Raw genomic sequence first — 72089 nt, forward strand, 5'->3', positions numbered from 1 at the left:
AAAACAGAAATATTTCAAGGCTGGGAGTCTTTTGGAGGCAAAGCTAGGTTCGGGTCCCTCTTTTGCTTGGAGAAGCATATTAGCTGGTATGCACACCCTCAAGTCAGGACTTATGTAGAGAGTTGGAGATGGATGGAACATTAATATATGGGTTGATAAATGGATCCCCTCCCTCCCCCATTTCCAAGTGGCAACCCCCCGAGAAGCTGATTGTTGGTGTGAAAAGGTGGGAGATTTAATTGACTCAGATCAGAAAGTTTGGAGAACGGACCTCCTAAGGGAGATGTTTTCTGAAAGAGAAGTGAGGGCTATATCTTCTATTCCTATCAGCTGTGGAAGTAGGAAAGATAAATTAACCTGGCAGCTAACTCCTAATGGTCAATATTCAGTAAAAAGTGGATACCACCACCAGAAACAGATGCAAACATAAGAGAAAGGGGAGAGTTCGAATAGACAAGTGGAAGCTAGCATGTGGAAGAGTCTTTGGAAGATGGAGGTGATCCCTACAGTCAAACACTTTATTTGGAGAGCATGCAAAGAAGCCCTTCCTACCCTTGCAAATCTGAAATGAGGAAAATAGTAGAGAAGAGTGTGTGCCCCATCTGTAACCTTGAACCCGAAACTTCTGGCCATGTTCTTTGGGGCTGTCCAGCAGCTAAGGATGTATGGAGCCATGGTTGTGTTAAAATCCAAAAAATGTCATACCATGATGACCTCTTCTCAAAAATCTGGTCTAGGCTGATTCATAAACTTGATAAAACTGAGCTTGAGGAATGTGCAGTTGTGATGAGGGGGTTGTGGACCAGGAGGAATGAACTAGTACATGGCAAAGGACTTAAGCATCCAGGAGAGCTTTTGCAGGGAGCTAAATCAGAAGCCATCGCTTACAAAGAAGCCAAGGTGTCCCAACAAGGCTGTCAACGGAATGCTAACCAAACTACACAGACCTGGCAACACCCAGCTCAAGGAGTATACAAAGTCAACTGGGATGCAGCATTGAACAAAGAAACATGGCACGTGGGATTGGGAGTTCTTGTCCGAGACTACCAAGGCAGAGTAGTTGGAGCACAACGAGCGAGAAGATCTAGTGCAGGAAGTCCTTTTGATGCAGAAGCACTTGGTCTAGTAATTGCAACCAATTTTTGCAGGGATTTGGGGCTGAACTAGATTGTTCTGGAAGGTGACTCCATGAAAGTCATCAATCTACTTCTCGGGAAGGAGAAGAATTGGAGCCTAGGCGGTCTACAGGTGGAAGATGCAAGGGATGTGTTGGCAAGCATTGGAAGTTGGCAGGCAAATCACACTTACCGTGGTGCAAACAAAGCTGCCTATGAGCTAGCAAAGTCTGCTCTATTTTTAGTCAGTGATGTATACAATGTTAAAGAATGTCCAGTATGCATTCGTTCGATTGTAATCTCTGAGCTATTATCAACATGATTAATGAAAGTACCGATTTCATTTTAAAAAAAAAAAAAAAGATCCGCTCTTTCCAAAAGCAAGCTTTAATACACTAGTCTATAGTACGGTACTGACAACATTTCCCGAGAAGCTCATCCTTTTCTGTAACATGCAGTGTGATGGTGATTACGTATTGGCATGGATCTCACAGGCGAGCAGTAATTTCTACTTGGGAATTAAACATGCTTTTTTCAGATTCTCTACCAGACATAACTATCGATCGTTTTGATTGACATCCAAGACAGATCAGTATTTATTGCACTCAACCGCATTCCACCAAAACATAGTAATTAACCCCACCTACCAAGACTGAAACGCATTACACCTGGACAAAACACCACCCCCTGCATCTGCATTATTATAAACACCAACCTAGGCGAGCTTCTTACACTCAGAGCCGGTAGCCAACATCCATCTTAAAGCTAGCTTGGGATTGTAATTCTTTGCTGCGCGCATTAATCAATATTTTTCATGATGGCTAGCTATGTTAATATCTTTAAGTTGGTTTGCTTCGTGGCTGTAGCGTGCATGGTGGTAGGTGCACCAAAGGGCTCAGAAGCTGCTATATCATGTGGGCAGGTGGTGAGGTACCTGACCCCATGCGTTTCTTATGTAGCAAATGGTGGGAGTGTGCCGGCTACGTGCTGCAGTGGGATCAAGACCCTCTACAGCCTGGCTCGCACCACAGCTGACCGTCAGGGCGTTTGCAGTTGTATAAAGCAAGCTGTCAGCGGAGTTCCATACACTCCTTACAACCTTAATCTCGCAGCTGGGCTTCCCAAGAAATGTGGAGTCAATATTCCTTACAAGATCAGCCCCTCTACAGATTGCAAAAGGTGCGACTCGATCTCTCCCCTCTCTAGATCTCAAATTCATCATGTTCATATGCCTAATACTACTACTGTATTACTCTGAGATATATCTTATTTCATGGAATGTTGCTAACGTTCTCTCTGTTGCCCTTGCTTTGTTATAACCTCGATGCAGCGTTAAGTGATCTGCAGATAGATAGAGGCATCGTAGAAATCAAGTTGGGTTAGCGTGAGATTAAATATCGGTGCCTTTGTTCACCGGGGGATTTACAAGACTTGCTTGATTTTCATCTTTCTCTGTACTCGTAATTTCATCGACTAGAAATGGGTCTTGTTTATATATATATATATATAGCCTGTTCATATATTTCTCTGTTATATATGGGTCTTGTTTATATATTTCTCTGTTAAATATATATATATATATATATATGCGCTAAGTCGTCGGTCTTCTTGAGTTAAGCTGCTACCATGTACGCACTTTGCTTACGTAGGATATATTATTCATGGCAAAGGCCAGAGCATGTTTCTGATCCAACCTGATGTCTGCAAGCAAACAACCAACAAATTACAGGGATCTTACATTTCAAGCTGCTTACTGCATGGGACGAACACACGACGAGTGTGTTAATATGTGGAAAACAGTATATATAGATCTTGCGATATCGCTCCGATCATATTACCGTATGATATTATGCATCGACTAGATATTGAGTTTGTCATTTTAAATTAAAATGAGTTGATTTATGGTTGACGAGCAGCACCACATCAACACATGAGTAGAATGATGAAGATAGAGTGAGAAGGTGAACATAGCATAATTGGGGATTGAAAGATGGATTGACTTCAAATTGTGATTACATTAATTGTGCTCTAAAAAACAACACCTTCTAGGTCTACTATTCACATTAAGCTGGGATTGACAAATGGAACGACATCACCAAAGACATGTGAACGTACATCGTGAATTCATTATATTAAAATATTAAAATATTATATTTTAATATTATTATTGTTTTAGGATTTGAAAAAGTTAAGAAAAATTAAATTATTTATTATATTTTGTATGAGAATTTGAGAAAATTATAATGATGAGATGAGAATTTTGAGTTTAAGATAAAAATTTTTATTTACCAAAAAGAATCTTAGTATCTAAGAGAAAAGAATATAAACAAGTCACCATACATACCTGGTTCTCAAAATTTATGGAAGATCAAATCGTACTTGCATATATAGTACTCAGCATGTATGATCTTCTAGATCTCAGCACAATAACGAAATCTATAAATTTCTCTTTCAGCCTGTAAGAAATAGGTCAGAAAGAGGGAGGAAGAAAAGGTATTCCATTAAGCTGTACGTTATTTCAAACCACTACCCATGACGTACGAGACAAATTAAGTACAAATATTACTCTCTAGACCTTGGTCCATGCATGGTCTCTGAAGTGACGACTATATATGGAAGTATCCCATGTCCTCCGGCCATAACAAAGATCTTATGGGCCCAAAATAAGAGATATTGGAGACTGGGAGTGAAAGATATTCAATATATACCAACTAATTCAAGCAGAAAATGTACTACAGTGAATCAAAGAATTGGGAGAAGGGAAAACCAACTTGCATGGGGGATTTCTCTGAAAGGCGCGCAACAAGTGTGAATATAGCAAATGAATCGCATGGTTGTTGGAGTGGCTAGTCTGCAGCACACTTGTCCGGGTCAATTCTGTGAAGAAAACATATCTTCTTGACAGAATTGACCCGAACCAGAGATCGATACCAGATAGTATGTTGGCCACATCATTAAAGAGCATGGTCACTAGTATCCTAGCTAGTGAGATCACATAAAGTTTAACTTTGATGTAGTAGGTCGGGAGGATTTTCAGGTATTAGCTACGGAACCAACGATTTCTTTTATGGTGCCAAAAGAAATTATTACGTTAGGCTTTTGGTTTCTCTAGAAAACAATTTGTCTTTTCTAAGGTAGTTCACTTCATCTTATGATGATTCACCTTATCTATCAAATATAGGTAATTACCTTTAAATAAATAAAGTGGTTAACCATTACTATCTTTTTATGGATTGAATAAGAGGATAGCCTAAAGTTTGTAGGAGTAGTAATTAAAGGTCTTTAGTCTTGCCTATATAAAGGGATTTTTATTTTCTATTAGACTCACCCATAAAGTACAAAGGAAAAGACTAGAAGTTCATTCTCTACAAAAAATCTCTACTCTCTTTTATAGACTTTTCAGTTCTCAAACTCAAATGGCTGGAGGTAAAAGATTCTATAGATTTCTTTACTCTTCAAGATGTTTTCATATAATTGGTATCAGAACTTAAACTTTCAGCTTTGTGTTTGAATTATTAGCATTTCAATTTTGTTCAAATAATGAGTCTTTAATGATTTCGGAGATATGCTATACTTTCAGCTTTTAAGTTTTTGTATTTAAATTCATATCATGATGGTTATATGCTTATAACTATAGTAATAAATTTCAAAGGGATGTTTTACTTTGGGCTTAGCTTCAAGCTTTATACATATTGATTGGACTTTGGGCTAATTTACAGTTAATAGGTTTTTTTTACCTATTTTAGTAGATGTCCAATTTTATTTCTTTTTAATAATAAAAGTAATGCTACATCATCCTTATTATTTAAAAGAATACATAAATTTAGAATCTCATTGTAATTAAATCATAAGTAAGGATTTATCCCTACAGGAAAATCTTTAATTTTTTTTGTAATTTAATTAGTATAAGAAAATGATTTTTGGTATTACGGTAAAATTTGTCTTCTACCTACAACTGTGGACAGTTTCATTTGTTAATATTTGGAATAATTTATCTTACAAATAAAGATAAGTAAATTTATGATGTTATACAACTTTTTCTCACATGAAGATCAAAATTTACTTGAATTCATAACATTAAAATTTTTCTTGTTTTGGCACTGTTGTTCCACAATCCTTAGTTGATGGTATTTATTTTATTCCAATGTTTGATGGCACTAATTATTCTAATTGGAAAGATTCGGCTCATTTTACCTAAGGGTATATGGACCTTGACTATGCATTTCATGTGAAACAACTACCTGCTGCCACAAATACGGATAAACAAGATGTCATAAAAAATCGCCATGGTGGGAGCAATCTAATCACCTAAGTCTAATGCTCATAAAGTCTTATATGTGTAAGAGCATTAGAAATTCTATTGGTGACTACACTAAAATTAAAGAATTAATGCAGGCAATTGAGGAATAGTTTGTTTGCTTTGACAATACTAACACTCTTATCAGACAATTCACTACTAAAACTTTTGACAGTTCTAAGGGTATGCGTGCATACATTACAAAAATGAGAAATATTGTTTCTCAACTTAAGGGATTAAAGATAGAGATATCTGAGCTGTTCTTGGTCCATTTCATCCTTGACTTATTGTCGTATGAGTATAGGTCTTTTAAGATCTCTTATAACACATAAGGAAAACTAGTCAGTTGCAAATCTTATGACCATGTGTGTACATGAAAAGGAAATGATGAAGCATAATTGATCTGAAAATCCAAATATGGTAAAGATAAAAGATCCTAAGACAAAAGACTATAAGTTCATTCTCTACATAAAATCTCTACTCTCTTTTGTAGGTTTTACAGTTCTCAAATCCAAATAACTAGCGATAAAAGATCCTATAGATTTATTTATTCTTTCAAGATGTTTTCTTACAGTATTAGCATGACTATATATAAAATTAAATATCGATAATTTGTTACATACATAGAAATAATATTACAAAAACACAACTTAATATTTGTTTAAGATTTTTAATGATAATATTTCATGGAATAATATTCATCAATTATTATTTTGTAATGAAATATTTAGAAATTGTTTTCTCCAGAAAAATTATCAAGTGATCTTTTAGAATGTCATGTTTTATTCTAATAGTTAAGTTCGTTTATCAAGTTTCATATAAAATCTAAATATTTGTGTCATATTAAGCATAGAATGTTACAATTGAGACCTTAAATAAATTTTTTCTTACTCAATGAAGTCTAGATGATAAAATCTCTTAACTATTTTTCATATAGATCATCAATTTGAAATTATTTTTTTTGTATTTTCACTTTGGATTCCATATTCATTCCATATTAAGAAATCTAAACTTAGTTTGGGATCCATGTTAATATATAGTTTATTATTCCTCCTAAACTTAGTTTTAGTTTAAGTTTTGTGGGGCCACTTCTTTGAAATTAGATAATATATAAAAATTATACAAAATTCAGGAGCTATAGGAAAAAAAATTAGAGGGTCTATGTATGTTGAAATTTTAAAAGATTTTGGAAAGTATATAGAAATTATATATATATATATATATATATATATATATTTTGTGGGGTGTGGGGTGTCGGGGGGCCAATTTCTATATGCATAGGATGTATATAGAAATTTAAAAAACACAACTTAATATTTGTTTAAGATTTTTAATGATAATATTTTATGGAATAATAGTCATCCATTATTATTTTGCAATTAAATATTTAGAAATTTTTTTCTTCAGAAAAATTATCAAGTGATCTTTTTTAATGTCATCTTTTATTCTAATATTTAAGTTCGTTTATCAAGTTTCATATAAAATTTAAATATTCATGTCATATTAAGCATAGAATGTTACAATTAAGACCTTAAATAAATTGTTTCTTGCTCAATGAAGTATAGATGATAAAATCTCTTAACTATTTTTTATATGGATCATCAATTTGAAATTATTTTTTTTGTATTTTCACTTTGGATTCCATATTCATTCCATATTAAGAAATCTAAACTTAGTTCACTACAAAGAAAAAGCCTTGTTCTAGCTCTTGAATTCTTCGGAATTCACCCCATAAAACGTAGCATCTGGCCTGTACCAAGAATTCTGGGTTCGTCGCACAATGGACGCCTTAGTTTCGTTGCAACTGCTGGATTTCAGCAAATGTCGTGAATCGTTGGGAAAACAGATATAAAACCATCGTTTTATACTGATGGAAAAAACAGAGGAAGTCGTTGCAACTGCCGTGGAGGAGTACCATTTGTAATCGCTGCAGCAAATTTCTTGGGTCGATTAGTAACATCGCAATACCGAAAGGAAGCCGCTGCAATATATCAGATTTCTCAACGACTGACAAATTTATTTCGCTGTAAGTTCTACTGCACATCGGCAGCCCATCAACCACAAGTTATATTTCGTTCACCAAACTCTGTCCTTTCTCAACGACTAAGAATAAATGGGTTTCTGGGTTTGTGGGCGGCATTGAAGGGGAGGCGGTCGAGCTACGCCGTGGAGGAAGGCAACTGCGTGGCTTGTACACACGACTTGAGCGAGATCCGTGTGGGGGAGAGTAGATTGACGAGGAGAGAGACGGAGAGCTTGGATTGGGGCTCTGGACCTTTCGTAGCTGGAGGTGGAGCATGGGGGTGGCGGTGGAGCTGCGCCGTGGAGGAAGGCAGTGATTTGTGGGTTTGTGGGTGAAGAGAGAGGGAGATTACCTGGGATAGAGAGACGTCGCGTGAGAGGGGCCAGCGACTGAGGAGGTGGACAGTGACGGTGGGTCGACGGCGGCGTTCAGTGGAGAGGAGATTGAGCGAGATCGAGACGCAGAAGATGAGGGGATCAAGAAGCCGCGTGAAGAAATTTCTACAGATCGACGAACCAGAAAGTCACGGACTCATTGGGGGGGGGGAAGAGAAATGGGAGAGAAAAAAGTGGGAAAAAGTGAGTATAAGAAAACGTACTTTTTACTTTGAAATTTACATAGCTGCAAAAGGATTTCTTTTTATTGCAGTGATTGTTTTGTTGCAACAAGTAAAAAATGAGCCGAAAAAAATATTTTGAATATTGCAGCAAACTGTAACTGTAACAGCCCGCTAGAAATTCAATTGTGAAATTTCTATTAACTTTAGGAACCTCGTGAAAACCCCATAAGTTTTCACGAATCCATTAATCATATAGGTTTTTGTCTAACTACATAGTTAGTGTTATTATTTACTATGGTATCAGAAGTGTGTTTTTGATTATTGGAGATAGTTAGAAGTGTCAAAATGTATTATGGTTTGTGCCATTAGACTCGGAGGGTTATTTAAAGTCTTATGGCGCAATAACATTTTTTCATATTTTCGGTCAAAACGTCTGTTTAAAACTGTAGATATTATTGGATAAAAAGAAATATCTTGAGGTAATTTTCATGAATATTATTGGTTAAAAATATTTTGAGTTGATTTTTATAGATATTATTAGATAAAAATATCTTAAGTTGATTTTTTGTAGATACTATTGGATAGAATATTATGAGATAATCTTTTATAGATATTTTGGGTAGGAGAAAACTACACTCAACTCTCAACTCCAGCTTCATCTCTTCCATATCTTATCCATAATTATCTCCAGCCACCTCTCCCCACGAAATTATCTTCAATTATACCTTCCAATAAAGGATTATCAAACACTCTCTCTCGGACAGCTTTTAGGAGATCTTTTGCATGCCCATTTCAAAGCTGTTGTAAGTGTTTTATCATAAAGTCTCCTTCATATAAGTTGTTCCTTTTTTAGTCTAGTTTACATGGATATCTTATTTGCCCCATTTGAATATCATTTGGTCAGTCAAATATTGTGTAAACTATAGAAAGGTCATTCTAGGAGATAAACTGGAGAATATGTTATAGTTTGGAGTTTTTGACCAAGCTAATGGATAGATATTGATCCGAAATTTTTATGGAGTATTGTTAACATGTATATATGACTATTGGTTGAGGAGTTTTGCATGATTAAAGGTTTTGATGAAAGATTTTCTTAGATTTAGAAACTTAGAAACTGGAAGAGGAAAAACAGTTTCTGTTTTGAGAAAGTTTAACTCTTTGGTGGTCTAAACCTATTCTAATGACTTTAATAATTTTATTGGAGGATCCTAAGTATCTTATATACATGTTATATTATTATTTTGAAGATATTTGATGTTAGTTTCAAAGATATGAAATTTTATGCAAAGAGATATTCAAATAAGCCAAAGTGTGGATATTCTTGGCTAAATTTATATTTTGGTTAATTTCTAACCATGTGATCTTGAATTAGAAACTTATATATGTTTTAGGACATCTTTTTAAACCATGTGATGGTTTGGTTTGAAGATCGTATATTTATAAGTCATAGATCAAGAGATTTATCAAAACTAGTTGAGGAAAAAGTTTCTGTTTTTGGACTAAGTGTAAAACCAAAAACTCCAAATGTTATTTTGTGATTTTGGTGACTTTAGTTTGATGATTTAAATCATGGTTGATGTTAGGATGATATTATGAATATGTTAGAAGTAAGATTTGATTTTTGAAATTCTTGGAGATGTTTTGATTTAAGGTCAAAACTTGTGATTCAAGTACTTGGATCTTTTTACAAAAAAAAGTTTGGTGTTGATTATTAGCTTTTTCTAAATGGATGTTTTAAGTATGGTTTTGAACTTAAGATTGGAAGATGTTTGTTGCAAAATTTTGGTTTAAGCATGAGTTTTGAAGTTGGAAGGAATTGCAACAAAAATCAAGGGAAATGGCCTATGGATGTTTCGGCCATAATGTGTTCTTCATAGTTGTGTTTTGTTTTAAATTTTTCTGAGTTGATATTTAAGTTTAGGACAAAATTTACATGAGAAATGTAAATTTTGGAAACTTTTGGAGTTAGTATGCAAAATCCTTAAGTTATGGGTAAAACAGTTATTTTCCCACATGTAGAGAGTAAAATGAAAATTTTACTCTCTAAGTTAGTATTTTTCATATTTTAAATTATTAGTGATTTAGTTCTAACTTTTAAAATCACTAATTACAGTTCCTCGTGATCGCACTTGAAGTTTTATAAGAAACGCGGAGATCGAGGTAAGTTAGCTTTTAACTTACTAGCAGTCTACTGTGTATGTGTGCTAAGTAAAGGAACTACAGTGTATGTATGTATGTTATCATATATGTCATGCCATGCCAAGTTATCACGTAATTATCTATTATACAGAATTTATTCTGTCATCAATTTTTATCTGTTACATAATATATTCTGTCATGTATTACTGTACATTACAAGTATGTCATGTTAAATATGTTGTCTATTATATGTTATGCCATGTTACGAAATGTTTCTATCTCAAGTTGGTCATGTATTTCAAGTTATGTTCAAATCACGTTATGTTACGTCAGGGCTCCAGTCCTTTCGTTTTCCAGTCACATTTCATCTTGAGTACATTCAGTATGTGTAGAATACATGGGGCCACAACAACTGTGGAGTATGTATTTTTCATGTTAAGTTAAGTTTGTGTAGAATACATATGGGGCCACAACAACTGTGGAGTATGTATTTACATGTAGAATACATGGGGCCACAACAACTGTGGAGTATGTATTTACACGTAGAATACATGGGGCCACAACAACTGTGGAGTATGTATTTTTCATGTTAAGTCAAGTTTGTGTAGAATACATGGGGCCACAACAACTGTGGAGTATGTATTTACACGTAGAATACATGGGGCCACAACAACTGTGGAGTATGTATTTTTCATGTTAAGTCAAGTTTCAGATTAAGTTCATGTCAAGTCAAGTTCAGTTCATGTTTCAATTTAAGTTATGTCAATTATGCTATGTTGTACGCCAAGTTATGCTTTAATTACTTATGAATTTGATTATGCATTTATGCTTTTACTGTCATGCATGCATCATTAGCTTGTGTGGAAGTTTTTTTTGTTAACTTATTGAGATTTGTAATCAAATCTCACTTTGGTAGTCCCAACTACCATTCCCCCCGAATGGTAGATCTTGTTACAGGACCTGAAGGAGAATCAGGAGCTGATCAACTAGACACAGTTGACTAAGCGATGGTGCGACGTCAATGTTAATATAGTAGTTAACGTAAATTACTACTTGTACAATGGAGTTGCATCTTTAGTATTTTTTGGATTATAACCATTTTGGACTAGTGTTGTGATCTACTCAATGGGTCTTTATGTATGAAGTATGTTTTAAGTATTTGGGATATTTTCAATTTGGTGCATAGTATTGCTAAAGAAAAAAAATTATCCGCTGCGAATATTGCATAATGTTAGATGCATGTTAGGAACATTGCATCTTATATGTCATGAACGGGGGCAGGTAACCTTGTGTTGCATGTCTCGACGCTTCAAATGTCCGTCCGATCCCAAACGGAATTTGGGGGTGTCACAGTAACTGTCGTAAAAAGTGGAAAATTGCTGCAAAAGACTAATTTCGAATTTTGATGTAAAAAACTTTGCATCAATATATAAATTGCTGCAAATAAAGGTTTTTTGCAGCAATTTTATTTCCATCAAACGTTAAATTGCTAGAAAAAGGCTTTATTCTTGTAGTGGTTTGGGATCCAAGTTAATATATAGTTTATTATTTCTCCTAAACTTGGTTTTAGTTTAAGTTTTGTGGGGTCACTTCTTTGAAATTAGATCCTATATAAAAATTATACAAAATTCAGGAGCTATAGGAAAAAAAATTAGAGGGTCTATGTATGTTGAAATTTTAAAAGACTTTAGAAAGTATATAGAAATTATATATATATATATATATATATTCTTTTTTTTTTTTGGGTTGGGGGGGGGGGGGGGGGGGAGGGGGGAGGTGGGGTGTCAGGGGGCCAATTTCTATATACATGGGGTGTATAAAATTTAGGGGCTTTTTTTAATTCAGAGCTGCTTAGGAGTAGTCGTGCTGACAAAAGGAGGAAAGTAGCCTCCATTCACAGCACGCCACATCAGAAATTTCACAATAAAAGAAATAGACTCCACCACACTAGAACATTTCTAAGGAAAGCAGCTCACTTTTCGCCCAAAGCAGTTCGTCGCTTCGCTCTTCCTCTTCTTCACTGCAAAATCTTCAACTACCACCATCTCAGTCCGACGCCCAAGAGCCATAGAACAATCAGTCGCACGGGAAAAAAAAAAAACATGAAACCAGCATAAGGGTGTGATCTACAGATTTGTAAACCTGTAAATCTTCAGATTTGTAAGCAATTACTGGTTTCTGTAAATCTGTAAATGAGATATGTAAATCTCTTCCTCTTCCTTCAATAATAGTTTATTTATTGGTTTCTCTCGCTCCTCTCAAAATCAGGTTCTAAGTAGCCACTATAAATATACAGATTAACATATCTAGATAAGAGAAATAGATATCAAGATTCCTAACGGTTTGACAAAAGTCTGAGTTTAAAATGCTCTTAAAATCATATAACTTAACCCGTGTTTGTACTCATATGAACACCAAATCCCACGTATGAAAAATGATCAACAGAAAAAGAGAGAAGCTAGTTGAGTTGAGCTATAGAGGTGGCAGCGACGGATGAAATTTCTCAGAGTGCAGTAGTTCATGGAGGGGCAATCTGGGGAAGGGGTTTCGCACAGGCAGCTTACGAGTGAAAGGATTCTTCATTTTAGATGGGTTTATAGAAACTTAATCTCAGTCCCAATTTTTGTTTCCTTTTCACGCTTTGTTGCTCTGCACTTTGGGTTAAGAATTTGCAATATGACGAAAGGGCGAGAGGGGGGTGCCTTGTGAGAGCCTCTGTGTGACGAGAGGAGACGAAGCCGATAGGTGGGTGCCGTGCGAGATCCTCTATGTCACAGGAGGAGATGAAGACGAACGGGCAGAGAAGGGGTTACGAGATCCAGCCGGGGGGGGGGGGGGGGGGGGGGGGAGGGGTGCGAGAGGTGGGGGGGGTGCGAAGGTGCTTGCCTGATTCTAATCAGATGTAGTGCAACTATACGATAGGTGTAGTGGAATGCCTAGGTGTCAATTAGTTAGTGGTGGGCTACTCTTGGGCTGAAAACAGCCAGACCGTTTCTAAGGTTTACTCTTTTTAATTTTCAAAAAACTTTGGCTATGTAGATCTGCCATTGTTGCCACCTACATTATTACGATTTGATATTTAAATTTTTTGGTCTTTCTTCTTGTATATTGTAGGCAGCTGTATAGAATTATTGCTAAAGATATTTTTCATGTTAACCCATGATTTATGTGATCCACATGTTGGCACCATTGTACATAAATCTTGTACGCATTCTGCAGAAATAACAAAGCATTATACTCATAACTTTGTCCCATGTTTTTTACTTTTGACATGGTATTAGAGAGCAACACAGATCTTATAATTGTTTTCCTTTCCATCATGTACATCTACCATCAACTTTGCTTCAGGACAATCCAATCCCACAAACGATGTTTCCTCTCCATATTTCTTGCACTCAACAAATCATCCTGGTGCGGTCTTTGTCTCTACTTCTCTCAATGAAGAAAACTATCCTATATGGAAAATAGCCATGAAGACGGCACTAAATGCATAAAAAATAAAATTTTCTTTGTTGACGGAAGCCTTAGCAAACCTTCTACGGCAGAAGAAATCAAATGGTGGAAACGTTGGAATGACATGATTCTCTCTTGGCTTCTAAACTCCATTGACAACTCTATTTTTAATAATATCATCTACTGTAATGATCCTTAAGAGGTATGGCTTGGCTTTGAAGCTTGGTTTTCTCAAAGCAAAAATTCTCGTATTTTTAAATTGAAGGGTAATATCTACACCTTAGATCAAGACACTTTGTCATTTTGCTATCTATTATAATACCAATAAAATCATATTGGGATGAACTAAATGCTTTGGCCAAACTTTCTATTTGTTCTTGTGGTGCGCGTTGAAGGAACTCCAACATCTTTGAGACATAAAATAACTTTTTCAATTCTTAATGGGTCGAAATGATTCTTATGCATCTATACGGAGCCATATTCTTTCTATGGACCCTCTTCCCATGTTGCCAAGATTTATTCCATCATTCATTAAAAAGAAAATCAACGGATGTTGCATATTCCATCAGCCACTACTGAAAAATATTGTTATGATAGTAAATCAGTCTAACTCCAACTCTCGCTCATCTGAGTCCAACGGACATTGTCGTGGATGACCAAAGTGTGATCATTGCGGAGCACTTGGCCATTGGAAAGAGACTTGTTACAAACTGGTTGGATGTCCACCCAACTAGGATCACTGTTGCAGCAATCATCATGGTAATAGCAAACCCACTCAATCCACTACTCACGATGCAACTAGAAGCTCAACTAGTTCCTCAAACAACACATTTTCTACTACTAATAGGAGTTTTGGATAATTAATTGAGATAAAATGAGTTGAAATGATAATTAAAAGTTGAATAAAATATTATTAGAATATTAATTTTTAATATTATTATTATTTTGAAATTTGAAAAAATTGAATTATTTATTATATTTTATGTGGAGATTTGAGAAAGTTATAATAATTAGATGAGATGAGTTAAGATGAATTGGGAGGACTTTTGTATCCAAACTGGGCCTAAGAGTTCTATCCCTAGCCTCTCGGCTTAGCAGTATCACCAATTGATGGAACGTATTTCTCCCACGACGTTACCATTACCCAATTTTTTCAATAATATTTCTTGTACCTGTATTCATTCTTCCACACCAATTGAATGGGTCATTGACAACGATGCATCTAACCATATGTCTTCTCATTCTTCTACAATTGTTGAATCCCAACCTGTGACTCAAGCATATTGTATCAAACTCCCTACAGGTGAAGTTGTTCTCATCACTCATATTGGTACTGTCTGTTTATCCCACAGACTAACACTAGATGATGTCCTTTATGGTCCTAATTTTCAATTTAATCTCCTCTCCATTAGTAAACTAACTCATGCTAATTTGATCTGTGTCGCTCTCTTTTTCTCTTCTTTTTGTGTTTTATTAGAACTTGTCCATGAGGAGGCTGACTAGAATGGGTGAGATTCGTGATAGCCTTTTCTACTGCAAACCCTTTCGTCACTACCTACACACAACTCTTCCTTCCCATTGTGCATGTGATCCTTTCTTATGGCATCACCTTTTAGGTCATCCGTCGACATCTTGTTTAAACAATATCATCAATATCTCTAGTTCCAATTTTTACTATAATGTATGTGTTCAAGCAAAACAACCTCGACTACCTTTTCAAATCAATTCCAATTAAATCTGTACTACTTTTAATAGAACTTATTGTGACATTTGGGGTGGATATCCAACTCCATCTACCTCTGGTGCCCATTATTTTATAACCGTTGTTGATAATTATTCTCATAACAATTGGGTATTTCTCATGCACTTGAAATCTGAAACTTTCACATGTCTTCAACATTTTTTGCTTTTAGTTTGAAATCAATTTTAATGTTCTATTAATCATATCCATACAGACAATGGTCAAGAATTTATATCCCACCAATTGTGGAATGAAAACATCACCATCTTTTTAATCTTGCTCAATGTTTACGTTTCCAAACCCACCTCCTTGTATCTTTTTTAGGGAGAATGTGTTTTCACTACCACATATCTTATCAATCGGATTCCCATAACAAGCTTGACAAAAAATACCCATGAGCTCATTTTCAACTCACTACCCACTTACGACCACTTTCATGTGTTTGGTTGTCTTTGCTATGCCTAAATCTTACATTCCCGTCTTGACAAATTTTCTCCTCGTGCACTCAAATGCATTTTTTTTTGGGTATCTTCATGGTTACAAAGCCTACAAAGTCTATGATCTCGCTACCAAAAAAATCTTTGTTTCTTGTGATGTTACATTTGTTGAAACAGAATTTTCCTTCCAACATCTTACATCCCCTTTTGACTCCTCCTTGGTAGGTACAACTCATTCTCTCGCTAATTTTCTTTCTTCAAATCATTTTCTTCCAAACATATGGCTTTCCTCTTTGCTTTATCTCAACACCATGATCCCACAACTTATTCTCAAACTGTATGTCGCTCTCATTGGCGTGAAGCCATGGCCTCTGAACTTCTAGTCCTAGAATCTAATAATACTTGAACTCTTCAATCCCTTCCACTAGGCAAAAAACTTGTTGGTTACAAATGGATCTTCAAATGCAAGCTTAAGGCTGATGGTTCCATCAAAAAGCATAAGGCTCACTTGGTTGCTATGGGATATACTCAAATTGAAGGGCTTGACTATCATGATACTTTTGGCCCTACTTGTTATTGTACATTGTCACCTTGTTATTATAGCTGCTTGCGATTGATCATTACATCAACTTGTTGTTTACAATCCTTTTCTCCATGAGGATCTTGATGGTATGGTATGCAACTTCATCTTGGGTATCCTGAACAGTGGGAGACGTGTTTGTCGATTGAATAAATCTTTTTATGGACTCAAACAGGCTTCATGGAATTGGTTTTGCAAATTTTCTTCAATTATTCTCTAAGATGGATCTCGCCAATCTCAGACTGATCACTCTTTAGTTACACTTTCCATTGGTTTCTCATTACATGTAATTCTTGTTTGTTGATGACATTCTCCTTGCAGGTAATGATGCCACATCCATCTGCAAGCTCAAAGATTATCTTGCTCACCATTCCCATGTCAAATTAGCTAAGGAAAATGTGGCATCAGTTATCCTGACAGCCAGTTAATTAACAGAAACTTGAGATTGAGATTGAGAAAAGATGCAACACATAGAGAAAATTCTGAAAAATATTAACTAACAATAAAATTCAGAATTATATAATGAACCTTGTAAGTCGTGCTTAAATAGCTTCAAAATTTAAAAATATGACATTTTTTCCAGAAATGAAAAATCTAAATTATTGCCTAAAAATTAAATAAGAAATTAAAAAATAATCTTACTAAAAATTTGGCCAAAATTGAAATCAAAATCAGTTCCAAAACTTGAAATGAAATCTTTCTTAAGATGACAAAAAGGAACGTAAATAGATAATTTGTAGGAAAAACATCAAATATTTTCCCAATCCAAAGAAGATTTAGTGTTTCTTGCCATATTTGTGCAAATCTACTTTCTTAAAAGTAGTTCAAAGCTATCAACGTAGAATCTAGATGCAGATACCCTATCCTATTTTAGCTTGGGTTTGCATCATCATTGTTAACATTATGTTTCACACGCCTTTGGCCGGGACTCTCAGCAACTCAGGTCTTCAGTTTGGGGCTAGTGAACACAAAGAAAACACCTCAAGACCTGGGCCGTGGTGTCGTCTCGAGAGTCTCTGATGCCAAAGTCAATATTTTCTTAGTATTTCGTGTAAGTGAATAAAGAATTTCGAGAGCCTTCTTCATACCTGGGGATTGTCTTATATAACCGGTTCTTGGGGGTCGACTGCCCATACCTTGTGTCAGGAGTACATATCACCTTAAGTGTCTCCTTAGTCAGGTATCATAAATGTGGCGTGTCTTCTTGTCCCCTCTACCTAGTTGCAAGCGCTCACCGTTAGTTTCCTCCCTACTTTTTGCCAAGAGATCAAGAGGTCCTCGTGTTTACTGTATAACTACTTGCCTACACAAACTCTTTGAGGCTAGGCGACGTAGGGGAAGGCCAGGATGACTTATCCCCTACTTTCCCATCTTTAGAGACTTTCAATGCGATCGTGGCCAAGGGCCCTTAATGGGCCAATGGGTTGTCTGGCTACTTGGGTTCTGTGTATCTGGGCTAGTACTCTAGACCTAAGGCCGAGAAAAATCCCATTACAATCATCCTACTGATAACTCGAATTTATTGCTCAATGGTAGCATCAATGGTGAACCCACGTTATACATGGCCCCCCCAAAAATTTTTAAAAACATAACATACCCCCAAGATTTTATACATAATTATATAAATATAGAAAATGACCTACCAAAAATACTTATAATCTCTATATACTCTCTAAAATTTCAATATAACTAGAAATGCCTCTCTCCAATTTTTTTCTTATAGTTCCAAAATTTTGTTTAATTTCTATGTATTATTTATTTTCAAAGATGTGACATCTTCAAAATTAAAATTAAAACTAAGTTTCAGAGAAATAATAAGATTATTATATGGATCCCACTGTTTTTTGATATACAATATTAGACTTCTTAATATGGAATCTAAAGTAAAAATATAAGAAAAATTATTTAAGATCGATGATCTATATGAAAAATAGTTGAGAAATTTTATTCTCAAGACTTCATTAAACAAGAAAAGAATTTATTTAAACACTCAATTATAACATTATATGTTTAATGTGATACAGAAATATCTAGATTTTGCATGAATTCTAATAAAGTAGTTTGCATACTAGAACAAAAGATAACATTCTAAAAGATCTCTTGATAGTTTATATGAATAAAATAAATTTTAAATATTTTATTACAAAAATAATAATAGATGAATATTATTCAAACATTATCGTTAGAATCTAAAACATATATTAAATTGTGTTTAGAATTTTATTCTAAGTGTATTTAGCAAATTACGGAGATATAATTTTATATATAATTATGTTTTTATGAATTTTCAATCACTTTTTAATTTAAATAAGAAAAATGATGTTAGCAGTTTTAGGATGTGCAAGTCTCGTTTGCTTTCATTGAAAAAAGTCGGTAAATCTAAGTCTCATATAAAAAAATTATTTTTTAATAGTAAACCCAACTTGGTTTTCAAATGGAGTACATAGAATTTGCACACCCTACGATTGTATCCAGTATTACTCTTTAGATAAATGTATCGCACAGTAAAAAAGTTGGCCCCCTCTCAACACAATTGCTGATTCCGCCACGGCGTGTCTTCATGTCCCCTCTACTCAGTTGCAGGTGCTCTCCGTCAATTTCTTCTTTGCTTGTTGTCAAGAGATCAAGAGCTTCCCGTATTTACTACATGTCTGCACAGGCTCTCTGAGACTTGGCCATGTAGAGAAAGGTCGGGGTGGCGTGTTCCTTGCTTTTCCATTTAGGGACTTCCAATGCAATCGTAGCTGGGGGCCCTTAATGGGCCGATGGGTCATTTGACACACTTAATTGGACTCCATATATCTGGGCTTGCACTCTGAGCTTTATAAGGTCCAAGGGGAAAATCTCCTTACAATCATCCTACTGACAACTTGAATTTATTTCTCAATGGTAGCATGAGTATGAATCCAATAGACGAAGAAGAAGAAGAAGAAATGAGAGAGAATAAATAGAAAGATAGATAGAGCACAACGTATTTTCATTTGACCCCTTTGTTGTTCAGTTTTAACTACAATGAAGATATTTTTAGAAGAAGATCAGATCAAAGAATAAAGGAAATCACAGATGCTGATACATGAACCTATTTCTATGTTTTACGAGTCATTCAAATGAATCAGTTAACAATATTAAGTTATGCGATATGATCATGGCCAGTAACAGTACACGAACCTGTTTCAATATTGTTTTACAAGAAAAAAATCAATGCGTAATATTGAGAAACTACATGAATCAAAGTATTACTCTCCGGTCACCAATGAAGACAAGGTAGTGGTGCAATGGTGACATAAATTTAGATAAAGGTAAATTGTTGGCCAACAACCTTGCATGTGAGCTAGATGGTGAAATGTGTACAACAAGCACTTCTTCTATTCGACAAGTACAACAACCAATAAACATAATTAAAGTTCATCTCGGATCTCTAATATTCCACGCACTACAACAAAATTGCCCTTTTTCCACGAGTTCTTTTTCCACTATATAAGCTTATGGAAAATACTTCCTATTGTTACAAATCTTGTTCATGGGAAAAAAAATATTTTCTTCTGTCACCACTTCACATTCCACGATTTTAAAATCGTGGGTAAAATCACCTTTTGCGGCTAAGCAATGGCGCCACAAATAAGCAAGAAATTTTTTGCACGGAAATACGTTTAACGATGCGATTTTGTCAATAAAATTGACTCTTTGCGGCGAGTTTGTATCGCCGCAAATGAGTTTGCAATATTAAGCCAGGATTTACTAACTTTTGCGGTGATTTGCTGTCGCAGCAAATAAATATTCCACACAATGACTTATTTTTAATCTCCACCCTTAGATTAGAATAACAATGGACATAGGATCAAATAAAACCCTAATTTCCCCTTTTACTTCTCCTCTCTCTTCCCCCCTCCCCCCGGCGACGCAGCCTTCCCCTTATTTCCTCTCTTCTGTCTTCTCCGCCCCCCTACCCACGGCCTTACCCTTATTTTCTCTGTTCTTTCTCTCCCCCACCCCCCAACACGCCACCTCAGGCCCTCACCCAGTCACTCTGTTCTCTCTCCCTCCCTACGAGTCTCAATCTCACCCTGCGACAGTCCCCTCTATCTCACCCTAGCGGCTTGACCCAGTTCCCTTGACCCTAATCTAGTCCCCCCGACTCTCGTCTCTCTCTCGCCGAGTCGCCACACGACCTCACGCTGACCCAGTAACCACCCTCACAGGCCGCGATCAACACGGTAAGCCTCTCTCTCTCTCTCTTCTCCCTTCGTCTTATCTCTTTGTTTAAAATGTGAATCTGTGTAATTTTGCGATGATATCTTGTATAAAATTTGTTTGATTTTGTGATGATATGGTTGTGTAAAATCTGTGTAATGTTGTGATGATATGATTGTGTAAAATCTGTGTAATATTGTGATGATATGGTTGTGTAAAATCTGTGTAATGTTGTGATGATATGATTGTATAAAATTTGTGTAATATTGTGATGATATAGTTGTGTAAAATCTGTGTAATTTTGTGTTGATGAGTTTGTGTAAACTCTGTGTAATTTTGTGATGATGAGTTTGTATAAAATATGTGTAATTAAAATAGGATGGATGTTGCAAACTTGCAGTTGATGAGTTTGAGTTAATATTGGGGTTCTATTTGGTGGTTCGACATTTAATTAGCTTGAAGTACGATGAGATATTTTGAAGCCCATGAGCTACTTTCTGATTGATTTGGAATTTGCGTCAGTTTTATGTCAATCCCTTTTAGTGATAAGGCATTTACTTAAGTTCATCAAGCTCCATTAAATTATAACAAATTAATTTTGATTCTCCTCCTCCATTACGACTTTGATCATACAAATTGGTTGCCCTGTTTTAGATTGTTTAAATTGGTTAAATCTTAAAAGAAAAGAAATTAAGGGCTTTTTTTATTTTTTATTTTTATTGAAGTTAATAGCATGGTTCTTGGAACTATTTGATTCTTTTTTGGAGGAAGTAACTTTTTTTTCCCTGCATTTTTCGATAGTGTCGTGTATGTTTTGATGGCAATGAAGAATCACACAATCAATGTCCAGATGAACTGGCTTTTCTTGCACAGGGCTGAGAGAAAATCTTTAGTTTGTGTTACTGATAATTATACCTATCGGCTTCATAACTTAGATGTTCATTTTATGTTATTCAGGATGCAGTAGAGCAGTGTAATTCTTTCTTTTCGTATTTTGTTTCTTTTCTTTTTTGACAATTACACAATTGCCCTGCCATGTCATCTTTCGGTGCACAATGGGTCCGCAACACTGCCTGTATTTAGAAGAACTGTATTTATAAAGTAAGTTAGCATGTGCAATAAATGTGAGGCTTAAATATTAGTCATCGGTGGGACGTTTTCATTACAGCCAAACATTTTGTTCATTCTAGCATCATGTGTTTTGGGCAGATTTAATATGGGAATCTTTATTATTAAATGAATTGTGTGTGTGTCCTAGTACTATACAAACTGGTCAAACCTACAAGATTAATGTATGAATTTTGTTTTTCCATATATATGTGAATGAAGAGGCTATGTGGTTTCAAACTTTGAGGAGATGAATTGGACCTTGTCTCAACATGCTGGATTTCTTCAAAATTGTGTCTAGTGCTGTATCTTTGTATACAAGTAGTTACTGGTAAAATATGTTGTAGAGAATTGCAGTATATATTTCATAACATATATTATGAAAAATACATGAGTATGCATGTAACATTCCCTATTGTACTTCCCATTTCTATCATGATGTATTTCCTTGTATATGGTTGACTTGGAACATATTGGAATGAAGTTAAAGAGTTGAAAATTTCATAGTAATTAATGGTCCATTATGTTATATGGATTTTGTTATATGTATGATTTGCATTATTTGAAATTATTTATAAAATCTCAATGGGATGTTCATTGGTGGATGGAGAAAAAATGAGATGCCTCAAATAGTGATGGTATTAATTCGTGGGGAAATATGTATTGTTCAAAGCCTTTATGTGAGGACAGTTTTTGTGAGAAACATCTTTTACCCACGAGATGGACTTATGGAAATATAAGTTGCTGGAAATTTCCACCAACGATCTTCATGGAAATTTTAGCACCCACAAATCGATTTCATGGCAAATAGTATTAAATCCTACAAGTGTGCACAAAGATGTAAGATTATTTGCCATGAGTACCAAATGTTTGCCCTCGAAAGTTCTTGTAGTAAAAGCTTACTTTTACTCACAAGTTTAAATTGTCGTGGGGAAAAAAACTTATCCCACCAATTTTATTCCATGAACGTTCCACGACACGAGTTCGTGGGAACAAAATATTTCTCATGGATACCATACATTTAGCCACCATAATCCTTTTTGGGTAAAATCCTTATTTCTTGTAGTGGTGGCATGTTCTTCTAAGAAGGGACCACAATAAACTGCACACGAGATTGTTATTGGTCTATCATTTGAAACTGAAGGCGTACCTTTAATAGATGAACATGCAAAAATATCGGCAAGAATCTATAGGGAATCCTGCGGTTTTATGTAAGGAGAAATCCGGTAGAGGCTTTGAGCGTATATAGCATTCTGCAAGCAATTTCTACTGGGAATCAGAAACACCGTTCGTGACAGAAAACTTACCTCCAAATTACATTGATATGTAAAGGAATCGGCAGAAGTCTTTCTCAGAAGGATGTGTTCAGTTTTTGTTGAGATTTGAAAGATAAAGATGTAACAGTTCAGTGAATTAGTTTGTCTTAGATCTTATAAAAAAAAGGGGGTCGGAGCACCTAATCAAGCACAGCGGTTTAGAGACTTGCTTGTCAAGTGTCGAGATGAGTTTCTTTGTTTTGTCTGAGACAGGAAAAGAAAGAAGAAAATGATCTTTACACGTCTCGATTTTTATTGGGGCACGAAATCCAATTAGATGGCCCTCTGTTACTGACATAAACTGATTGTTACTAGCTAAATAACTTGTCCCACGGGCATAACTACACCCATGATCAGCTAGCGTACATGTCCCCTATTGTCACGGAGTGACTAAAACCAGATTCCCTCTTAGGTCTTCTAATAAAGTCTAAAGATAATTTTCTAGTGCTTAATTGACGTTGTGATATGATATTTTGGAATAATATTTTGTTTACAAGTCACGGAGTCTTATCTTTTGTTATTTTCTTTGAAATCATACCTATAATCTTTACAATTCACTGTAGCCCTCAAGATAAGTTTATTGCTTTAATAATCTTAACCTTAACACACACTTATGTAGACATCAATAAACTCATCGTATCGACCCTCCACTAATGTAATGGATTGGTAAGAAAAGGCTGTTTCCTTATTTGAATCCAACTAAGGGGGTCTTTGGGTCATTCAAGTGGCCTTTATAGAATGATCACCTACAGAAATTTCTGATAATATTAATATCTTACTTTGAGGGTAACCAGCTAAGGGGAAAAGGTTAGGGAGATATTTTGTGGGCGATTGCGATAGTAATCTCTCTTTTTCTTAACTACGACATATATCTGTCTAATCTGATATCAAAACTAAATTAATTATTATGGCCAAATCAGATAAAAGCAGCAAAACTTCCACTATGCTGCAATCTGAATCTGGCACATGTCAAGGAACCATATCGTTTTGGCATTGGTCTAAAGTTTAAACCTTGCAGATGAATTCGGTACTAAATATTAGCTTAAATAAAATTAAATAAAAGTTACTTTTTTTTTTTTTTTTTAATCTTGAAACTAATAGGTAGGCAAAGCTACTCCAACAATATCTTACTTTCTTTGTTTTGTATCTTTTAGCTTTTCCTATGCATCCAGTAGTGTATCTCCTGTCCCCTCCCCCTTGACCCACTTCAAAGGCTAGAAGCAATTGGTGTATAAATTAGTCTTCCAGTCGCATCCTCCGCCACAAAGGGCGAAAACCCTCCAAATGCGTGGATAACTATCAGAAGAAAGGATTCTGAACGATTTGGGTCGCCGGCAGCGATGAATTATATATGTAGCGAAAGTAAGGTTCAGGTAAGATGGAAAGTAATTATTATTCCACTCTCAATCATCTTTTGCAATATCTAGATTACACAGGACCAGTTCTGATTAAGAAGCTGGAATAATTGTGCAGTGAAACGGTCCCAAATTCGGATAACAGTCATCCACACAGACAAGTTAACCGAGTCTTTTGCCTTATCCTAGAGAGAAAGGAGATGCCTCTTCTATGTCCCTTTCTAGCTGGAATCTTGACAACATTACTGTAACCCGGAAAGAACCACCACCCTTTTTCTGTTCTAGCCAAAAAAGAAATTCGTATGTGTACGCAAGAAAAGAAAAATAGAACCGCCTTGCTTGCCTTTCTTTTAGACTTTTACCCTTCGTGAACCCTTCTGCAAGACCCTTCAAAAAAAAAAAAGTCTTAAAAAAATCCAATCTTTTTCTTTTTTTCTGCAATAGCGGATATGCATAGCCGCCTGGTCGAGACAGAGCTGAGTTTGCCACCGGAAAATGGGAACAAGACGCGTGACTCGTACATCAGCGAGACCAACTTTGACACCAATATGGTCATCATATTGGCAGCCTTGTTATGCGCACTGATATGCGCGCTTGGGCTGAACTCAATCGTGCGCTGCGCCTTGCGCTGCAGTCGAAGGTTTGCGTTGGAGACCCCGGAACAAACGGCTGCACGCCTAGCTGCCACGGGCCTCAAGAAGCGCGATTTGCGTCAAATTCCGGTGGCGATTTATGGGTCCGGTGTGAATATCAAGGCCACGGAGTGCGCAATCTGCCTCGGGGAATTCGAGGACGGTGAGAACGTTCGGGTGCTGCCAAAATGCAATCACGGGTTTCATGTGAGCTGCATAGACACGTGGCTTTTGTCGCATTCATCGTGCCCAAATTGTCGGCATTCACTTTGGGAGCACCCAACAACAGGTTCAGGTACAAATCCACAAGTTTCACTGGCAGAGCCATCAGGAAATGGGGCCGGCCGGCGAGATAGCGTTGTCATAGTGGTTAACGAGGCAAGTTAGGTGTGTATTAATGGTGGCAATCATGTCGAAATTGTGTGACACCATGGGGCATGCTGATGAAGTCTTTTTAGGTGGAGATATTGCAAATGCTATGAGGTTCTTCTTTTGGATTATTTTGTAGTTATTTCACCGACTTTTTTGAGGTATCCAGAAGTAGTACTAGTAGTAGTAGCGTAGTATCAGCAGCAGCATTTTGAGTTATGGAAATTTGAATCATGTTTTGGATGTGAAAGTGCCCATTTTGGCATTTTGTATTATAATTGAGTGGTGAATTAGACTAGTTTTTGGTGAAAATCAGACTCCAACCCTCCTCCTCCAGAAGTAGTAAAAGTTTTCTTCCCTGAAACAAAATCTTTAACCAACCCTCCACCTCCAGTGGGTCTGAAAATGCACGGTAACCGAAAGTGGTGTCTGTAGTGGATCATAAAGGGGTCGATGTGGGTGGGGCTTTTTTTGATGCTCAGCACGGTTGAAGAGAGAGTGGACGTAATTACGCTACTGTTTGTAGCTAGCTGCAGATTCTTCTTGTGTGCGATTTTTTCTTTTCTTTTTTAATTTAAGTTAAGCGTCTTCCAAAATAATCTTAGTTCATTCGGATGACTGCCTTTGCATTCAACTTCTTCAAGGGATGAGAATGTTTGAGCATATAATATAATGGCTTTTTCATTCCAGAAGAATATAAAAAGGAAGAATCTGCAAGGGTAATTGTATAATAATATGGGCATCAATATAATGAGATTAATTAAAAAATAAATTTTATTAAAAATAATGATAATTTAAATTTTTAATATAAAAAAATTAATATTAATATGTAAATTAAGACGTGATTTTATTTATAAATAATAAAATTCATATAAAAAATAAGGAAGGTTGGACCACATACCCACCATTAGGGGTGAGTTCGGTCCGGTCCGGTCCGGTCCGGGGAGGTTTTGTGGACCGGACCGGACCTATTCGGTCCAGGGTTTTCCAACCCTGGACCGGACCGAACTCCATCAGGACCGGTCCGGTCCGGTCCTATTCGGTCCGGTCGGTCCATTCGGTCCAAGGTTTTTTTTTTTTTTTTATTTTTTTTTTTTTATTTTTTTTTTTTTTTTATCTAATGACATTTTTTTTAATATTTATGTAATTATATTGTAATATATTTAATATATATACATATAGTATTATATATATATTAGTAATATGCTAATACTATTAGTCTATTAGTAATAATACTATAACTAATAAATATATGTAATAATAACTATACTATAACTAATAACTATATGTAATAATAGTAATAGTGATAACTATATATTTATATAATATGCTAATATTTAATGACATTTTTTTTAATATTTATGTAATTATATTGTAATATATTTAATATATACATATAGTATACTATTATATATATTAGTAATATGCTAATACTATTATATAAATAATATATATAAATAATATTTTTTTTTTTTTTTATTCGGTCCGGTCCGGTCCGGTCCGGGGTGAAAAACTCCCGGACCGGGACCGGACCGAATCTTTTCGGTCCCTTAAAAATGGGACCGGACCGGACCGGACCCAATTCGGTCCGGTCCGGTCCGGTCCAAATAGTGCCGGTCCGGTCGGTTTTGCCGGTCCGGACCGGCCGATGCTCACCCCTACCCACCATCCATCTCGTCATTCCAGATCTTTAATCAACTGGAGGGATTGCTATGAATTTAGCTAACAACTTGGTAACTTATGGGAGACTAAAAAGAGTCATTTTCTGCGCCACTTGCACTAGCATTGATATTGGCTACCAACCTTCCAAATTCACTAAAATAATTATGAATCGCCGAATGCATCTTTCTTTAAGATTTTAAGATGATAAAAAATAATAATTACACTAAACAGTACTATTAAACAATAATATGTAAAAATATTTCTTTTCAAGATAGTTATTAACGTAGTATTTTATATATCTTTGGATTGGTTCTAACAATTCGGATTTTCGTTCTTTTACTTGTATATTTAAATAAAATACAAAGAGTTGGGAGCTTTGGTGTAGACGAAGTCTCCAATGTTTAAGTTAGTACTCCTTAGTAATTTGTCCTACTGTGGAGAGGAATCAGAGAAGTTTTTCGTACCTGGGGATCTGCTCTATACTTGGTTTCTAGAGGGGGACTGCCCATACCTTGCAACAGTAAGTATATATCTACTTAACTGTTCACTTATTTATAATCCTTTAATGTGGTGTGGAGTCCTGGGATCGACATCATTAATGCGGTATGCCTTCCTGACCTATTTATCCCTCGAGTGCATGTCGTCAAATCTCTCTATGCTTACTATCAGGAGATCAAGGGGTCTCTATATTTTCCACACACCTGTGCGTGCAGGTTCTCAGGAGTCAGGTGCTAGGTGTTGTAGGGGAGTATTGAGGCGACGAGCCCCTTCCATTTTTGCCCTTGGGTTTCCCGTGTGAATATGATCATGGGTCAGCCTTAAACTTTTGGGTCAAGTGTTCTTAGCATGCCGAGGAATTGTCCAACTAGGTTAGACTTTCTTTATATGGGCTTGCCTTTTGAGCTTTTAATTGGAGGGGGGATTCCCTTACAATAGTAATTATATTAAACTAAAACATGTTAATATAGATGTATCAAGAATTAACAAATAATTGAAAAATAAGTGGTTTAAATCTCAAATACACCAAGAGGGGGATCAATAGAAGTTTTCTAAATTTACATAACTATTTACAATCAATCAATCAATCGATCAAATCACAGTAAATAATAGCACGCCGATTTTGATAACTAAGTGAAAACTCATTTGAAAAACATTTTCAAAAACTAAAACCACTCTAGATTTAAGTCACCACCTAAAATCTATTACAGAAATTAAATTTGTTTCAACCAATTTAGAAACACTTATAAGACCCTTGAACTAACTAAATCTAACTTGTAACACCATGAGTATCTCACTTGATTCCTGCACCCTGACAGCTCCGAAACACTAGCCTTTCTACAGCTTCACCACGAGCTCCAACTCAAGCCTTGCACTCAGGCAACTTCAAAAGTCCTTTCGGCCAACGAACACGTCCACACCAATGACCTCAACAATACTCAAACATGAGCACAATATGATGGAAGTTTGTTTATAAACAGAGAATTAATCTTCAGTGGGCCATCAATCTCCCTATGATTTTCTTTAAAAAATATAGTTAATATAGCATCTCAGTCTTCTCTCCACGATCTAGAAGTCGTGTATATTATTCTATATATACTTAAAGCTTGAGTAGACCACTTAGAGAGTCCAGAAAGACTTCAAGTCCAGCTGTATTGACCCCTTAAACGTTGGAATTTGGATATTATTGTGAAATATGAGTTTGTAGATAATTGGATTAGCTTTCCCACGCCACCAAGATCCCTCATTCGGATCAGGGGATCAAAGCTTATGACCGATTTATTTGGAATAGGTTGATCTAATCAGATCTTGTGAATTTGCAAATATTTGACACTTTTTGTACCAATCGCAACGTATTTACAACCCAATTGGAAGTAAGTTTTGTCATAAGAACATTCCAAAATTTTATTTTTACACTAACAAGGTCCCATATGGCAATTCTGTGATAAAACTTCTAACTAATACAGATAACTTAGTTTAATCCTAACAAACCCCCAAAATAGGACTAAACAAGTTCTATGTATAGAAATGCCAAAGTGCCATCAAGAAACTTTAACATGTTGTTATGAAATCATCAACAAACACATCAACGTATGGAGAACAAACAGATTATATGAGGAAAACAAAGATAAGAACAGAATATCACCAACTATTTTACTCCTATAGTTATCATCCAACTCCCCTTAGTACAGCTCCCCATAATTAAAGTACTACTCTATTCTCCCATTTTTGTCGCAAAATGACAAATGATAATGATATATCATAATATACACTGAGATGGGAGCATCAACTGCTCCAGTGAAGTGACACAAAAATTCAAGTACAATGTCAAAATGCCTTAAATCACTAATGCATGAGAAAACATGAAATTAGAAGAAAATTTAAACAAACATATACATGATTTTCATCAACAAATTTAATAAAATTAATTTAATCACACTAAGAAACATGCAATATATGCAAAATGGCATCATCTCTCAATAAACCACACAAGTAATACTTTACGATATAAAATGTAACCAGTGTTTTGTGTCTAAGTGTAACCCAACTCAATTGAGAAGCTTATAAATATAATAGCATGAGTGGGGTCGGGCTGTAACATGAAACTATCAGTATAAAAGAACAGTTTCTAAGCACAGAAGGTCAAGCCTAATGATAACAGGACCTGGGAATTTATGTTTTTACCCCACTTTCAATGAGCTCTTCTTTTTTTATTGCACTTTTCTTGTTGCTCATATATATATATATATATATATATATTTTTTCACTTTTGAGCTTTGGCTTTTTCATACATAAGTGCTATAATTTACACTTTTTATTTGGGAGAAGTGCTATATAGTATTTTGTATTGAGCACTTTTTATTTAAGCACAAATGGGTATAAAGTAATAAAAGTCATCTAGCTCATGGTCAGTTCTATCAACAAGTTATGCTTCCCTACACCTTTTATTGCCTCCCCAAAATCTCACATAAGTGATAAAGCGTCAATCATAAGTGCAAAAAACAAATTACATGCAATAAATATATCATATAAAAATTTGAAATATTTAAAACGTGATACCCTTTTCATATATAATGTACATGCAGTGAGTATATCAAAATTAATTCCACTAAGAAAATTGATCTCATTCATGAACAATAAAAATATATTTGGCATTTTTCATTCTTTTTCATTTTTCATAGAAAGACAATTGAAAGAAATTATGAATCAAAAAAAAAAACCAAAATATGAAATGCAAACACAAAACAAGAAAAAATGCAAAACAAACTAAAAACTACAACACATGCACTAGGATATATGATCAAGCATTAAGAGTAATCCTAGACATATGTTGCCTCCTTAATTCATACCAGGTAAGATCATTACCACTTCCCCTCAACGGGTGAATGGTGTCAACCTTTGGAATCCAAATTCTCTCGAGTTTAGGTGCACACTTAATTTTGAGTTCTAAAACTAAGTTTTTATAAATTGTGCAATCCATTAAACAAAATACTCGTATTCTTGATTAGCCCCAACAATTCATTCCTTGAAAATAATTTGTTTTTCATGTCATTTGCCCGCGGGGATTCAACCTGAAAGAATTAGGCCGGATATAGCCAATCTTGTCACAATGATGGCAAGTAGCTAGGTACAAACATTTGAGAAGGTTGTATCTTGGAAGGAGATGCTACCTTGTTCTCATAAACAATAACCTTCTTGCCCTTATCAATTGAAGGTGTACTAACCATCACCTTCTTTTTAAAACATGTCTTTACATTTGAAGAATAAGGTACAGAATAACAACCGTTCACAAAACCAAGGCCAGATTTATTATCATGAGCATGCTTTTGGTTTTCAAACATTTATCAAGTTCACCACTGAAGAATTTATTCAAATATTTTTTAGAATCATGCAGTACATGCATTTTCAAGTAATTAATTCTCTTCAAATAACATGGCCGGCATTCTCAGATTTCAATGTAGCAATCAAAGCATGTGAATCAGACAACTCGACAACTCAACAACCAATGAATTGTTTTCATATTCAATATTATAAAGTACAAAAATTTCAGATTTCAAATTATCACAAAGGGTAAATGAGTGATCCAATTTAGCACGCAAGCTTTCTTTCTCATTTTCACCTAACTTTAGCTTCTTAACATTTGCTTTATTGATTTTTTTTTTTTCATTTTCAAGTACTCCTTCTAAAAGCTCTTCATATATTGCTTGTGGGTCATTTTCATACTCATATTCATTCCCAGAGACAACCTCATGTTCATACATATTCTCACTACCATAATTGTTGCCAGTTGCCTCCGATAGAGTAAGCAAAAGCCATGAAATTGACATTTTTATTAGAAGAAGAGTTCTCAAATTATTCAATTTAACTCAGACTAGCTCATTGTCACTCAATGAAGTAGCTATTGCTTTTCCTTCAGCTTTCTTGTAATTAGGACACTCAATGTGAATATGTCCAAAGCCATAGCATTCACGACATGATTGTATACTCGATGGAAGCTTATCCTTGGATATTCTTGTTTCTCTCTTAGAACTCTCTCTCTTCTAGTTGAACTAGGACTTCCCCTGACATTCTCATTCATTTCATGGTTCTTACCCTTTATAGACGTACGAAGACAGTTTCTAGAAATCTTGTCTAATTGTTTTGAGGGCTATAGACTTATTTTTTATTGGTTGGGGCAATGTGTATTCATAGGTTTGAATAGAGCCTACCAACTCTTCAGTCCTTGTGACCTTGGATCTATACCTTTCTAGTAAAGGTCTAATGACTTTTCTAACTATCCTATTTTCAGGAATCTTTTCACCAAGATTAAAATTTAAATTTACTATATGATTGAGTCTAGTTTAAAAATCATCAAAATTCTTATCCTCTAGCATTTTTATTTCCTCGAACCTAGTGGTCAACATCTGAAGTTTAGAAGTTTTTACTAATCTAGTTCCTTCATGAGTGGCTTCTAATATGCCCCATGCATCTAATTTGGCAATTTCACACATCGATATTCTCTTAAATTCTTTAGAAAAAATAAAGGCTCAGATCCCAAATATGTCCCAAATATATTTACATGGGATAAATAGGTGTTTTCTAAATTTACTAGACTGTTTAATTTACAATAAATCAATCAAATCACACTAAATAAACACATATCAATTTTGATAATGAAGTGGAAACTCATTTGAAGAATATCTTCAAAATCTAAAAGCACTCCGAGTGTAAGTCACTACCTAAAACCTACTATAGAAATTAAGTTCGTTATAACCAATTTAGACATAGTTACAAAACCCTTGAAATAACTAAATCTGGCTTGTAACATCATGAGTATCCCACTCAGTCTCTGCACAATGGTAGCTCGGGACCACCAACCTTTCTATAGTTTCACAACGAGCACCAACTTTATCTTTGCACCCAGGCATCTTTGGAAGTCCTTCCGGTCAATGAACACATCCACACCAATTAACTCAACAGTACTCGAACATAAGCACAATATGATAGAGGCCTTTTATCAAGAGAGAATTAATCTTCCATGCACAACGAGTCTCCTTAGGGTTTTCTCTCAAGAATCCAATGATATAGTATCTTTAGCCTCTCTCGAGGACCTAGGAATCATGCATATTATTCTATATATACTTAGGGTTTAAGTAGATCACTTAGAGAATCCAAACCCTAATGAAAAAGTGAATCTCAAAATTTTTGCTCAATCAAATTGGGAAAGAAGTGTTGAATGAACTTTCTATTAAGCTGTTTTGACCCCATAAATTAACATTAAAATTTAAAGACCCTTGTAAACATGAATTTGTAGATAATTGAGTTATCTTTCCAATGCCACTAAAGTCACCTTAAGCCAATAAGGGGATCAAAAGTTATGAACAATTTACTTGGGATAGGTCGATCTCATCTGGTCACGTGAATTTGCAATTTTTGTTTTAATACCTAGATTCTACCGAACATATAATTTACAACTCTAATTGGAAGTAAGTTTGGTCATAAATATGTGAAAACATATTATTTTTACACTTACAATAAACCAAAAATGATTCTAAAAAGTCAATCTCATGTTTCTTGGTATGGAGAGAAGAATGTGTCATCATTCAGATGATTTTTGATGCAATCCAATATTGTTGGATGGCAATGAGGTGCGCTCCATAAGATCTTGGTTGAGGCACTTATTGTAGAATAGTAGATCATTATTTTTTAGAAAAGAACATGAAACGGCTAAAGAGAAGACACAGAAGACAACAAAGCTAAAAAAAAAAAAAACTCGGCAATGCTTGGGGTGCATGTGTACCGATAATAACGGATGTTCCACACGAGCTAGCTATAATCAAATTGATAGTCTATCTAGAATGGGTGGTGGTATTGGTGGAGTAGTAGGGTGACAATAGATCATAGTCTCCTAGAGGGGCGTGTGAGTGGGAATAACGGAGGCTATGAAGGATGCAGGGTGGAGAAAATGGAGGAGCTTGAGAGTAAGGTAGAGGCCAGTAGGGAAATAATCATGATAATGAAGGAAAAGGAAAAGGATCATGAGGAAGAAATCTTCATAAGATCATGATAATGAGGTGCGCTCCATAAGATCTTGGTTGAGGCACTTATTGTAGAATAGTAGATCATTATTTTTTAGAAAAGAACATGAAACGGCTAAAGAGAAGACACAGAAGACAACAAAGCTAAAAAAAAAAAACTCGGCAATGCTTGGGGCGCATGTGTACCGATAATAACGGATGTTCCACACGAGCTAGCTATAATCAAATTGATAGTCTATCTAGAATGGGTGGTGGTATTGGTGTAGTAGGGTGACAATAGATCATAGTCTCCTAGAGGGGCGTGTGAGTGGGAATAACGGAGGCTATGAAGGATGCAGGGTGGAGAAAATGGAGGAGCTTGAGAGTAAGGTAGAGGCCAGTAGGGAAATAATCATGATAATGAAGGAAAAGGAAAAGGATCATGAGGAAGAAATCTTCAAGATTGGTTGAGGGAGATTCGATCATTTGTTCTCTTAGTGAGAAACTAAAATGTTGCCAATTGATTCAAATGATCTTGGAGATAAAAGAAAGATAACCAAACATTGCAAAAAGGCAATATTTCAACCCAAATTTTAAGTATCAAGCAAACGAAAAGGTTTATAAATTTGGTTCTTTATATAGTTTCTTGTCGTGAGCGCAACTTTGCCCATGCTCATGTAAGAGGAAAGTAAAAAGTTTTATTTAAATAATATGATTTTGGCCGATAAAATATAAGCTAGTGAGCTTCGTTGTTCAAAACATAATGTGTTTTTCATTAATGACCAACAAAAGCAAGAGTTTCGGGCCTTCCGTACATTGAAGATGATGACAACATTCGAATAACAACTTGTCCAAATTCTATATTGAGAGTGAAAGAGAGATTTGTTTGGTCACACTGTTTAGATGAAATAAAATATTTTAAATAATAATATAATTTTTAATTTAAGACGAGATTAAATGGTTTATAAAAATATGTGTTTGGAGAGCGAGGTGAGATGATATAATTTTAACTTTTTGAGACTTTGATAAAGTAATAAATTCTGCCAATTATTGAAAAGTATTTTTAATTATTGAGTAAAAAATATTATGAATATACTAAAAATAAGTAATATCTATTATTAATTTATAAACTCAAATATTTTGACTTTCCCAAAATATGTTTTTATATTATTATATTATGACATATTTCTTGTACTATATTTTATAAATTTTGAAATATATTTTTCTAATTATATATTAAAATAAAATAAAAAATTCTAATAGATAATTATATATATTAAAAATATGATAGTTAGCATTATCGTAATGTTACTGTGGCTTTAGTTGAAAAATCAGAAATGAGATAAGATTTTGTTTCTAACCGTTTGGATAAGCAGATGAAAGATGAAGTACAACTCAAATGAAATAGTTTGGACATCCAAACCGAGCCTCTTTAGCAAAAACACGAGATGACCACTAATATATTTGGTTAACATTTGACATGTCCTGTCCACCTCGAGCTCATTGTTCCAAAATTCACAAAAGATAAAAGGACTAAGCTCCCACAACTTCGCAGAGAAGATAAGCCAGTCCAAAGGCTGATGTTACTTACCACTCCAACTCCAAAGGTTAATGTTAGAAACAATAATCAGCCTCAGGTAAAGAGGTCCGATAGAATCATGGGATCATCATCACACCGACCCCCACCCTCTCCTCTCACATAAACACCATTAATAAACTGTGTGAAAAGCGTATGTGTGTGACCATATCGTTTTGACATCTTTGCGAAGTAAAAAACAGATAATGGGCCAATTGCAGTTGGGTTTGCATTTATATCTCACCAATATTTAGCCGAAAACCTTAGCCTGGCCCGAAACCCAGATAGTAATTGTTTCGGCTCTGTCCATTTTAATTTTTAATTCTTATGAACGCATTCATAATTTATATGTCATGTCAACTCAATAAAATAATATATTTTTTAATAAAAAATAAAAAGATTAAAAACTTAAATATATGAGTGGCAGTGGCACTCTTCACCCATCTTTGCTCTTTGCACTTTTGGAATCCAACGTCTCCTATCTTTGGTCTTCGCACCAATAGTATTACTTACCCATCTTGAATAGTCTTTCGTGCTTTTGACTCAAAATGCAAGCAGAAAAGCAGCAGCAGCAGCGGCCATGGAAATTCTCCATTCATGCAAAGGCCAAGAAGTTCCGTTTCAAACTCAAAGCAACAAGCATCTTACCCACTTGGGAGCTCCATCAGTGCTCCATTGTTTTGAAGCTCGGGAAATACCTCCTCAGATTGAACTCCGAATACGGAACCCCAATTACTCCCAAGAAACAGCAACCCAAATCCCTTAAATCCAAATTCCGCAGACTTCTCCAGAAAGTTAGCTTTCGAAGGTCCAAGAACCGAGCCATTGGGTTCAAGCAAACGTCAGATCTCTCACACCCAAAAGCAAACACTACGAAATGGTTTGCTTATAAGGTACCGAAAAGTGAAAAGAAGCATTTTGTTGTTGATTTGTAAAATTTTCTGCATCTTGGAATTCTATTATAAGTTTTTTTAACTTTTTGTTAATATTTGTAGGAACTAATCTTTATGGGTCATTTGGTCGTTGGGATTCTTGCATTTATATATCAATACCCAGATCGGAAGGGAGTTATCATTCCTTGTTGTGTTATCTGGCTATACTTTGCTTTATGGTTCAAGAATTACATGACAGGAAGAATCATCAGGAAGTTCTTAGTCATTGTAGTGTCTGCAACAGCGGTTTGCTCATTAGTATTTGAGTTGGACAATTATTTGAGATATGATTATATTCAGATGGCGTGGAACCATGTTGTTTCCTCCAGCTTGCCCGGTGAATTTCCTCGTCTTTTTCAGACATCCTAAAGGAATAATCACAGGGGTAAGAACATAAATTATCATTTTTTTTTCAGGTATGTCGCAAGCTTTTTATCTGTTTTGATGGGGCTGAGTAATAAACGAAGCCGAATATATGATCATGTGAGACAACATTCTAAAACTTCTTTGCGGCTTCTTATTCGATCTTATCGGTTTGTTCAAACTGTAATTTTCATTATGGGATCTTTTGTTTTGCTTATAGAAATTTGACAAAAATGTTATGACTCTTTCATGGCATTTTACCGTTCTAATTGTTCCAAGAGCTCTTTCTAGCAAAAGGATAGAAAATTTTATGGAAAATTCTGTACACAATTATCTTATTTTCATATTTTTATTATCTCATTATATAAAAACGTAATATATTTATTTATTATTAAATAATTTTTTATTATTTAATAATAATAAATATATCATATTTTATATAATTAAATAAAAATAAAATGATAATATAACATATAAAATTACTCTTTTTATATTAAAAATAAAAATCCATTAAATAACTTAATGGGTTGGCCATGTTTAAAATAATATGGGTTTTGAAGCCCATACATTGATATGGGCCTCGTGATCGGGCTAAACAGTATAATTTGAAGATTGAGATTGGGGCGGACGGTTGGTGGTGAGGATGGAGAGTTTCCTTACACGCGTACAAGGCGCGTGAAAGTCCAAATACTAGTACAGCTAACTAAAGATGACGAAAAAGAAAATGTTGTCGTCAGTGGGTCCCAGAAGTGCTTGAAGATGGCCGTCGATCTGTCAGCCACGCGCGAATCTGACGGGGCAGGTTGAGAGTCAAAACCATGTCTTGATAGGTCTCTTTGACCGTAGCGGGAAACTTGATTTGCTATGATGTGGCATTGATTTAATAATATTTATTAAAATAAAAAAGTTTGCAAAGTTTGACTGGAGAGGAAGGAAGGGAAGGCTGTCACTTCAATCAAGGCGCTCTTTGTTGAAACTCGAGGTGTCCCTTTTAATTTACCATTTTGTCCATTCTTCTCTCTCTTTCTTCTTTATTACTCATTTACTCATTCTCCAAATTATCCCCTTCCTGTCTTCCACTCTCAAATTAGGATGAAAAAAAATAAGATAAGATATTTTAAATAATAGTAAATATTTGGAATTGAGTTAAAATAAAATAAAATAAATATAAAAAAAAAAAGATAAATTTAAATAATGAGATGAGATAAAAAAAATTTTAATTTTTAAAATTTTAAAAAAATTATAGGTTCTACTATTTTATGAATAACTAAATTGTATACCGTCTACATCAGTTTTGCACTATTTACATACTATTTATATCAGTTTTTACTAATTATTATTATTTATTTAAGTGGATGTTTTTAAATTTTAGAAATAAAATTTGGTATGTTTAGATAAGAAAAATTATTGTACAGTATAGATGAAATGAGTTATATCAGGTAATCAAACTGGGTCAATCTCTCTTTAAAAAATAGTAATATTGTATATAATTGTAAAATACATAAGTATCATGTAGTTACTTAGAAAAAGAACAAAATTAAAAAATTAAAATTTTCATATGAATTTTATATTTATTATTTATTTCAAAATAATTAAATAGTGCATACATATTCACTACTGTTACTATTATTTTTCTTAAAAAAAAATATACTATAGGTTTATTTTATTTTATTTTATTTCCTTTTCGTGAGCTTCATTACTTGCATTTTAATTGATTAGTTGCTTGTTGACGTCATTGATTATATTCTATTTGCATTTGAATTTTCAGGGTATATTCACGAACTAATTTTTTGGGGTTTTATTTTTCAAGTTTTAAACTAATATTTAGGACACAATTTTAGAAAAATCTATTTAAGTATACTATGCATCGAATTTTCAAGTGATCTCTATCACTATTTTTTTTTGGTCAGTAAATTGAATGAAATTTCTAATGTTACTTGCATGTCACGTTAAGAAGAATCACAAGAGAATGAGTTCATTATAATTAGAAAAAAATTAAAAATTAAGGAAAATAACAATTAAAAATAAAATAATAAAAAAAATCTGGATATAAGCGATTCTGCATATTAATACACGCATCTATTCAATGTGATTAGTCAAAAAGTTAAAATATAATGAAAATAATATCAATTTAAATTTTAAATATGAAGGCAACAATATTAATACGTAGATCGTTATGCGAATTCGTTTATACATAGCAAAACTCATAATAAGCACATATTATTAAAAGTAAAATTAAAAAAACAATTCAACTAAACCTTATAAAATATGTTTAAAATTAAAAAAAAAAAAACAAAACAAAAAACCTTTAACAACTTAATTTTTTTTTTTTTTAAAAAAAAGAGCCACCTAAAAAAATCTAAAATCAAATTGTTCAAAGGCCATAACACTTATATCTTAACATTCAAACATGATCAAGTCATACATCCATTTAGGTTCCGTTTGGATTGAAAGGTGATCTCAATTCATTTTATCTCATCTCATCTCATAATTATAATTTTTTCAAATTTTCTTATAAAATAGAAAAATATAATAAACAATTCAAATGTTTTCAAATTCTAAAATAATAATAATATTAAAAAAATAATAATTTATTTAATTTTTAATTTTTATATCAACTGATCTCATCTTAACTTTTTATTCAAACGGCACATTAATTTTTTCTCCGAAAGATAATGATGTTTATGGAAAAGTCTAATACAAAATGTGTTCAAATTATATATGAACAGATATTGCTTTAAAAATTAAAAAATAAAAAATAAAAAATAAAAGATAAAAGGAAAAGTTCAATCTTTTATTGTTGACCGAAATTATTAAGGAAAAGTGGTCAAAAGTCAGAGATGCACTGTTAGAAAATCCAGCTTGTACTTTGTGGTGGTGGTTACGGATGTCTAAAATTAAGTAGCCAAGGGCATCTCAAGTCATTTTAATGGAAACGAAGAGCATAGCACTGGGGATATTACAGGATAATGTCGAGGGTATTAACGTGAAAAAACTCATTTCTGTTGTTTATAGATAATAATTAAAATCTGAGTTTCGGTAGGTTTGAGTTTGACCACTGCTCATTGGGCTCCATTCCTGTTTGGGACTATTCCCGGTGAAATCTCCCTCACTTCTCGCCCTTTCTCATCTGCTTTCTTTGACTTGATTGGGGCTTTTTCCTTCATCAAATCAAGACCACAGCTTCCAATTTCCACCAATTTTGGCGTCTCTCAATCTCGTCGGGAGAAACTTTCATGTGCTGCTATTTTCCAGGTTTTCATCGGCTTGTTCTTTTCTCTTCGGATTGGGTTTCTTTCTAAAGTTTTTGTGCTCTCAGATTTTTTTTAGAATTTTTTTTCTGGTACAAGTCTTCCCGGGGGTTCGTGGCCATATTTTGTTTTTCAATGAGGTTGTTTAAAGTTTATTGTTTGGTCTGCCTTTTGGGTGTAAATGGGTACGTCTAATCGTAACAATCTCAGTTGTAGAAAATTATCCTATAATTTATGTGGTTTCTATTGGCTGATCGTTTTCTTGTTGTTAAATAATGGGCATATATCCTTTTGCAAAATCTGGGGGCTACCATGGATCTGGGTTGCTTTTTGATCAAGTTAAATGCATACTGATTCATGGGGTTCTTTTCTTTTCTAAGAAAGAAGCGTCTATGGATTTAAAAATTTTAGCCTTGATCCTTTATTAGCTGCAATCTAATACTAGGTATGGTTCATTGCTATTGTATTACTACCAAGTTGGTATTTTTTAGATGGAGATTTGGGTGTTTGATGATGTGGGCGGGACTTGGAGGGTGGTCTTTCACTCATTGATTAACATTTTAGTTGCAGAGAGGTTCATTGTATGGAAATGAATTATCAAATTATAGGTGGGATATCACCCAAGCGAGTGAGGTAAAGGTGGATCATGACCCACCCAAAAGTTAGGTGTTATCGTTGCATGGGGAATTGAGATTGGCAGTGCCTACATACGTTTGCCGAGTTACATCTTTGACAATAACACTTGTGGAGAAGCATGTATAATTGCATCTACATGAAATCTTCTATAAGGAAGTTGGAAGGGCTTAACTATTGTACTATAATCTTACTTGGTCACGGGTCATTTTTTTTAGCTTAAATTTTTTTTCCTCGGGTTATGTTGATATACGTGAACAACCACTTAAAAAACATTGTTGTCATATGTGAACCCAATTGCATGAATTGTTAGGATGTATGACCACTCGAATTTCTTGCCAAAGGTTTCTTTCTGTTTTAACTTTTTGAAATTGATGAAGTTTTGAGACCTTACTGAGTCTAAGGCTTCAATTGACAGACATTCTCTTCATTCTTTTTCGCAGGAAGATAGACGAACCTTTATCATTTTCAAATATTTGTATAGTAAGATGGGTTGTTTCACGGTTTTGAAGAGTAAGAAGAAAAAATCAGAGCAGACCGTTTACATCAACCGTGCTAATCCTAAGGATCATTCACCTACGGTGCTTCCAGAACCCCAAATCCAAACCCGGTCGCTGCAGTCTGCACCCCCAAGTTTTAGGACAAGAGTGAAACCCGTTCCCCCAGTCAATAAAGTGACCAACAATAGAATACGGGCGTTATCTGCTCCATCATCTCTTGATGCTGCGGAGCAAGATGCTCTTGCATCAGTTGAATATGAGGAGCAGGAAGAGTCAAGGTACCAGACTGGATCAATAAAGGAACAACGATCCCCAAATCCACAACCTCTTCCTCTACCATCACCCCAGAGTGCTGCTGCGTTGAAGACCACAGGAAGCTTTAAGTCAGGAACTGGCAGCGGGCCTCTCTGTACTTCTGGACCATTGCCACTTCCTCCTACAGGAATGTTGTACTTTTCATATGACGAAATTGCTGCTGCTTGCTACAATTTTACTTCAGACCGATTTGTTTCAGAAGGTCTTTCTTCTGTTATATATAAGGCTTCTTTTGGAGATGATGTTTCTAGTTCAAAGAAGTTCGAAGCAACTGTTACTCGCCTTCATCCATCCACTCTGGTAACACATGAATAAAATGATTTCTTTTTTATAAGTAAAATTGTGCATATAATTATTATAAAATGCCCAGACTATTTTTTTTTTTTTATTCTCATTTTCTGGGAATCTTCCTGCCTAATGATCTCTGCTCCTAAATGTAGATAAGTTCAACAGTCAACGTCTTGTTTCTTTTTACACTGATGATTTTTTTTTTTTCACTGACCCCACAAAATTTGTGTGTTTTTGTCCCTCATCACTTTTTAATTCTCCAGGGTAAGAAGTGAAGAAAAAACTTAGTTTTGAACCCACTTTTAGAATTTGATGCTTTATAATTAAGTCTTTGGCTATAAATATGGCTGTATGTTCTCTCAAAAAAATAAAAATACATATGGCTGTATGTGTTCTTATGGAAAATATGACTAAGAAGTTAAGAACAATAGTGGTTTTGAAACCACTCTTGGAATCTGAAGTTTAATAATGAAGTCTTTTGAATTCAGGATATGCTTAAGTCATCTTTGTAAAGCTATTTGGTGATGGATTCAATTCAGGTGCAGTAAGTAGAGATTTACCCATCTGTGAATCCTGCCATTGGATTGGATGGCAGTCAATTCTTTAAGTACACGCTTTTCCTGCTCCACTATCCTTCAGTTTTATTATGAAGTGTATGGTACAGATTGTATGATTTTAAATGTGAAACCTACTCATGTGATAGAAGTGAGGCTGAATGTGTGTTATGCTCTAGTTCACACACTCTATGTGACAAGAGCGTAATGAGATGTGACGTATGGCTTCACTTATGCTGCATACTTTATGAAGTCGATCAATTTTCATTGTAAGTATTAAAAATGCTTGATTGCTTTGTAACACAGTCACTGTGTTTGTCTCCCTCCAGGGTTTAAAGGAATTCATAAATGAGGTAAACACAATTGCATCTTTGCATCATCCAAACCTCTGTAAATTGCTTGGTTACCATGCACGTGAAGGTTCAGAACAAAGAATGTTAATATATGAGCGACTCTTTCATGGAAGTTTGGACCGACTACTGTATGGGAGATCAGATGGGCCTCCCATCGATTGGAATACAAGAATGAAAATTGCTCTGTGTGCTGCACAAGGTCTTACTTTCCTGCATGAAGAAGGGCCGTTCCAGGTGATCAGAACTTGTCTGCACTATCATTTTATAAATTTATTGTCAATGAAGTTGGTTGCTGCTATACATGCTTGCCTTGTTTAGTCATGCTCACCATTTTAGTTCCTCATCCATATGGATGATACTGTCAACTTGTAAATCCCTTGGGCATTAGCTCAAGTGGTGAGGTTTTGGGTTGGAGTAGCTCACTGGTTGTATTAAGAGGAAGATAATGTCTGCATGGAGATTGGTTGTTACCTTTCTTCCGTTTTTTCTTGGATGAGTATGCTATTAAGGAAATGTTTACCTGGTTTGTTAGGTCCGATATGCTTGATTGAGATCCTTGTATAATTTGTTCCATCATGTAGTCGTTATGGGCTAATAGGGAAAAAAAAAAACTTATTTTTTGGGACACATACTTTTTTTTTTTTTTTCGGGGGGGTGGGGGGGGAGAAAGTAAGAATTACTATTCCAATTTTTCTTTTTTTCCTTCAAATAATTTAAGTAAGTCCTTGTGTGTTTACTGGAAGCTCCCCTTGTATTTACAGGCAATGTACAGTGAATTCTCTACTGCAAACATCCAGATTGACAAAGATTTTAGTGCAAAGCTTTCAGGTTACGGCTGTGTTGGCCAAATTCCTGAGATGGAGATCCCTAATAATACAGTCGTAAGTCTTTATGTCTATTGATATTGTTCCTTTTCCATCTTAGTTGATCTAATTTCTATCATCTTCAAAGATGAACTTAGTGTGATATAATGTGTTAAAGAGTACTTATAAAATAAAATATGTACTAGAGTAAATGCTAGGTAGTTTCAGAGTATAGACACATGGTATTCTCATCCAATTACACTGATGACATGTCTTTGCAAATTAGTATTTATGTAAGCAAAGTTTAAAGTTTAATGGCATGGCATTTTCTGATTAGATGGGAATGCCACGTCATTCATACTCCCAGAGTACTACCTAACAGTTTTCCTCTAGTCATTCTTTTAGTTAACAAATCCTCTCTTTCACATTATCTGTTTGAGTCCATGGGTTGCTTAATATTCATTTCACTCGTGCATGCAGGCAGTGGGAAACCTTTCGGTAGAGACACTGGAGAAAAGAATGCTCACTCCCAAAAGCAACGTTTGGAGTTTTGGCATTGTTCTTCTAGAGCTACTTACTGGTCGGAAGAATCTTGATAGCCACCATCCCAAGGAAGAGAGGAATTTAGTTAAATGGAGCCGGCCTTTCCTTGCTGATGACTGTCGACTATCACTGATCATGGATCCTCATTTAAAAGGCCGTTTTCCAGCCAAAGCAGCCAGGACAGTTGCTGACATTGCGCAAAGATGTCTTCAGAAGGACCCCTCAGAAAGACCCACCATGAGAACCGTTGTTAAGCATCTCAAAAGCATACAGGACATGAAGTATTCCTGTCGCTTTCCTTTAAGAGAACCGGCAACCATTGCTGGAAAACAGATGTCGAGGTCACCGAGTCTAAATGGAATCATTACCCCAGCTCCAAGGTTAAGTTTCTCACCTTCACCCCCATCGAGAGCCCGACCATCTGTTTCTCCGACTAGACGACCTGCTCTGCCATTGTCTCTTCCTCCACGTGCTTGTTCCTCTACACTCAGTTTGGAGGAGTTTGAGCGCCAGGAAAGCCGTAAATCATCATCATCAACTCTTCGGAGGACCAGCGTTGAAGGTTTTTGATTGTGCATAATGTTAATTTTTTTAAAAAGAAATTTTGGGTGCTTTTTTTTTTTAGGTGATTCAACACAATATATACAAGATAAACATGTGGTTCTTCCACCTTTCCATCCCTTAAGATGATGAAAGAGAGGATGTTCTTTTGTAGATAGTGCAAAGCCCGATCTGGGTTCAATTAGTTTCCTCTAATCCAGAATGCAATTTATATTATGAGTTTGTATGTTCCTTCCGCTCCCCATCTCCCTCTTAATTTTTGTTCAAATTTTCGACTCTTTGTTCGTTTTTAAGTTTATACTGCAAAGTATGTACAATAAAGCAGTCAATGACAAGGGTGAATTTGCATTCATAGAGATGATATTTGCAATTCAAGTCTTTATCACTATTTTTAAAAATAAATAAATAAATTTAATTCACATAAAAAATCTAACATTATTACTTGTTGAATGCTTTTCGTGGGGGAAGACTGAATTGAAATTCGTCGGTCAAATTAAGACGTATGTTAAAATTTGAAAAAAGTAACGTTGAATAGGTTTATAAATTTCTCAGATTATAGCAAAATATCGCACTAATAGATAGGTGCGGACTGCCGCCTGCCGAATGCCGACGATCCCTTCTTGTCACGGTCAGCCTCAGCCAACGAGCAGTCTTTGGTGATCCCTCCCACCCTTCGGTTTGCATTAATTTTGAAGGGTCAGATTGGTAATGATTAGAAATTACAAATTCCAGATTTCCATAGTGTGAAGAAAAGAAAAGAAGAGACAAACAAAAATGAAACCAAAAACACAAATAGACAAGTTTTTTTTCTCCCTTTTTTTTTTCTTTTTTACGTCTCTAGGAGTCTGAGTCTTATATCTCGTCAATGCATCTGGTCAAAATTTATTTGGAAAGAAATAATGCGCTCATATTACAAATGATATGACAAAACAAAATATAGACCCTCTGAAATAAGGAAACGTATTGCAAACTGGAGGAAGACTAGTAAATTATGAGTATACAACATAGGAGCACCCAAAAAAATCTTTTCAAGTCCAAAAACAAAGAAGAGAGGAACTTCAAGAGTGGGAATCATTTTGGCTTTGATCTGCTCCACAGTACTCTTCACTCCCACCTTCTCGCTCTGGAACAGTAGAAACAAGACAGCCTTCCTCATTAACTTGTCCCACATTCTCATTGGTGGCTGGCGGCAGGACATGTGATGCTGAACTTGCCTGTTCTTCAGCGATCAAGCTTGTGAGACCATTTTGCTTCAGATATGTCTCCAATGGACGACTTGCTACTTGAAGAAGACTCATCATGCTTACCCGCTTTGATCCCGCTAGCAGCTCCTCTTCTCTCTTGGGATGGCAATTCAAGTCTAATTGTCCCTTCCCAGTTTCAGCCAATTTGCTTTGGCTTTTGGATTCTAACTCATTTCCTGACCTACCTTCATTCTCTGAAGGATCAAGGTGTGATGATGCATGCCTTGAGTTGCTGTCTACTTCTGCTTCATCCCTACAGATCCATGCCTGTTGATTTCTCTGGGAAATCTCTGCTTCCCGCTCTAATTGACGCTTTTTCTTGCGCATCGTTAGGGTTTTAAAGCGGCGTTTAACTGTCATGCACACAGTGCATGTGCATGTAGGCTTGTGCTTACCCTTCCCGCTAGGTGGCTGGATGCACACAATGCAGGAGCAACCAGGACGGTGTCTGGGGTGTTTGGTTGTGGTAGCAACTGTAGTGCCAGGGTCACCCATATTGTCTCCTAGAATTGCAGCATTTGCCAACGCATCCAGACCAGAAGATTCATGGCCCCGGTTTGGCCTATGGCTTGTTACAATTCTTCTTTTCTTGAATTCTATGAAACATCAAGGTATAAGAAGGTAAACGGTATTTTAAAATTTATTGAGATAGAATATGCAATACACACTTTGTAATTTGAATATATTAATGTAACAACGTTTGAGCAGGTAATGATTATGTACTTTACATGTATGTCCTGACATACATAGATCATCAGATTAAAAGATGAAACCAATGAAAAAATGAATGCACATGTTGCATGCAAACATCAATGGTAGATATTCCTATCCTCCGAATTCCAAGCTCTAGCACAACCATGCATCTGTATTCAAAATCAGTACTTGAAAGAGTTTCTCTATTGAAGTCCAAAAATTGAAGCTCAAAGCTTGATCTGTGCACTGGCACAAGCATAAATTATACCAAATGTGTGAGCAAGATCCTTTCGAGGTTGGGCAAATTTTGGGAATAATGAGGCCATTAACGATTTGCACTCTTTTTTATTTTATCAACCAGATGAAGTAATACGCTGCTAGAATATGTGAGATGATGAACCTCGCAGGGGATGTCAGATGAAGTAAAACATTAAATATACAGAAAGCCCACTTTTTCTCAGTGGACAAGTCGGCAGTGATTATCTAAATTTTATAAATATATGAAGGGGCACAGAATCTGGCATCATACCCTTATTCAGTCTAAGAAGATTTTCCAGTTCCTTGGGGCTCAATTCATCTGGTGCAGAACATGAACACCTGAGGACAGAACATGGCAGAATATAAGAACATGAACACCTGAGGACAGAACATGGCAGAACATAATATTTATTGATCAACAAGTTGTCTTGATTAAAAAAATAACCCAGATAGAAAAACAGTACATGCTTTGATCCCATTCATTTTCTGCACATGTCCAGGTAGGAGGAAGAAGTATTTCGACTGGCAATCTTCGCCATTTGAAGCAACTATCACACTGAGCCCATTGCTCTTGTCCCCTGAAGATCAAGCTTATCAATTCAAGATTAGATGGATTTATCCAACCACAGCCCTTAGGAGGAGTTATACGTAGTTTCAAACAAGAAAGTTGCAAGGAAAGGGAACAGGTTGCCCTTCATTTCTACACCTCATTGGAAAGCGGAATTGGCAACATAACATTTAGTACGTCCAACTGAGATTTCTAAATTCATAATTATACTATCTTTATATGCTTAAGCGAATTAATAAATCCAAAAATAAATTAATAATTATGTAACCTTACCCAGTTGAACGGGCAACAAAAATACTTCTCTTTCCAAAAACCGGAGGTTCCTGTAGGACAGACATAAATAACATATTAGACATTACTCCCATAGATTAATGACCAGGGTAATAACTAGAACTTCTTGATGTTCTAGATCATTGTATAGGGCTGAGGTAGATGCTGTGGATTTGCCCCCTTTTTTTTATCATTTTTTAACTGTGTTGCAGACAGCCAAGATTTTAGATTGGTCCAACACATATTGTTATCATTATCTTATTTTTTTATGATCTATGCTCCTTCTGGCACACAGATGCTGAAGAATATATGTTTAAATATATAAACTCATAGTAACCTAGCATCTAACAGCCCGTATCCATATCTATGCAAATCAGAGACCAAAGATGATTCACAAATTTTCTTTAAAAAAAACTAGACATTAAAACTTGAATAAAAAGAAAGGAGAAAATGCCAAAAGAATTAAAAAATGAGGCAAGATTAACAACAATAATAAATTACAATGTGAAACTACTCACATCATACTCTTCAAATTCGTGGTCCTCAATCATGACAATGCTTGGCTTAAGTGTTGGAGGTGGATAGAGTAAATCCTGTGCCTCTTGCCACGTAAGTTTAAGCTCCAGAGCATCTTGACTATCAATGAGCAACCTCTTACTTTTGGACCCAATATTTCGTGCCCTTTTCCTCTCTGGAGTAACAACTGAAGGCAGCAAAAAGCCTTCATGCTTCTCAGACTTAAGCCAACCTACATCACCAGTAGCTGAACTGAAGTGTTTTGATACAGCATTGAAGTGGGGATCCGTGCTTCCCTTAAGTGACTGAAGAAGACCAGAGAAACCACTCATTATAGGTAGGTTCTCAAAAACACCCGAAAACGAAGTTTCACTTGAATGAGCGCCATTTGGAATGGCAGATGGATAGGTGTCCTGCTTATTGGCAACTATATTAGTATGATGTTTTTGAGTTTGCTAACTGGAAAACTGAAACCGGGTCATTACCTGCATTGCAATTGAATTTGAAGCCTTCCGGAACCCCATAATAAGCTTTCCTCCAGGATCCATACGACTAAAAGTTACTGCAGCAAAATGAGATAAAACCACATAAAATGAGACTCAATATGCCTTCACATACCAAAGAATACTAGCAATTAAAAATTAAAATCTACATAGTACAGTAATAAGTTAGCAAGGAGGCAGGTATGAATCAGACCCTTATGCAAAAGGAAATGATTGAATATACTATCGAGCATTGGGAATCAACATTACAATAGTTGTTCCATTGGAGAAAAAGAAAAAAGCCAGACTTTAGTTTTACTTGTTTAAGCAAACCAGTACAGAAAGGTGGCAACTGTCTTAGCTGCCATGGTTTGTGTCCTGTATGCGGAGTGGAGCCGGAAACCTGTTCCTTAGATGTAATTTTGTCAGAGTAATGTGTCAAGAGTCTCCATGGCCACTGGATATTAAAGAGTTTTCCCAGTTAACTATAACAGAATGAATCAACAAAATATTGCAACCTAATGCTGAGCTGGTGGTAGAATTAGACAAAGAACATGATTTCCTACCATGTGCCATCATCATCATGGATACCGTGTAGTACAACAGGAACGATAGGGTTCATAAAGGAAAAGAACCAAGTACTTTGCAGATGGAAGGTTCAGCAAGAAAGACCCTGTTGGAGAAAAGCTCAGCACGAACGAGAAAAATAGAGAACAACTGAAGCTCAATGTAAACCTCCTCCAATAAGGTTGCCAAAAAAAAAATTGACGCTGCTGTTAAATGTGATTTCTCAGTGGCTGCTGCTATATGTAGTGATCACACAGAAAGGATAGAAAAAATCTGGACACAAAGAATTTGTTCATTACAGTGTTGCTGAAGCAAAAGGTGGAAGCCCAGGAAAATCAACTAGAAGGGAACACCTTAAAGAAAATCAATGCAATCACTGAAGGAAGGTTCCAAGATAACTGGAGAATAGCTGCAGAGGTTGGGGACATAAAAAATATAATTCAGTCAAAGAGTGGTTGGAAGGTGAATCGGATCCCCCACAGGAAGCAAATGTAAGAGCTCATGAAATCACACAACGGCTGGCTAGGAATCTGTTTTTTGGAAGACTCAATGTATCTAATATTCCTAGCCATTTGGTAGGGGAAAAGGTGCTCTTAGATCCCCCATTGTATGCAAGGTTCTTCATCAAGAAAATAAAGTTATTTTATTTAGGAAAAAAAAAAGTACGAAATGCCACGAAGGATGGGGGAGAGCTATCCTGTTGGTGCCATGTGCTCAAGGGGCATCCACAATGGATCCCCCAAATCAAAAGAAGCATAGAGGACCTAGTCAAAATACTAAAGCAGTACCTATTACATGATAAAGCTTAATTGAAACAATAGGTCTTGGAAGCACATATGCAAGTAGCAAGTAATAAAGGCACATTAATCAATGAATGATAAAGACATAAATAGTTTTACCAGAATGCATTGCATGGTGTATATATATTTATTAAATCATTTTTTTGAGAAAAGTAAGAATATTTACTAAATAATTATACATACTCTGATTTAAGTCATGCAGCCATTGAGGATATACCTGTATCTCCAGCTTGCAGCTGCATTGACTGTATGCAGGGTGTAACCCCCTCCAAAACATACATTCTGCTGTTATTATTAGGCCAAAATCTGAACTGAAACACCCATTCTTTACCCTTCACATCTTGAATCCTCAGAGGAAGACCCTCTGGTTGAGAGATAGGAGGAAAATATGCCTGCAACATGATTGGAAAGAAACCTTTAAATAATGATAACTATGGTAACAAGGATCATTAACCATTTACAGGCTAGGATAATTCACCAGAAAACTTACTTCAGCACATGCTTTTGGGAGAACTAACCGACCAATTCGACCTGCATCACTGGCACTCAGCATCTTTTCAAACAATGGCACAATAGTGGAATTCGAACTTGAAGATATCATAATTAAGGAAATTGTTATCTGACACTCTGAATAGTCATGAATATTACAACATACATAGCATTCAGTGTGAGATTCCAGAGAGGAAAAAAGTAAATACTTCCAAATCTAAAAATGACAAGAGTATGGATACTCTCCAGATATTTGCTGTAACTCATGGTCTGTAATCCTTGGCCAATAACGAGGAAGCAACTGGTTCCTTCCCCGTCCTTCAGCAGGTGGCCTTGCAACACGTATTTGAGAAACCAAGCTGGCACTTGCTTCCAAGCCACTGGCAAGATCCGACCTTGGGGGTTTTGGCAAAAGATGGCGAGACCTGGGCCCCTGTAGGAATGGAGAGGATGTCTTGGTATTTTCCCTTTCATCAACAACAGCATTAGGAAGATTTGAATTTCTTGAAGGAGAAGGTGCTCCCAAAGACATGCTCAAATTTGTCTGTGGCAGTGTTTCACATGCATCTTTTGTTCCTATATTTGCTTTATACATGTCTGGTTTGGTAGTGTTAGACGATCCATTGCATGCCCGACTAAAATTTGAGAAACACGTGCTTCCAATCTCTCCAGAAGAAGGAAAAACTTCCTCCAGTTTCAATTTCCCAAAAGATCCATTTGTGTCAGCATTCTGAGATTGAAGCAAGTGCCCAAGCCCATTACACTCTGTATTGTTCCCCAACTGCATAAGCTTCATTTTGTCAACACCACTTCCATCCAGCTTGTTGTCCACAGAAGTGGAACACATTTGATTGATGTTTTCAACTTTAGATATTCCAAATCCATTAGGCTTTTCATTACTCGAAATCTGCAAATATGTTTCATATAATTAAATCAGAATTACAAAAAATTACTCTCTGTTAATCTAATATATGCAAGGACAACCGACTCACAAGTGTCACAAATTCATTCTTTAAAAGCAGTAGCATGTTGACCAGAAAGAATTTCCCTTTATAATTGTTTAGTGATCTATCTGATTATCTGTTTGTCATCACTATAACTGAAGGATGCGCTACAGATGGCAGGATCCAATTTACACCTAAGGAAAGGTGGGTTGTTAAGTGAAGACTGTCTGAATGAACCCTTTCTTGAATAGGGTATGCCAAACCTCACTATTAATTACATTACATATTGATATTGATGTTTAGAAATGAGCCCTGAAGCATTCATATGAATTTCTACAAAGCCAACAAATTATGCATTTTAATGCTGAAATTATTATAAGCTACAACTACAAGTACCAGATCATTATATCAAAAAATGCGAATTGATCTTACAGGGGCGATTCCTGACTTCTTAGCACAGTTTATACAGCTAACACCACCACAATCAAGCAGCTCAAGCAGAGAACTGGAAACAATGCATCCACAGTGGAGAAGCTGCTGAAACCAGGAGTAATTTAGTTTGAAAGTAAAACATAGCTGTATATAAGGGGCTTAAAAAATACAAATTATTTAAAAACTGTTGGCTTCTGGTTTACCTTTCCACATGAAGCGCACTCCCTCCAACCAGATTCCTTTGAGTGAAACACATCACAAAAAACTGATTGCTCATATGCAGACCTAGAAGTCCATCATTAATTTGTTCAACTATATTCAATATATTCACAAATGAAAATATAAAACCATACATGGGTGTGTGTATTAAATATACAGATAGATAGCATGCAGTGAATACAAATGAATCATGTTGTGTGCAAATTGTCACACCCAAGCTAGGGTTGGCAATATGTTACACGACCCGTTAACCCAACACGAACACGAACACGACACGATAATAGCAGGTTAGGTTTAGTCTTAATGGATTTGGGTCAAAACGGGTTAACCCGTTAAGACATGATTGCTTAACGGGTTGATAACGGGTTAACCCGTTATGACACGTTAAGAAAGTTAAAATTACAATTATACCCTTATACCTAAAAGTAAAATTGTTAGAATTTCAATTTCGATATTTTTCTTGTTTGGATTATAATTTTGGACATGTAGTTAGTTTTATAATTTTTATAAATATTGTGATTTTAAAATTTATATTAAATTTAATCAGGTCAAACTTGTTAATTTCGGACATATTCAACCCATTTATATAAATAGCTTGAAATGGATCGTATTGTATCGTGTTGACTTATTTCATAATATTCACTAATGGGTCAAAACGGATTGACACGACACGATCCATTATGTTAATGTGTTGTGTTAGGGTTTGAGATTTTGACACGATAAGCTTTTTTTTGATAAATAAACAAATTGTATTGATCAATAGCAAAGCCAGTGTTACAACACTAACGCCCTAACTAGGTAGGCACATTAGAGATAAGAAAATCATGCATAGCCATGCCATTAAAATCCACAGCAATGGCCCAGCTACAAAGTGTTCTAAAAAATAACAGTTTAAGCTCCTCCACTGATCTTTCTTGATCCTCAAAGGTCCTCTCATTTCGCTCCTGCCATACGCACCACATAATGCATAGAGGGATCATCTTCCACATCTCTTTGATTGGTTTTCTGCCCCTTATATTTGACCAGCTGGCCAGCGCCGCCTCCACTGTTTTAGGCATCACCCAAGCCATATCCAGTCGCGATAATACCTCATTCCAGAGTACCCTTACCGTATCACAGTGTAAAAGGAGATGGTCTACCGACTCTCCCCCTCTTCTGCACATGCAACACCAGTCGGCAATAATGATCCTCCTTTTCCTCAAGTTATCTGTAGTGAGTATCTTCCCCAGGGAAGCAGTCCAAACAAAGAATGATACTTTTGGAGGAGCCTTATTTCTCCAGATTTTTCTCCATGGACAAATGGAAGTGGGCACATTGGTGAGGGCCTTATAAAAGGATCGAACTGAAAAATTACCTTTGTCTGTTAGAGTCCACCACAACACATCCTCTTGCTGGCTACTTGGTCTTATAGAGTATAAGAGGCTATAAAATTCTGCGAAGATGCTTAATTCCCAGTCTTGTGCAGCCCTACTGAAATTGACACGATAAGCTTAACGGGTCGGGTTAGGATTTAGCTATATAGTATAATATATATGCTTTGACACGACCCGTTAACACGATTTGACACCCCTAACCCAAGCCCTAGATCTTAGGGCTAGGGCTGAGTTTTGGATCTTGGCCCAAAGGCCCATACATTTTCTGAGTTTTGTCAAGGGCTGCCAGGCTATTTCCAGCAGCCCAAATATTTTTCTGGCGGCCATTAAGCCCAAGAACACTGACTGCAGCCTCATAAAATCCTAGATTCCAAATTGTATGGGACTGTGTTTCCCAGCAGCATGGAAAACCCTCCTGTTCTTGATTTTCATAAGCTACCAAAAGGGAGAACCACATCCATTTTACCTCTACTGTGCCACCACTGCCTCCTGCTGCTGAACAAGGATTTGCCATGTCAAACCAGCAGCAGCAAGCCAAAAACCAGACACTGCGACTCTAGGTAATCACAGCCTCAAAAGCACTCTCCTTTCTCCCTCAAGAATATTAGTTTGGTTCCCTACAGCCCCCTATTTCAGGCTGCCTGAGAAGTTGGAAAATACACCACCGCGTTCCACAATTAGCCACTGACAGCTACTCTAGCATCAAAAGATCCAGGATCCTCTTCCTTGCTAACCAGTGCCTCCCAAGACCCTGAAGGTGAGAGGAATCACACAACTTGTAGTAGCACCAAAAATCAAGGTTGCTGCCAGCAACTTAGACAGACCCAGAACCCTATTCCCTATCTATTATTGCACGTAAAAGGCTTAGAACCTTGCACTTGAGGCCCTATACATGCTACTGTAGCAGAACACACACAAAACACCAGCTGTCATGACTTTGGCAGCATCACAGCAACTCCTGATACGATTATAGGACTTCTTCTGGTACATTAGTGCAGAAAGGTTTTAATACATATCTCTGTTCAGTTAATGGCTGGTGCTCTTCGAAATTAACAGCTTATGAGGACTCATCTTTCATTCGAGAGGTTTGTCAGGATGCTTTAAGTTGAGAAGAGGTCCAGATCTTCGCATCTGGATGCATACTTCAGATGGCTGGTTCTCAACCCTTTCTGCCTGGATTTTACTACAAGAAAGAGGCCCTGTCTCAACCTTGTTTTCCCAACTTTGGAATCCTGTTTTACCCACTAAAGTGGCTGTTTTCCTCTGGTACTAGGCCCCCTTGGAGATACTTTAGCCTTTGGGAAGACATCCCACTTCTTTTTTACTCTATGGATGTCACCATATAGCATGGAGAGGGTAATGGCTTCGCAGATGAATTAGCAAATTATGGTGCAGCTGGAATTCCCAGCTTTCGTCACTCATTTTTCATTTTATGTCTACATATAGGAGTATAGTTTACGTCTAGGAATATAGTCGTTTACAAGAATTCGGTTTTTGACTTTTTGCAATTGCCAAAGTCTTCTAATTGCACATGGTATTCTGCTGCTGAAAGTAAAGGTTGATTAATCAAATTTGGGGTCTTGTAATGTTTCCAGAAAAAGCATAACAGCAACTCCAAACAACTAGTAAAGCGTGATCTTCTCAAAATAGACATGTCTAGATTTAAGGAACACGCATAAATCACATGTACATCACCCAAACACAGCATGTAACATCTTTTTTATAGTTCCATGACTCAATAGCCAGATTTTTTTCAAAGTCAAAATTTCAATATGGTTACACAATAAGCATGAACAAACATATATCAAACCATGATTTTTGCATATTGACTTTTTGGAATCCATTTAGTTACCATCGTATGGTATTCATAGCGAAAAGAAAACAAAGAGAAAGAGAGAGAGAATGAACTATGTGAATACCCAAAACATGGCATGCATAATTCTTTGAAAATTTTGTCAAAATCTGATTAAAGCTTAAAAAGGGATTACTGTTAACAACCCCAATTGACCCTAGAGGTCCATTTTTCATCATGAAGGCACTAAAAGCTCCTAAATTTCGTAATGCATAGAAGGATGATGGCCAAAAAGCCACTGTTTTGTGAAATTGTATGCACTTTTTACATGCCAAAGACATAAAAACATGTGCATACATCTATGCATAGCATGTAGTGGAGTCTAGGAATAAAAATGCATGTATAAAGTCAGAATTTCAGCATATGCTTGTACAATGCTCAGTGATCTGTTTATGAGTGCATGCATTTACACATTCAAACAGCATATGAGATGACCCAACGCTTTCATGATCACTTATGAATCATGAAAGCGTTACGAACTCATCCACAGCTCATAAAAATGTTAAGTGATGCCATGCATGATAAAATAGATGCATTCAATTTAACATGAAATTGTCAAAGCATGTCCTACTCAAAATTCCAGCTAGGTAACCCTCAAAAGAAACTATCAAATGGCCTGTTAGAAACAAAGTTATGACCTTACAAACATGCCACCAGCCCACCAGCCTGTAACTTTTAGATTAAGGTGTACTGAGGTAGAAATTGGTACTATGATGTATGCAATGTCTTTTTAGATGTTGTTGACGTGACTCTTATGCTTTATGTATGTAACCATGATCATATACTTCTTGCCAAACATGTAAGCACTAAGCAGAATGTTCTTTTTCAAAGTTATATGGTATGTACCTGCTAATCAAACACATCATGTATAGCCTATTCCCTGTTAGCTATGTTACAAGCACCCATATTTATGAGAATTGTGAATGTGAAAGAGCTTTTCTGTATGCTTCCATTATACCAGGATGTATATTTTTTTTTTTTTTTATCGGCATTGGGTGTCCGAGGACAGCATCCCGACTAATCCTAGGTGCACAGGCCCTTAGCAAAGAGTTTCCCACAAATGCACCTCGGGTAATTCAAGGAATCCTCAGTCCGATGGCCGCTAGGAATTGTTTGCACCCAAGAGGATTCAAACTTTAGACCTGAAGGGGGGAATACCACCAAGCAAGATCCTTACCACTTGAGCCAACACTTAGGGTACCATGATGTATATATTTTTATTATCAATAAAAAATGAAAAAAAAAGGGGGGGGGGAAGGAAAAGAAAGGATGGGGTAAGACTAGATGCTCAATTGTAAATGTCTTCATACTTGGCCACAACGATAGAGGTCTATGGTAGTAGAGGTGAGGTGAGGTGAGGGGCAGATTTCAACGCCAGGAATGGCTCACTGGTAGTGCACCCAATGATGTCCATTCCAGAGAATGACTAGGTTCTTGCCTGTTAGTTTGAAGAAGATCCAAAATCACAAAAATCGCTAACTAGTGTACACGTGGAAAAGATGTGCCCGCCAATGAGGTTTAAAAAGGAAATGCGTGAATGAATACATAATACAAATGAAATTTTTATATTTTGAATGTGATTTACAAATAAAATTTTATTTTATTATATTGTTCATTGTATGATGTAGTTGCTTAGTGCGTATTCGATTTAGTTTTATTTTTGTATTTATCATCTCAGGTAATGATCATGAATAAGAGGATGAAACTGCAAATAAGACATGACTCAGGAAGAAATGGCTTAGGAAGAAAAGGCGGACATTTAGATCATTAATAGAGATTTAGGTTCATGTTTTATATGTGATCATGTGATTTAGCACAAGATTTAGAAAACTTTTAATAAGTGTTATCTATAACTCTTTTTTAATAAAGTTTGATTTGTTTTTGCTTATGGGATCTTTATTCCTAGCACTTAAAACGATTTTAGATATTAATAACGTTCCCGACCTTTGAGGGGGTGTTACACAAATATCTCCGACGAAAGAAGGAAAGAATAAAGCCACATTCCACGCGACACCAAAAATAGAAAGGAAACAAAACACTGAAAATAGGAAATATATGAATTATCTAAAATCAAAAAGACCTCCTAATTAAGGCATCGGCCGTACACCTATATACGAGATTGGATATGTAGATTACCCGCACTTATCACAGAGGCTAGCGAATTCGCCGGATCGCAGAGCCCACCCTTTCCCCCATTCGGTCGACGTGGAGGCCCCGCACAGTAAATTCATGCAAGTCTTTGACGCCATTCCCCAAGTCGATTCTGTCAATTCCACGATATCAAACCGAATCGGTAAAATAGATTTTTTCAAAAAAAATCCCTAAATACTCCCCTTTCCAAGATTTAACCAATACATCTGGAAAATTACGAGAAGATAAAAAATATATATATATTGAAAAAGAGCTAGCCTTAATTTAATTTACTATATATATGTTCATCACCATACCGAAACTAGTTCACTCTCATATATGATTTACACAAAGGAAACGGAACGTCTTCTCTATTCTGAAACGAAGTTGTCTCTTCCGCTTAGTCGCCGACCTATCGAGCTCTGATCAGGATAGTTTGTGATAATCGAGTCGGAGAAGTCGACAGATCAGGAGGCGGCAGCTTAAAATTCCGGAGAGAGGAGAGTTGAAAGGGCTGTCGGGGAGGGCTTTGAGGGGGAGTAGGAGGAGGCGTGTGCATGCAGAGCAAAGCGCACAAAATGCATGCACGATGATGAGACTTGAAGGCACGGCCAACTCCATCTCTCTCTCTCTCTCTCTCTCAACCCATTTCGCTTTCCCTCACTTACCCCTTTCCTTTTTTTTTTTTTTATTTAAAAAACGAATTCAAATATAATTCGAGAGATCGAGGAAAATAAAATGCGAAGAATATAATGACTCGCTGTTGTAGGTATAATTCAAACACTCGCTTTCTATTGGTGTTTAATTACTGTATAATACCGAGATTGACCTTGGAAGCAACACGAAGAGCTGAGAGAGAGCGAGTGTTCTTGTTTTGTGTTAAAGCGAGGGGAGCGTGGCAAATAAGGCGGCAGAACAACAGCGTAAAATGCGCCACCAGACGCTTTTTCGGGTTTTTAATTAATTAATTAATTAAAATCAACCCAATCGGATAAATTGGGAAGTGAGGGAGGCCAGGCATGCAATAAGAATAATAAAGAGAAATTTAAGAGAGTGAATTTACTGAAACGTCCCATCCAGCGATTGGATTAGATCGGATTAGATCGTCCTGAAATTGGAGTGTTGGAGGGCGGATCGTCATCGTCATTCCCGAGTCCACTCCCTGTCCTTCACCGTCCAACCCAATTCTTTCTAAGTGTGTCTGTCGGCCTCTCGAGTGTCAACTACTCTCTCATGTTACCGTTGATTAATCTCTCTCTCTCTCTCTCACATTTGTATGCAGGTGATGTCATTTATACGTATATATGTATGTAAGGAGGTGATAGATGTGGGGCTAAGGATTAATTTGGTTGTTGGGCTGCATTGAAATTAATTTACTTTATTTTAATTTTAAATTAATTTTAATATTTAAATATATAATTTTTAAATTATTAAATAAATTTTAATTTAAAATTTTTTAATTTAAAATTTTTTACACGTAAGAGTTTGGAATTTATGATTTTTTTTTAATTAATATCTATTTACGCGTATGACTCATTTATAAATAGTATTAAACTCATTTTAACATCTACATATATCTAAACTCATTTTAAATGGATTTTATAAAATTCATTCTATCATTTCAATTCATTATTATTTATAAAGAATTCAACTCAGTTTAACATCTAAACGTAGCCTAAAATTACACATAAGTTTAAATAGAAATGTAAACATGAAAAATTAATATTAGTTAGTTTGAAGTAACATTTTCATTAATACTATAAATATAACATGGATTAAAAAAAATTAAAAACAAGAGCAATATTACATATCACTCTTCTATTTTACTTTAATCCCAATCTACCTATAAATATGATATTTTCTTCGTAGATCATTTTAATTTAAAAAAAAAATTACAAATTGATGGATAATGTTTTAAATCAAAAAATTGTAGTATTGTGTTTATATCACTCTAAATTATTAAAATGTTTGAAGAAAAACACTGTAAGAAATATTAATGGATAATAATATTAAGTGATTGATATGGATAATAATAATGATATTGAAATATTAATTGATATGATAATATATAGATCACTATTATTACGATTAATTAACGACGTATATTTAACCCATTTAATTTATTTTTATTTTTATATTTCTTGAATAATTCTATGATAAAGTCATTATTTATTGAAATTAGGATAAATTTACTATGCTGCCCCATTGTTACTGCTCTAGTTTGACCACTCATCCAAAAATAATTTTTTTTACTTAATAATTAAGAAAGTAATCATTTTAAGTGTATTGATGTATTTTTTTTATTTTTAAAAAATATTTAAATATATTAAAAAAATTAAAAAGTTTCAGAAGTATAATAGCGGTAACAATGAACGTCACCACTCACTTGATGAAAATGTTGCGGTGGTTCGGTGAAAAAGTATATATTTTACATTCTAAAGAGATTATAATTATTTTTAGTACATAAGACAATAAGTTGGAGTGATGGCCGGTAATTTTGGCCAAGTGTTTGATTATATAGAGCTACACTGGTCATTTCAATACCTCCACTTACTTACATATATATGCATAGATCATTACATATCATCCATCGCCTTCATCCAAATCACATTCCCATTTCATCCTAATCATTTCCTTCTATCGTAATATGCTATCCGTAAACATAAGTACGAGTATTCGATCTTATAAAAATAAATTTATAAATTAATATTATTTATAAAATATATTTTATAAAAAAAATTTACAATATTGTATACGATTATTACGTCAATTTATATTAATTTATAAGATTTTTTTATAAATTTATTACATTCTTAAGTCAGTATGTAAAACATATCATTCATATCACTTAAACACTAAGATTAAATTTATAAGATTCAAATTTTAAAATTTATCTTCTAAATCAAATTATGTTATATATATATATATATATATATCTTATTGAGTGTGCTCTATACACCGACTTGATAAATTATTATGACTTTGATTTGAATAGTCACATGCAGATGGAGGATATCATGTGTAGTTCGTATCATATCTAGTGGATATGAAGGACCATTTTTTTTTTTCTTTTTATGTTATTCGGCCGAATAGATCATTTGAAATAATAAAAAAGAATAGTAGATAGAATATACATTAATCTTTATTTTATTTTATATATAGTACTGCTGTCGTGGGTAAACACTATCATTTTCTTTTTTTGTAGGGTACTTATAATTCACGCCATAATCGCAAAATCATCATCATGAACTAATGTCATGTGGTGCAAATTATTTTGAGAAATAATAATGCTATGTGGTCCCTTGGGAATAAGTTTGGTCCATTTTCACTTTTCAGTAACGTGCTGATCATCGATTGGGGTAATATAAAGTCCATGCTACGAAGCAAATCACACGTAAAGGGTTTGTGTGATGTATTGCGACGATAGCAAAAACTTAAAATAAATATATTAATGTCAAAAAATCGCATAAGTTGGAAAGGGGGATCCGGAAAGAGTAATTTTCAGTCCGTTATTACGATTCGGGTCTCGTTGTGGAGCTCCCAGCAGTGTCTGGTGTAGTTGTACATGAGTGCCTATACAAACATCTATAGAAATGAACAAAAAATAAATACAAGGAAAATAAAGAAAAATTGAGATATATATTTACATAGTTCAACATAATGCTTATGTCTAAATGTCATTTGGGAGGAAAATCTGCTATAATATGATTATTGTATAGTCTCTCATGATCTTTTAGTCTTGTCGTGCAATGGAGATCGAAGATCTATTTTTTCTGGCGGAAATCTTTTTCCTAGAGCTCTCATCGCTAAGTTGAAAAATCTAAAGGAGAAGTTAAAATAGCCGTCTAGAAAAAGTCCGAGTCCCCCATCTGAAGTCGTCTGATCCTTTCCTTTATCCTCTGCCTCTTTCCTTCTTTGTGTCATATCTTCTCTCATTTATATCTTATCTCATCTTTTTCTCATGACACATTTTTACTTTCTCAGCCTTTTATCTTTCATCTCTCTTTCTTCCCTCATGATGAGACCTCCAATCTTAGATTGGGCTTGAAAAACACTTTGGATCTAAGATATTTTATCCTCTCTAAATAGAAAATAAGATCGTTTAGAAAAGAAAGAGTTTTGACATAGACACGATCCTTTAATCCTTTACATGAACAATCAAAAAATTGTTCATGCGAGAGATTCGTATAGACAACTCGGCATTTCTAATATTTTTTAAAAAGAATTGATATTTACAGTGCAAATGCCATCCACTCTTTTTTTAAAAATAATAATAAATATATAACTCATATAAAAATAATAATTTTTTTTATTTGTAGATCATATTTTTTTTTAAATAATTGCACAATCCTTATATAATCAATAACCATATTTAGCATTACTCTTTTTTTTAAAATAGAATTAATTTGACCTGAGTAATGATCTTTTTAGTTTGAAAATATTGTTTACATGTCAATCAAGTGAAGAATCAATTCCTATTAAAATTTCTAATTTTTTGTATATGACTGTTATTTAACTTGCTTAGTTAGAGTTAGTCCCACCGTGTACTTAGAAAGTATAGGTACTTGGTTTTACTTTTGTAAACTGTGCTTAGAACGTATAGGTACTTGGTTTTACTTTTATTTAATTATTTTAGAACGTATGATAATAATTATTTTTGTAATTATTTTTAGAAGTTCTATGGACCTTATAGAGTGTTGGAGAAATTAGGCAATATGGCATACAAGCTTCAGCTTCCACCAACTTCACAGTTGCACCTGGTATTCCATGTTTCCTTACTCAAGAAGAAGGTTGGAAATCCGAATCTCATAGGAGAGGAGTTACGCACAGTGGATCAAGAGGGAAGGATCCTTATGAAACCAAAGGAAGTGCTCGGATATAGGCTACATCGGAGGGGCCGAGGGAGACTTAGGGTGTGGCAAGCATTGATCCTGTGGGAAGGATTATCAAGAGACGAGGCAACTTGGGAGGACTATGATGGGCTGGAGAAGAAGTATCCCCAATTGATCCTTGAGGGCAAGGATATTCTAAAATGGAGGGGGAATGTCAAAACTCCAAGGTAGGAGGCCACCGGCAATGCGTCAAAACCCCAAGGCGGGAGGCCACCGGCAATGTCTTGACTGGCACCCGCCCGTGCCAGGACAGCACTGTTGGCGTCGCTTGATTGCCCACAGACCGAGCCCTTGGTGAATGCTAGGCCACGGTCACCCTCCATCAGACAGCAAACAGTCAGCGTGCGCATGCAAGCGAGGTTGTCACACCACACTCAGCGCACGGCTAGACTGCACGCACGCTAGTGCGCGTGCACAGCATGCATGCATGGGCTATGTGCACACACAGCGCGTATGCATGGGCCATGCGTAGGCATAAGGCCCATACATGGCCTAGGCACCCACACAACGCACGTATGCATGCCCACATTGGAATTGATGGTTCGGCTGCCCAGCAGGTCCACGCATGCTGGCATGCCGCTCAACGCCCTGGTCTTGACCAGGGCCATGCTGATCAACGCCCTAGCTTTGGCTAGGGTCTTGTTGACCAAAGCCCATGCACCACAGTCGGGGCCATGCTGATCAATGCTCAGGCACCATTGGCCTGGGCCATGCAGACCAACACCCAGGCCCCACTGGCCTAGGCCATGCAGCAGCTTGCCATGCTCAAGCTCACCACGGTCCAACCCAACGACTCACCAATGGCGCCCAGCCCACAAAACCTAGGCCACACATGCAAGGACCATGGACCAGCCAAGGCTAGCCCAGCAGGCCAACCTGAAGACCCACGCACACAAGCATGCAGCCCATGCTGTGAGTCATCCTGGCCACCTATGGGCCACTGACAGCATGAGACCTTCACCAGGAGGCATGGACCCAGAACCATTTCACTTTGCAATCATTTTATTTGCTTTCTAGTATAAGTTAGGCACTAGGCCATCAGTTATGTTTATCTTTGAACATTTGGACGAATTTGGCTTCTAAGCCCCTATAGATACATTGGTGATTTGTCACTTAGGCTCCATTGGGTGCAATCCGTGAATCCCAAAGGAGAAGGCTCACCTTGTGCAATTCGTGAATCAGGGTAACCTATTGATTTCATTGTTTTCCTTTGATTAATGCATTATTGAGGTATTTCAGCATTTTGGATTGTGTCTATTACATCACATTCGCATTTGCTTGCTGATCATTTTGAACTGTTCGAGTGGGACATCGCGTAAGGCAGCCACGAGTTGCCATTGAAGGACATCTGGTCTGCACCAGGCCACCCTGGTTGAATCTGGAGCAAGGTCAGGGACAAGCGGACAGTTACCACCCACCAGCCAAGCCACACGTCCAACCCTTGCCACCTGTCTAGCCATAACCACTCCCCTACTTTGTAGGGAATAACCAACCATCCCCTAAACCGCTCAGCCATCACCCATTCGACCAACCTATTGAAACCACCCTTAGCCACGTGTGCTTCATCATTAGAATACACATGTGCTTGACTTGGTCAGCCCCCAAGCAAGCGACACCTGTGCTTGACTTGGTCAGCCACCATCAGGAGACACCTGTGTGCCTGACTTGGTCAGCCCACCAGCAGGAGCCACGTGTGCCTGACTTGGTCAGCCAGCCACTTAACCGCCTAATCCCACTTAAACCATTTTAGCCCATTCAACTACTGCACATGCATGCATGCACGCCCAGTCACTAGAATCACGCCCACCATCAGCCACTGAACAATCATACGAACTCAGCAAACACCACCCATAACCATCACGATCAAGCAAGTGGCCGTTCACATCGGTCATCAAGGAGCAAGAAGGGGCATGGCAGCTTGGTGTCTAGGATCTTGACCGAGGACCCTATCACGATAGTCTTGTTATCATTCTCGTCACTCAGCCCCTTTCTGGTGACAACTACCATTCTTGGTCCCGATCAATGCACATGGCTCTATGCAAAGAGCAAACCGACCAGTTCTACCATATTTGTTTTCATTTTATATCTATAAAGACAACGTCGTTTCACTTAAATGAGTAAAATTGCATCGTTTTTGGCATAGCCTTTGGAAAAACACCACTACCCCAGTGCCTCTCATCCCTCTGCCTCCATTTCATTCGATTCAGTCTTCATATTCACTTTCCCTCTCAACCTCTCTCTCTCTAGGTGCCATCACCACCCATTTCCCTCTCCCCTTCCAAACTCCTCCAACAACGGTGCCATTGCAACGCACGCAACAAGGGAGCGGCCCCCTCCCCTTCTCCTTCATGCCGCTCAAAGCTTGGCCTCAGATCTCTCCTCTCAGTCTCTGTAGTTCACCAGTTCACTTTCATGCTAAGGCCAGCTCTCTTGTTCTCCTAGTCCTCTCCTCCTAATTTGTTATGCATTTGTTATTTTGTTGTAGATTTCTTAAAATTTGTTGTATTTGGGTTGATTTGGTTTGAAGTTTTGAATTTGTGACATGAAATTTTAGGGATGGGTACCAACCGATGGACCGACCGTGGAACCGATTGGTACTGACAGTAAGAAACCACCAATTTTCTCTGTCCCTGCCAACCAGTTTCAGTTGACACCACCTTGTTTATAAGCTATTGGTGCGGTTTCTATTTTTGACCAAAACTGCACCGATAGTGTCAATTTTCAGCCCTATTGACATCCAATGTTTGCTTTGGATGCAATGCAACAACATGGTAATATCCTAGATTCTCAACTCTATTTCCTCTAAAATTTCTGTAAGCATCCTTTATATCAATGTGGCATATGAGATCTGGAATGACCTTAAAGAACGATTTTTCCAAAAGAATGGCCCTCGTATTTTCCAGTTGCAAAACTCGATTTTTGTTCTTTCTCAAGGGAAAATTTCTATTAATGCCTATTTTAGAAGGCTGAAGGCACTTTGGGACGAATTGATTAATTACAAACCCATTCCAGTTTGTTCTTGTGGGGCTATTCATACCATCAATAGCTATGTTCAATATGAACGGATTATTCAATTCCTTGTTGGTTTAAATGAGTCATATTCTTCTATTAGGGCTCAAATTCTTTTGATGGAGCCTTTGCCTTTTCTTAACAGGGTTTATAGCCTTGTTTTACAAGAAGAGCAACAACACGAGATTTCGATTCTCCCTATTTCCTCATCTGAGAATCATGCTTTTGCTGTAAAAGTTGATGATCCTCGTCTTGCAAGATCTATGTCCAAGAAGGAACGTCCATTATGTAAACATTGTAGTGTTATTGGCCATGTTCTTGAGAAGTGTTTCAAGCTCCATAGATATCCACCGGGATATAAGCTCAAGCAAGGCAGTAGTCCATGGTAAATCAAGTTGTCTATGATAACATCTCTTCTCTTGGATCTCCTATTTCATTGATTGAATCTCAGTATTAGCAACTATTGGCCTTGCTCCAACCATCCAATTATGTTTCTTTACCTAATGTTCCACAGCACACCTCTAATGCAGTGCTTCTGTTTCCACTCCATTTGCTGGTATATTTTCTTTTTCCCCTAATTTCAATAATCACATTCCTTCAATTTTTTCATCCACTAGTATTAATCATACTAATCTTGATTATACTTCTTGGATTCATGATAAGGGGGCCACAGATCATATGGATTATTGATAATAATTTTATCAAACTATCTAAAATTCACTAGCTTTTGGAATGTAACCCTTAAATCATCAGACTCATGGCTATGGAAAGGAATCCTGAGAAAAGAGATCTAGTCTCAAAAGGCATAAGCCACCAAATAAACAATGGATTATCGGTTAATATATGGTTAGAATCATAAATTCCTACAATGGAAAATTTCACACCAAAGTCGATTCAACAAATGAACCAGGTACATCCCCTTTTGAAAGTCTTTGACATGATTATAGAAAATCTATGGTATTGAGATATTCCAAAAATGCAAAATTTCTTTGAACAAGAGAGCATCACTGAAATCCAAAAACTCTCCTTCCAATGAGTAAGCTAAGACAGGATCAACTAATTTGGTCCCCAAAACACAATAGGGAACTTTTAGTCAATACAGTTTATCACATAGTGGCAAGCAATTTTCAGCAACACTCAACAAAGCTTCCCAATGTCTATTTTAAAGCTCTATGGAGATTGAAAATTCATGATCGTCACAAGTTGTTTCTCTGAAAAATATTATGGACCATCCTTCCCACCAGAAAAAGATTGAACATGGTTATTCCTCAACTCCACTCATAAAATTGCCCAATGTGTAATGAAGCTGAAGAAACTGCACTTCATCTCTTCATAGAATGCCCCATCACTTAGATTCGATAGCATCAAAGCATTTGGCCTCTAAATCTTGCAACACCATAGATAAACTCTATGTTAGACTGAATACAAATTATTCTCAACCTAGGAAATGAGTTAGGACTAAATGACTCAGAAAAATATCATTTTCAACTATTTGCAGTAGTCATATTGGACTTTATCTGGAGACAAAAGAATGAAATAGTCCACAATCACACAATTCTCCCTCAAGAAAGCAAAAAACTAGTTAAGAAATCGATATGTACATTCAGTGACGCAATAGGTAATAAACAACTTAGCTTTTGGTTATATACCTTTAAAAAATCTTCCTAAGTGTATTATGTACATGAGTTTTGCTACATACAAGTACAGTCGCGCATTAATCTGTGTACCAATATTGATTTATTCATATTTAAAATTAAAATTAACACTGTTTTCAATAAAATCTACTTTTTGACTAATCACATCACATTGATGCACAGATTAATGTACAATTATACTTGTAACTATATTTTTCCCATGTACATTGGTAGTGGAAAAGATCTACCCTAAAACTTTTGTACTCACCTTTTAAGTAATTTTAATATTAATTATGCTGAAAAAAAAAAAAAACGAAGTTATGGATGATTGAACATTCGGTTGATAGAAATTAATGCCCCGACTCCACAAATATTTTTCCTTCCCACGATTAAGTTCTAGTGCTATATTATATATATATATATATATTAGTCTTGTCTTGTAACCAGTTCTAGGTGTTCTCGATCTCTCGACCTAAATTCATGGTTTGACTATTAGATTGCATGCATGCTACTGGAATTACAGCCATACCAAACATACGTCCTGAAAATGTGCAACCCACTCGCCAAAATGAGCCAGGTCAAGCCTCGTGGGCAATCATTTGAATTGCAAGTTGCTGTCATGAGAATTTGCTTCTTTTCCCAGATATTAATCTACTCTCACTTGCTCTATCTACAGACCAATGTAATAGCCTTTATCCCCTCCATAAATTCATGATCCCAAAGCCATGCACTAGCTTTGTAAAATCCACCTGCAGTTGGAATAAACACGCCTTTCTTACCATCTCGATCTGCTCGTTTTGTTAGGAAACTGAATCTTCTTCCTAAGTCATTAAGTAAGGAAACAAGAGAATAAAAGCTCTATTTTTTATAAATGGGGAAAAGGGCGCTCAAGCAAAAGAATTCTTAGCAAACTTGGAAACAAACAAATCGAGATGATTAGTCGCTTATACACCCTCTTCAAGATGGAGTATACAACTCAAGTAAATCCATCCTACGTAATAAAACCTGAATTTGTTGAATGCCAAGAGGCTTTGTACATACATCAACCACTGTGACGCCGGACAGAATAGCGATTATCCTGCAGGCTAGTTCCAACAGATGATTCACAGGAGAAAAATCGCCCAAAACCAGAGAGAAAAGTCTCTAGAGTTTAACGGAATATTATAAAATCAAGCAATAATGAAAATCAGTCCACAAGCTGGACTGTTATAGCCAAAAATCGTGTTTATCCGAATTTTTCCAAAAATAGCAAAATCTCAAAAATCACTCTAAATTGAAATTCGAAATAAAATAAGCAATCTGCAAAAAATCGGGCCCAAATCGGATTTAAAATGACTTCCCAACTGACAAGCGAAATATTACCATAAATAGTAAAAAATAATAAAACTAGTGCTTCGGAGGGGAAAAGAGCAGAATTTGAGGTCGAAAAAAAGCACATGGAGCCATGCTCAATGTGGACAGCGTGCGTGCCGAAAAGAGCTTTCCGAATTGGGGTCTTATGTGCGATTCCGACACTCGTAGCCAAAGTTATGGCCAAAAGACTGAAACACACTCAAAAACGGCCCCAATGAGGAACATATCACAATCAATTCCCACCTTTGCGCTGATCTGCCAACTCATGGTATCTTAGCACCATCAAGGTGCAATCTGACAGCTCAACATCATCTGTCTCGAATCCCCCTGCATCAGACTGCAGATTTCTTGGCACAAAAGAGTTGAGCTATCTGTGAAGAAGACAAAGAACTTGAAAAATAACCAAGGAATTAACTTTACAAACAGTAGAGGGCATTGATGATCTACACTACATCTGTTGATGATCGAGAAACATTAGCTTGTTTCTTGGATCTCAATGATATAAGTGAGTCACCAAGAAGGATACAAAACTCAGTAATTGAAAAACAAGTTTGAAAACCGCTATAGGCCGATCTGAATCTGAAAAGTGCATGCCTTGGAAGACGACGAAAAGAACAAACCCTGTCCTGTAGTAGCTTTAATACCTCCAAACTCGATGTGCTGCACTTAAGTGAGGCTGCCGAGCCTGATATATACAGGACAAAACCGTCGTGATGCATCCCCTCCATGCACTGAACAAAAAGATCAATAGGATTTATGGCAACGGTATCAAACTTGTTAGAATTAGGAAAGGATATACGTGTTTCAGATTAGCAAAGAAGATCAACATTGAAAACCTTTATTTTTGGTACACGTTTACAAAGCAAAAGCAATCTAGGAAAAGACCAATGAACTAAATGATAGTGCCAAAGGTGAAAAGGGATCTTTGATTACGGAAGAACTAACTGATGATTTGGAATTTAAAAAGATAACTTGAGAAGTTGATTGAGTAGGCTGAACAAATTGCTGCGAAAAATAATAGAGGCCTCCTTGCTCTTTAGCCATTCCAGTCGTCCTCCAATGTAGAGATCTAACCAATTTACCGACTGAAATTAATTAGGTTGAAAGTGAAACTAGCAAGACAAGGGACATCGGTTTAAATTAGAGAAACAGAAAGATCATTAACAGTTCTAATGTGTGTTACCAAAAAAATTTCTCTATTATGAAGTTTTACAGAGGTGGGAATAAAAAGTTTTATGGAAATTGAACCTACAGTATGATCAGTAGAAGGAAAACTAGGCCTTGAATGGTTTTAACGACTAAAGACAATGAATTTTTGAAATGCCTGACAGATTTTAGAAAGAATTTATTAAGATAAAATACTTTAATCTACATGATGAGCAGAAGTATTAGAATCAAGATTAGGCGTTGATCACAAGATGAAATATGAGGTTTCAATAGAGAAAGTAACTGCGCGCTGACATTCCTCATGTGTGTGTTAGTTAGGGATGGAGTAACTTCTTGTTGAGATGGAAATAGCTTGAAGATTTATGTGCAGATTACGCAGAAGATGTGTGTTTGCCCCTGCAGACTCGATTTGCACTGTGATGTCATGGGTCTCCTTCACTTGGTGCGTCGTTGGAATCCCAAAACCTATTCTTTTTTTCCTTACTTGAGGCGAATATCTGGAACAGTGCTTGAAGTTGAAGATGTAATATATTGCTTCTTCCATTGATGAGGGACATGTACCCATTTTCAATCCCACACCAAGTACTGCGAGTAATGAAGCTAGCTAGGGTTAAAAGAATAAAGGTGAAGCGTTATAGCGGTTTTGTGTTCCATGTTTGTAATTATAAGGTGACATCCCAACTTGAATATTTCTCTTTGTGCCCAAAACCTTTGTATGCATTGACTGAAATTTTCAATATTTATTTGGAAAGATGAATGAAATTATGGGTGCAGATCCTTGAAGATATACGTAAGTGTGAGATAATCTAAAGAATTCAGGATTTTCCAGTGAACTCGTTGAAGGATTTTTTTTCTTTCTTTTTCAAGATCATTTTTGATGGACAACTCCTTCCTGATGTTCTTGGAAATAAAGACGACATTAGTCGATGTTAAAAGTTACACTCGCGTCCTAACAAGCGCATAGGTGACGTTACGGTGGCGTCAAGCAAGGCCGTCTAACCGAATCTAATGTTTCGCCTCAACAAGTTGCTCAGCCGGACTCTAGTGCCTACAAACAAGAGTAATACTCGCCAGGGGAAGTACGCAGGCCAGGTCCGTGAAAATCTCCTTATCTAAGCGAAAGCGAGGGACTCGTCTGAGTCTTGGCCCTCTACCAAAGTACTAACTTTTGGGGGAGAATAACTCTTCCGAGTGCCCCGCTCTTCAGACAATTTTCGTTTTCTTTTCTTTTTCTCCTTTCTCTTCAAACAGTGCCAACCAACCATGGCGGGAATGGCAATCTTCAATCTCCCTTCGGCATCTTCCATCTTCTTCCGTGCATCACCATCATCATCACTAACTGCTACGCTTTCGCTGTCATTCAAGCCGTCAGTTCTCCCAATGCGTGGTCTTTCTGGAAAGCCCTTTCGTCCCAGATTTCCAAGTAACACCTTATCGATTGTCGTTCTTATATTAGTTCTTTCATTTTGTGTTCCACGTTTGTTGGGCATTGTGGATGTTTTTGTGTATTTCCCTTTGCAGAGATTTATGCATTTTCCAGTAACGATATCAAAGTGGGTAGCAACATTGAAGTAGACGGCGCTCCTTGGAAAGTTCTCGGTTTGATATAATCTTTTCTTTCTTCAGTTTTTACTTCTATTTCTCATTTGTTTTTGGTTTTCTATATTTTTTTGGTTGTTTCGAGACAAAGAATGTTAATTATATCTGACTATATTGTGTGGATATAATGTCTAAAGCGTGAAAGATATTCCACAACTATTATTTCCTTCCATTGGTTTTCAACTTCGAAGTAATACATTGGGCGTGTATTATGTATTCATAAACGAACTTATCTTTTGGGAGTATACATGTGTATCTTCAATTTTCTTTTGTGCCTAATGCTAGTGCAGCTGCAATGCATGCCACGGAATCGGATTTTAAAATGTATAATGGTCAGTTTTGGTAATGCTCAAAATATGTTTACTTCAGTGTTGGCCATTAGGTCCTAGGTGTCTAATTCTAACCAATTTTTTCTAGGCGGAATGTTTTTATAATTCACGGAGACTATCTGTGTACACTACTGTTTTGAATCTTATATCCATACTGCCCGTTGGCTTTCTTCAGAGTTTCTTCATGTAAAACCTGGAAAAGGAGCAGCATTTGTGAGGACCAAGATGCGTAATTATTTATCAGGAAACACAGTTGAGAAAACTTTTCGGGCAGGGGTTACGGTAAAGCCTTTCATACTACAGGCAGATTTATCATTAAGTTGCATGTCCTTATATTTTTAAGGTTCAATATAGTTTGCAAGGGCTAACATTTAAATAGGTTGCATGTCTTTAGGACCCACTATTGTTTGTTTCCTAAGAGCGTTTATGCTCATCAGCAAACTGAAAATTGTCATTTTCCTTGGGGATTCTTTTGTATTTTTCCTTTGCATCTTAGCTTTCTGATTCTTTTGCATAAGATCGACTATGGAAAGGATCTGGCATTTTGACTTATGGTATTATGCACCAAAGGTTAGAGCTGCCCTTCGGCCTTTTTTTCAGATATGAATTCCATGCACGTGTTTTAGAGAAATTTTGTAAAAGTGCATCATTCTAATTTTATAAAACATTGAAATTAGGGGTTGGTTCATAAGATTGTTTGCTAAGTTTTAAGTTGATAAGTTCTGCTTATCCTTCAGTTCTATACTCAGCTTAGAGGTGGTGTGTGGTTACTATACTGTGAAATTCACTAGTATAAAAGGGTTAGAACATTCATTTCAGATGAATGTGAAATGGATGTGACACAAGCTATGTATGACATGGCTATTTGGGGGTCCTTATTTTTGTGGTTGGCACTGTCTGCATGTTTCTAAACAACCACGTCCCAAAGACTTCAAAATGTCAATAATACAAGAAAACATTTTTAGATTGCCTTTGAATTTGAAAAGATGATCTCCTCTTAAGTATTTTGAACCCCCATACTTGTGCTTTTAATGAAGAATGATTAATTCATTGATTTCAAAGTGATGGATAGTGGCTTCTTTTTCTTTATCTTGTATGTTGCCTTCTAAGTGAGGCCAGAGGTGAGA

At 36.1% G+C, this 72089-nt stretch overlaps 6 protein-coding genes across 10 annotated transcripts in view; 5 read left to right on the forward strand and 1 right to left on the reverse strand.

The window, feature by feature from the left end:
* The first annotated feature begins 1828 nt into the window (after positions 1–1828).
* LOC122275336 (non-specific lipid-transfer protein 3-like) lies at positions 1829–2808 on the forward strand. Its single transcript, XM_043084351.1, has 2 exons — positions 1829–2294; positions 2446–2808. The coding sequence occupies exons 1-2, from the start codon at positions 1930–1932 to the stop codon at positions 2453–2455; spliced, it is 375 nt and encodes a 124-aa protein (XP_042940285.1). The 5' UTR covers positions 1829–1929; the 3' UTR covers positions 2456–2808.
* A 21280-nt stretch (positions 2809–24088) lies between these two features.
* On the forward strand, positions 24089–25626 carry LOC122277675 (RING-H2 finger protein ATL74-like). The gene is made up of 2 exons (XM_043087765.1): positions 24089–24331; positions 24432–25626. Exon 2 carries the CDS (start codon positions 24763–24765, stop codon positions 25330–25332), a length of 570 nt encoding a protein of 189 aa, XP_042943699.1. The 5' UTR covers positions 24089–24331; positions 24432–24762; the 3' UTR covers positions 25333–25626.
* Positions 25627–35481: 9855 nt separating this feature from the next.
* Positions 35482–36610, forward strand: LOC122276604. Its single transcript, XM_043086452.1, has 2 exons — positions 35482–35939; positions 36042–36610. The coding sequence occupies exons 1-2, from the start codon at positions 35595–35597 to the stop codon at positions 36345–36347; spliced, it is 651 nt and encodes a 216-aa protein (XP_042942386.1). The 5' UTR covers positions 35482–35594; the 3' UTR covers positions 36348–36610.
* A 2761-nt stretch (positions 36611–39371) lies between these two features.
* On the forward strand, positions 39372–44368 carry LOC122277727 (probable serine/threonine-protein kinase PBL18). Of its 2 annotated transcripts, none has more exons than XM_043087824.1 (5): positions 39372–39596; positions 40669–41340; positions 42212–42469; positions 42997–43116; positions 43519–44368. In XM_043087824.1, the coding sequence occupies exons 2-5, from the start codon at positions 40714–40716 to the stop codon at positions 44149–44151; spliced, it is 1638 nt and encodes a 545-aa protein (XP_042943758.1). In that variant the 5' UTR covers positions 39372–39596; positions 40669–40713; the 3' UTR covers positions 44152–44368. The 2 variants fall into 2 exon arrangements, with proteins under 2 accessions (XP_042943758.1, XP_042943759.1); XM_043087825.1 differs by lacking the exon at positions 39372–39596 and adding an exon at positions 39628–39777.
* A 626-nt stretch (positions 44369–44994) lies between these two features.
* Positions 44995–57663, reverse strand: LOC122277726 (B3 domain-containing transcription repressor VAL2). Of its 4 annotated transcripts, none has more exons than XM_043087819.1 (13): positions 57297–57663; positions 56986–57112; positions 51609–51690; positions 51406–51510; positions 50272–50936; positions 50031–50127; positions 49758–49932; positions 48177–48253; positions 47694–48104; positions 47179–47228; positions 46802–46927; positions 46609–46676; positions 44995–45982 (listed from the first exon to the last, which is right to left on the reverse strand). In XM_043087819.1, exons 2-13 carry the CDS (start codon positions 57096–57098, stop codon positions 45201–45203), a joined length of 2751 nt encoding a protein of 916 aa, XP_042943753.1. In that variant the 5' UTR covers positions 57099–57112; positions 57297–57663; the 3' UTR covers positions 44995–45200. The 4 variants fall into 4 exon arrangements, with proteins under 4 accessions (XP_042943753.1, XP_042943757.1, XP_042943754.1 ...); XM_043087823.1 differs by having other exon boundaries at positions 46802–46915; positions 51406–51507; positions 57297–57662; XM_043087820.1 differs by having other exon boundaries at positions 51406–51507; positions 57297–57662.
* Positions 57664–69997: 12334 nt separating this feature from the next.
* The window catches only part of LOC122277682 (elongation factor P), a 4987-nt gene continuing 2895 nt past the window's right edge, over positions 69998–72089 (forward strand). Inside the window, exons 1-3 of the mRNA XM_043087770.1 lie at positions 69998–70457; positions 70556–70633; positions 71138–71244. Of these exons, the coding sequence (XP_042943704.1) occupies positions 70298–70457; positions 70556–70633; positions 71138–71244 (345 nt within the window). The 5' untranslated portion in view covers positions 69998–70297. The remainder of the gene's footprint in view (positions 70458–70555; positions 70634–71137; positions 71245–72089) is intronic.

Source organism: Carya illinoinensis, chromosome 9 (assembly GCF_018687715.1).
Source record: "Carya illinoinensis cultivar Pawnee chromosome 9, C.illinoinensisPawnee_v1, whole genome shotgun sequence".
Classification (NCBI taxonomy): domain Eukaryota; kingdom Viridiplantae; phylum Streptophyta; class Magnoliopsida; order Fagales; family Juglandaceae; genus Carya; species Carya illinoinensis.

What these genes read in the sequence shown, in the direction of transcription:
- LOC122277675 (XM_043087765.1), top strand. Translation starts at nt 24,763, where the DNA reads ATGCATAGCCGCCTGGTCGAGACAGAGCTGAGTTTGCCACCGGAAAAT.
- LOC122275336 (XM_043084351.1), top strand. Translation starts at nt 1,930, where the DNA reads ATGATGGCTAGCTATGTTAATATCTTTAAGTTGGTTTGCTTCGTGGCT.
- LOC122277726 (XM_043087819.1), bottom strand. Translation starts at nt 57,098, where the DNA reads ATGGCGTCAAAGACTTGCATGAATTTACTGTGCGGGGCCTCCACGTCG. An exon ending in TTACAGCAAATATCTGGAGA is followed by an intron (nt 50,128 to 50,271) that starts GTATCCATACTC and finishes GATATCTTCAAG; the next exon opens with TTCGAATTCCACTATTGTGC. An exon ending in TCTTCTTAGACTGAATAAGG is followed by an intron (nt 45,983 to 46,608) that starts GTATGATGCCAG and finishes GATGTTTCATAG; the next exon opens with AATTCAAGAAAAGAAGAATT.
- LOC122277727 (XM_043087824.1), top strand. Translation starts at nt 40,714, where the DNA reads ATGGGTTGTTTCACGGTTTTGAAGAGTAAGAAGAAAAAATCAGAGCAG. An exon ending in GCCTTCATCCATCCACTCTG is followed by an intron (nt 41,341 to 42,211) that starts GTAACACATGAA and finishes GTCTCCCTCCAG; the next exon opens with GGTTTAAAGGAATTCATAAA. An exon ending in ATGAAGAAGGGCCGTTCCAG is followed by an intron (nt 42,470 to 42,996) that starts GTGATCAGAACT and finishes TTGTATTTACAG; the next exon opens with GCAATGTACAGTGAATTCTC.
- LOC122276604 (XM_043086452.1), top strand. Translation starts at nt 35,595, where the DNA reads ATGCAAGCAGAAAAGCAGCAGCAGCAGCGGCCATGGAAATTCTCCATT. An exon ending in CGAAATGGTTTGCTTATAAG is followed by an intron (nt 35,940 to 36,041) that starts GTACCGAAAAGT and finishes TAATATTTGTAG; the next exon opens with GAACTAATCTTTATGGGTCA.